At 43.2% G+C, this 72,089-nt stretch overlaps 2 protein-coding genes across 2 annotated transcripts; both read left to right on the top strand.

Annotated features, from left to right (window-relative positions):
* Positions 1-19,506: 19,506 nt before the first annotated feature.
* LOC133410925 (arginine and glutamate-rich protein 1-B) lies at positions 19,507-35,641 on the top strand. The gene is made up of 4 exons (XM_061692590.1): positions 19,507-20,053; positions 30,168-30,393; positions 32,953-33,036; positions 34,313-35,641. Exons 1-4 carry the CDS (start codon positions 19,728-19,730, stop codon positions 34,475-34,477), a joined length of 801 nt encoding a protein of 266 aa, XP_061548574.1. The 5' UTR covers positions 19,507-19,727; the 3' UTR covers positions 34,478-35,641.
* Positions 35,642-37,917: 2,276 nt separating this feature from the next.
* efnb2a (ephrin-B2a) lies at positions 37,918-60,321 on the top strand. Its single transcript, XM_061692182.1, has 5 exons — positions 37,918-38,054; positions 46,136-46,419; positions 53,898-53,990; positions 56,073-56,183; positions 57,773-60,321. The coding sequence occupies exons 1-5, from the start codon at positions 37,942-37,944 to the stop codon at positions 58,177-58,179; spliced, it is 1,008 nt and encodes a 335-aa protein (XP_061548166.1). The 5' UTR covers positions 37,918-37,941; the 3' UTR covers positions 58,180-60,321.
* Positions 60,322-72,089: the final 11,768 nt, after the last annotated feature.

Below are 72,089 nucleotides of genomic sequence, written 5' to 3'. Positions count from 1 at the left end.
AGCCCTTTTTATAACTTGCCTTTCATCTCCAACATTCTGAAAAAATATAGTTGCGTTTCACCTTCACTTCCACCTTACCCTTAACACTCTCTACCAGCCCTTCCCTTCGGGCTTCCGTCCCTGCCACAGCACAGAGACTGCTCTTCTAAAAATAACAAACGACCTCCTCATTGCCGCTGATTCTGGTCTTATTTCCATGCTTGTCCTACTTTACTTGACCCCAGCTTTCGATACCATCTTGGACCACATCCTCTTCAATGGACCTTCTGCCACTGGTATCTCACATACACCCCTTCACTGGTTTCATTTCTATCCCTCAGACCACTCCCAGTTATTCAGATTAAATCTTTTAAATCTGATCGCTCCCCGGTTACTTCAGGCATTCCCCAGGGCTCTGTTCTCAGGCCCCTTCTATTCCTCTTTTATCTCCTCCCCGTTGGCAATATTTTCAGCAAATATAATATTTTTTTTCCACTGCTCCGCGGATGACACCAAACTCTCCATTTCTGGTCAACCAAGTTCAACAATTCCTCCCTCTTCCCTTACCTCATTTCTTTTAGAAATCAAATCATGGTTCACTTCCAATTTCTTGAAACTCAATAGCGCTAAAAAAATGTCTCCTCATCTGAACTAAAACCAACCAATCAAAAATAGACAGGTTAACTCAAGCAATCAGGGGTGTGCAGAGACCTTTGGAGGGGGAGGAGATGGAAAGGAAGTGAAAAGGAATTTAACCATTTTAAAAAAAATAAATTAAGATTTCAAATCCTCAGAATGTTTTGTCAAATTGGACTATTTTTTTATTTCCTTCGTCCTCTGTCAAAGCAAACAAGTTACCTTTGTGTTTTAAGCAAAACAAAACATTCATGGACTTCAGCTTTTGGAAAAGTGATCCACATTATTGCCTATTTTCTGGCATTTCTTTTAAATCAAACACTAACCTAGTCCCCCTCCTTGAGCCGTCACCTTGTCGTGGTGGAGGGGTTTGTGTGTCCCAGTGATCCTAGGAGCTAAGTTGTCTGGGGCTTTATGCCCCTGGCAGGGTCACCCATGACAAACAGGTCCTAGGTGAGGTACCAGACAAAGCACGGCTCAAAGACCCCTAATGATGACGACAAACAATGGACTTCGTTTCCCTTGCCCGGACGCGGGTCACCGGGGCCCCCCACTGGAGCCAGGCCTGGTGGTGGGGCTCGAAGGTCGAGCGCCTGGTGGCCGGGCCTCCACCCATAGGGCCCGGCCGGGCACGGCCCGAAAGGGTAACGTGGGTCCCCCTACCCATGGGCTCACCACCTGTGAGAGGGGCCATAGGGGTCGGGTGCAGTGTGAGCTGGGCGGTGGCCGAAGGCGGGGACCTTGGCGATCCGATCCCCGGCTACAGAAGCTGGCTCTAGGGACGTGGAATGTCACCTCTCTACACTCTGGAGTTGCCCACGGTGAGAGGCGCCGAGCAGGTGTGGGTATACTTATTGCCCCCCGGCTCGGCACCTGTACGTTGGGGTTCACCCCGGTGGACGAGAGGGTAGCCTCCCTCCGCCTTTGGGTGGGGGGATGGGTCCTGACTGTTTGTGCCTATGCACCAAACAGCAGTTCAGAGTACCCACCCTTTTTGGAGTCCTTGGAGGGGGTGCTGGAGAGCGCTCCCACTGGGGACTCCATTGTTCTGTTGGGGGACTTCAATGCTCACGTGGGCAATGACAGTGAGACCTGGAAGGGCGTGATTGGGAGGAACGGCCCCCCCAATCAGAACCCGAGCGGTGTTCTGTTATTGGACTTCTGTGCTCGTCATGGATTGTCCATATCAAACACCATGTTCAAGCATAAGGGTGTCCACACGTGTACTTGGCACCAGGACACCCTAGGTCGCAGTTCGATGATCGACTTAAGTGAACTGGTCGTGTCATTGGACTTGTGGCCACATGTCTTGGACACTCGGGTGAAGAGAGGGGCGGAGTTGTCAACTGATCACCACCTGGTGGTGAGTTGGCTCCGATGGTGGGGGAAGATGCCGGTCCGACGTGGCAGGCCCAGACGTATTGTGAGGGTCTGCTGGGAATGTCTGGCAGAATTCCCTGTCAGAAGGAGTTTCAACTCCCACCTTCGACAGAACTTTGCTCATGTTCCGGGGGAGGCTGGGGACATCGAGTCCGAGTGGACCATGTTCCACGCCTCCATTGGTGGACACCAACAGTGAGGGATGCTGTCAAGCTGAATAAGGAGTCCTATTGGGCCTTTTTGGCCTGTGGGACTCCTGAGACAGCTGATGGGTACCGGCTGACCAAGCGGAATGCAGCTCTGGTGGTCGCTGAAGCAAAAACTCGGGTATGGGAGGAGTTCGGTGAGGCCATGGAGAAAGACTTCCGGACGGCTTCGAGGAAATTCTGGTCCACCATCCGACGTCTCAGGAGAGGAAAGCAGTGCACCACCAACACTGTGTATAGTGGGGATGGGGCGCTGCTGACCTCGACTCGGGACGTTGTGAGTCGGTGGGGAGAATACTTCGAAGACCTCCTCAATTCCACCGACACGCCTTCCCATGAGGAAGCAGAGTGTGGGTTCTCTGAGGTGGGCTCTCCTATCTCTGGGTTTGAGGTCACCGAGGTAGTTAAAAAGCTCCTTGGTGGCAGGGCCCCAGGGGTGGATGAGATTCGCCCGGAGTTCCTAAAGGCTCTGGATGTTGTGGGGCTGTCCTGGTTGATACGCCTCTGCAACATCGCGTGGACATCGGGGACAGTGCCTCTGGATTGGCAGACTGGGGTGGTGGTCCCCCTTTTTAAGAAGGGGGACCGGAGGGTGTGTTCCAACTACAGGGGGATCACACTGCTCAGCCTCCCTGGTAAGGTCTATTCAGGGGTGCTGGAGAGGAGGGTCCGTCGGGAAGTCGAATCTCAGATTCAGGAGGAGCAGTGTAGTTTTCGTCCTGGCCGTGGAACAGTGGACCAGCTGTACACCCTCGGCAGGGTCCTCGAGGGTGCATGCGAGCTCGCCCAACCAGTCTACATGTGTTTTGTGGACTTGGAGAAGGCGTTCGACCGTGTCCCTCGGGGAGTCCTGTGGAGGGTGCTTCAGGACTATGGGGTACCGAACCCCCTGATACGGGCTGTTCGGTACCTGGACGACCGGAGTCAGAGTTTGGTCCGCATATCCGGCAGTAAGTTGGACTCATTCCCGGTGAGGGTTGGACTCCGCCAAGGCTGCCCTTTGTAGCCGATTCTGTTCATAACTTGTATGGACAGAATTTCTAGGCGCAGCCAAGGCGTAGAGGGGGTCCGGTTTGGTGGTCTCAGTATTGCATCTCTGCTTTTTGCTGATGATGTGGTTCTGTTGGCTTCATCAAGCCGTGAGCTCCAACTCTCACTGGAGCATTTCGCAGCCGAGTGTGAAGCGGCTGGGATGAGAATCAGCACCTCCAAATCTGAGACCATGGTCCGCAGTCGGAAAAGGGTGGCATGCCCTCTCCAGGTCGGGGATGAGATCCTGCCCCAAGTGGAAGAGTTCAAGTATCTTGGGGTCTTGTTCACGAGTGAGGGAAGAATGGAACGGGAGATCGACAGACGGATCGGTGCAGCGTCTGCAGTGATGCGGACTTTGTATCGGTCCGTTGTGGTTAAGAAGGAGATAAGCCGAAAGGCGAAGCTCTCAATTTACCGGTCGATCTTCGTTACTACCCTCACCTATGGTCATGAGCTGTGGGTCGTGACTGAAAGAACGAGATCCCGGATACAAGCGGCTGAAATGAGTTTCCTCCGCAGGGTGTTCAGGCTCTCCCTTAGCGATAGGGTGAGAAGCTCGGTCATCCGGGAGGATCTCAGAGTAGAGCAGCTGCTCCTCCGCATTGAGAGGAGCCAGATGAGGTGGCTGGGGCATCTGATTCGGATGCCTCCCGGACGCCTCCCTGGTGAGGTGTTCCGGGCACGTTCCACCGGGAGGAGACCCCGGGGACAACCCAGGACACGCTGGAGAGACTACGTCCTTCGGCTGGCCTGGGAACGCCTCGGGATCCCCCCGGAAGAGCTGGATGAAGTGGCTGGGGAGAGGGAAGTCTGGGCGTCCCTGCTAAAGCTACTGCCCCCGCGACCCGACCCGGATAAGCGGTAGAAAATGGATGGATGGATGGATGGACTAACCTAGTCATTCCCAACGAGTGCGCGGTTTGCCCAATTTGAAATCATAAGACCCACCAAAAAACTCTGATCAACATATGAGGCTAGGATCAATACTTTTCCAAACAATGTTCCATAAATATTTGCAAAGCAGTGAGTGGCTTTGTTTATTACAACCCCCATTCCAATGAAGTTGGGATGTTGTGTTAAACATAAATAAAAACAGAATACAATGATTTGCAAATCATGTTCAACCGATATTTAATTGAATACACTACAAAGACAAGATATTTACTGTTCAAACAGATAAAATTTATTGTTTTTAGCAAATAATCATTAACCTAGAATTTTATGGCTGCAACACATTCCAAAAAAGCTGGGACAGGGTCATGTTTACCACTGTGTTACATCACCTTTTCTTTTAACAACATTCAATAAATGTTTGGGAACTGAGGACACTAATTGTTGAAGCTTTGTAGGTGGAATTTTTTCCCATTCTTGCTTGATATACAGCTTCAGCTGTTCAACAGTCCCGGGTCTCCGTTGTCATAGTTTATGCTTCAAAATGCGCCACACATTTTCAATGGGAGACCGGTCTGGACTGCAGGCAGGCCAGTCTAGTACCTGCACTCTTTTACTACGAAGCCACGCTGTTGTAACACGTGCATAATGTGGTTTGGCATTGTCTTGCTGAAATAAGCAGGGCCGTCCATGATAAAGACGTTGCTTGGATGGCAGCATATGTTTCTCCAAAACCTGTATGTACCTTTCAGCATTATTGGGGCCTTCACAAATGTGTAAGTTACCCATGCCATTGGTGCTAACAGAGCCCCATACCATCACAGATGCTGGCTTTTGAACTTTACGTCCATAACAATCCGGAGGGTTCTTTTCCTCTTTGGCCCGGAGGACACGACGCGCACAATTTCCAAAAACAATTTGAAATGTGGACTCATCGGACCACAGAACACTTTTCCACTTTGCATCAGTCCATCTTAAATGAGCTTGGGCCTCGAGAAGCCGCAAGCATTGCTGGGTGTTGTTGATAAATGGCGGTTACTTCGCAAAGTTTCAAGTTGCTTTTATGGATGCACCAAACTTTACTGACATTGGTTTTCTGAAGTGTTCCTGAGCCCATGTGTTGATATCCTTTACATATTGATTTCGGGTTTTGATGCAATGCCGCCTGAGGGATCGAAGGTCACGGGCATTCAATGTTGGTTTTCGGCCTTGCCGCTTACCTGCAGTTATTTCTCCAGATTCTCTGAACCATTTGATGATATGATGGACCGTAGATGATGAAATCCCTGAATCCATTTGACGTTGAGGAACATTGGCCTTAAAGTGTTCGACTATTTTCACACGCACTTGTTGAGGGGAACCTCGCCCCATCTTTGCTTGTGAATGACTGAGCAATTTAGGGAAGCTCCTTTTCTACCCAATCATGGCACCCACCTGTTCCCAATTAGCTTGTTCACCTGTGGGATGTTCCTAACATTCCTCAACTTTCTCAGTCTTTTTTGCCACCTGTCCCAGCTATTTTGGAACGTGTTGCAGCCATAACATTCTAAGTTAATGATTGTTGGCTAAAAATCAGTTTGAACATTAAATATCTTGTCTTGGTGGCACGGTGGGCGACTGGTTAGAGCGTCAGCCTCACAGTTTTGAGGACCCGGGTTCAATCCCCGGTCCCGCCTGTGTGGAGTTTGCATGTTCTCCCCGTGCCTGCGTAGGTTTTCTCCGGGCACTCCGGTTTCCTCCCACATCCCAAAAACATACATTAATTGGAGACTCTAAATTGCCCGGAGGCATGACTGTGAGTGCGAACGGTTGTTTGTTCCTATGTGCCCTGCGATTGGCTGGCAACCAGTTCAGGGTTTACCCCGCCTCCTGCCCGATGACAGCTGGGATAGGCTCCAGCACGCCGCGACCCTAGTGAGGAGAAGCGGCTCAGAAAATGGATGGATGGATGGATATCTTGTCTTTGTAGTGTACTCAATTAAATACAGGTTGAACATGATTTTCAAATCATTGTATTCTGTTTTTATTTATGTCTTACACAACGTCCCAACTTCATTGGAATTGGGGTTGTAGTAGACAGAATATGTACTGTATGTGTAATATATACGTGTTATTTTAAATTTCTAATTCATCTTTTCAAATAAATCTCCTCCCCTTAAACTCCCTACTGCTGCTGCTTCAGCTTGCCTTGCGCTGGTGAGTCTAACATGCATGTCGGTCTCCTGCCCTCTCATGACTTTGTGTAGTCTGTTCAGATTATTGAAACACCGTGCGACCAACACCCCGTGTCTGCTCGTTTTCATGCGCTTGACTGATTAAACATTAGCTGTTAGCTTGAAGAAACAGATGCCAGTGAAAGCTATTCCCGAGAGGACGCCAGGACGAACGGTTAAAATCACTCATGAGTACGTTCATATTCAGTTCACATAAATTGTATGTATCGGAATGACTTTAACCGTTTTCATTTGATTGGGCAATACACCAGTTTGGAGGGACTGATAAAGGGTGGGAGTCAAAGGTCTTGCTATATAATTGATTATGTATTTAAATATACTCATGTCATTATCATGACAATCAGTAGATGTCTTATTTTTAAGTTTTTTGCCTATCTCTATGATTTCTTTTCCCTCAGTCTCTTTTGAGTATTGATTCCCTTACATATTTGACTTTCAATGTGAATTGTGCTGCCTGTCACTGTGGTCTGCCTAGCCAAACTAGGACCCACATTAACAAAGAATTTGTTGAATTTGTTTGCAGCCAGAGACATGTCAGTGATATTTGTGTGATTATCAGACTGAAGTGGTTAGCGTATTGAGGCCTCCGATTTCCTTTTTTTAATAATGGAAGTCAAAACATTCCACGTCTTTTTGTTCTTGATTTTATTGTTGACCAATAACTTACTGTAGTTATCTATTTTACTGCATCTCATGATCTTGATTAGTTTGTTTTTGTATGCTTTTAGTTCAGCTGCTGTTTGCGCTTCAAAAATTCTTTATACAGTAGAAAGAAGTTTTCTTTTTGCAAGTGATTAAAGTGCCCTTGGTTAGCCATGGTTTCTCAAAATATTTTTGGGTCTCCCTTTTCTCTACTTGATGAAAATGTTTTTCATGTAATTCTATGATTATGTTTAGAAATCACTCATAGGCCTCATATCTATGTCTTTAACATATACTGTACTTTGGTCCAGTCTTGAATCAGCGATCTTCTTTGAAATCATTTAAAGCACTTTCTGATTTGTTACCTGGTTACTTTGAATACTTTTGTTTCTTTTTTACTCTTAGCACATTGAATCAAAGCAAAACTGTCAGATTATCACTAGCATCATTTATTAGTAATCCACTTGTGATATTTCTGTGAATGGCACTGGTGAATATATAGCCAATTAGTTTAGCACTGTATGCTGTATTTCTAGTTGGTCTAGGTGATTGTGGGGTATAAACAGTTGCTGAACATGGAGTTTATAAATTCAGTCGTTAAATGATGTGGATTTAGAAAGTCAATTTTGAAGTCACCACAGACAAAAAACATGTTTTTGTCACTGGTATTGTAATGAAGCTCAAGGAGCTTTTCCTGCAAAGTTTGGATACAAAAGCCCGGTTTTCTATATATTCAGCTTATTATATGTTTTTTTATTTCTTCATTTGAAGTTCTGCTGTAATATATGCCATTATGTTATTGATTGAAAATGACGGGTTTAACACATTTACTTGTGTAAGTTAACTCTTGTCAATATATAATGCTGTTCCACCACCTTCTATTCATGGGAAACAATTCATAGCCCTCAATTTCAACCATGTTAGTCCCATACTTATTGAGCCCAGTCTCAGATATTGCTATTGTAGTCAATATAGAGTCCAGCTCCCCCAAAGCAACTTGTTATTCTTGAAAAGATTCCCCAAAAGATGCGTGGTAGGTTAATTGAAGACTCTAAATTAGCCGTAGGTGTGAACGTGAGTGCGAATGATTGTTTGTTTCTATGTGCCCTGCGATTGGCTGGCGACCGGTTCAGGGTGAGGATAAGCGGTAAAGAAATGGAAGGATGGAATGTTCTCCAAATCCTGCTCTTCACATTCCGATGATAAATTAATTCTGTCCAAGGACGACATGAATGTCATTTGTGTTTGCAGTTCAGAGTGATTTCAGTTACCTCATGTTGGCGTCTGTGTCCCATTTCGCACTTTTCCTCATACCTCAAACTTATCCATCTCTGTGATTTCCTTGACGACGAGTACTTTGGTTGTCTCTGGTGCTGATCCATTGAGCTTGACAAATATTTTGCACTTTGCAGTCCATGTTGCCTGAAGCTTTTGTTGTTTCTTTAGGAAAGGAGCTCTTCCTGCGATGTCTGCATGTTTCTTGGTCTGGTGTTCATTCATATAGACACCGGTGCTTTTCCGTTTTCGTGCTTGTTTTCATAATGCATGTTCGCAGGCCTCGCTTTCTCTTTTATTAATCGATATCTCTTTTCTCGGCAAGAAGCAAAGTATCTGTTGTTTCAGCGAGTCACAATCCTCCTCTGTCACGTTGATCCCCGGTCTCTCGGTAGCGGTGGCCTAAGCTGCCCCGACTGCCCTGACGTCTGGGGTCTAGTTTTGTCGTTTATTCTAGAGTATTGCTCTTGGTCGCCGCTTGATTCTTCAGATAACTTATCCTTTTCTATTTGTCCAAATTTAGATTTTTGAGTGCTTGTAATTCTCCCATGAGTCAGTATATTTACTTGCTGTGCCGAGATTGTTGATATCTCTGCTAGGAAGTCGAGAGATTTCTTGATCTCCTCCAGCTCATCGGATGGATTTGCATTTTTCCTTGGAGCCATATTTTCCAATACTTATGTACCTTTTTTTTTATCTTGTTAAAATTAGACTATTCTCGGAAACACATCAGCAAAGCAGGAACAGTGCCTTGCTTGCTCTTTGACCGCACCCCAAATGCTTAAGTATCGCCCACTATAACCCACAGAAACCACCAGTGCCAGACCTCAAACTCCAGCTCTAAACTTCAACTTTCGCTGAGTTTTAACTCTCCACAAGAGGCGCGTGGCGGCATGAAGTCGCGTGGCAGCGTTGAGGTGCGTAGCGATGTGCATCTTACTTTCACCTTCGCATTATCAACCGGCTCCAACCCTCCCTCACCTCTCACACTACCGTTGCTGTGGTCCACAGCCTCATCAATTCCCGCACTGACTACTGTAATTCTCTTCTTTTCTCAAAAATCACTCCGTAAACTCCAGCTGGTTCAAAACCCTGCCGCCTGTCCGATTACCAAAACACCTCAGTACCACCATATCACCCCCATCTTACAGCAACACCATTGACTCTTTGACTGCATACTGAATAAAGTTATTTTACACACATTCATGGCAATTCATAATCTTCATCCTCATCTGTCCGACCTTCTCCATAACGCCACTTACATTACTCCCTCTGATCCGCCATTGTCTTTTCACCTGTATATTCTTCAGTCATTTATTGTGGACTGCACTTACCGTATTTTCACGACCATAAGGCGCACTGTATTAAAAGGTGCAGTCTCAGTTACAGGGTCTATTTCTGTATTTAACACATACATAAGGTGCACCGTATTATTGGACGCAGGCATGGTAAAACATACGCGATCTTAAAATCCATCCATGCACGCTAAAACAATGTTTTTAAAAAGGCAGCGGGAGCAAATCTGAGTTTGGTTGTACTTTATTGAAGTATTTAACAATGTACTCACGTTATTTTTTGATCAATCCTCATCCACAAATCCATCTAAGTCCTCATCTTCTGTATCCGATATGAACAGCTGGGCAAGTTCTCCATCTAACACGCCGGGTTCCCTCTCGTCATTCTCTCGTCACGGAGTCAGTCTCGTTGCCGTGCGGCTCCTCAGAAATGATGTCGGCTTTTACGAAAGGTCGAACAACAGTGCAAGCAGACACGTTAGCCCGAGCATCCGCAATCCATTCACAAATTGTGGCGTAACTCGCCCGCCGCTGCCTCGTAGTCTTAGTAAAGCCGTGTTTGCCATCTATCATCCATCGCTCCAATGCCGCTCACAACTTCACTTTGAATGCCTTGTTTACACCGATGTCCAGCGGTTGGAGTTCCTTCGTCAAGCTTCCTGGAACTGATGGCAAGCCCCGAGTTATTGCCCTCAGTCGCATGGTGACTGTCGAGACGCTTCTCCTGGCTGTTCTTTGCTCATTAATACATTGCTCGAGTTGGTCTTCCAACTCGGGCCACCTCGCCTTGTTTCCACGGAAACTCAGCTTCGTCTTCTTGACTCGGCGAAGCTCGTTTTCCTGCTTCCTCCACTTGCGAAGCATGGATTCGTTGATCTTGAATTCTCTCGCGGCTGCTCGATTCCCATGTTCCTCCACGTAACTGATAGCTTGCAGTTTAAACTGTGCTTCGTAAGCGTGTCTCTTCATAGGTGCCATTTTCGGGGGTCCTTAGCCAAACCGATGTTGTTTTGCACAATGCACATACCGGCGCTATATACCTACTGGGGGCGTGTCTTTAGCGTCCTCTGTCATGCACATCCTTCCCCCTTTAACGGCCGCATGCTGTCCTCAGTCACGTCCACTTTTCCTCTATATAAGCAGCTCCCAGTCATCCAATTAGGAGCGCTCATCATACAACAACATTGATAGATCTTGGAACTCGGTGCACACATTAGGCGCGCCGCATTATAAAGCGCCCCGTCCATTTTAGAGAAAATTTAAGACTTTTAAGTGCGCCTTGTGGTCGTGAAAATACGGTATATAGCGCTTTATCTACACCATCACAGTGCCCAAAGAGCTTTACAAAGCCTCACATTCACCCACTCACACATTCATACACCGACGGGTGACTGCTGCCATGCAAAGCGCTGCCAGGCCCACTGGGAGCAAAAAAAACTTAAACTTCTCGCACAGCCTTAAGTATTCAGACCCTTTGCTCAGTATTTAGTAGAAGCACCCTTTTGAGTTAATACAGCCATAAGTCTTTTTGGGAATGATGCAAAATGTTCGTCACACCTGGATTTGGGGATCCTCTGCCATTCCTCCTTGCAGATCCTTGCCAGTTCTGTCATGTTGGATAGTGAACATTGGTGGGCAGCAATTTTCAGGTCTTTCCAGAGATGCTCAATTGGGTTTAAGTCAGGGCTCTGGTTGAGCCATTCAAAAACAGTCGCTGAGTTGTTCTGAAGCCACTCCTTCCGTATTTTAGCTGTGTGCTTAGGGTCATTGTCTTGTTGGAAGGTGAACCTTCGGCCCAGTCTGAGGTTCTGAGCACTCTGGAGAAGGTCTTCGTCCAAAATATCCCTGTACTTGACCACATTCATCTTTTCTTTGATTGCAACCAGTCTCCCCCCTGCAGCTGAAAAACACACCCACAGCATGATGCTGCCACCACCATGCTTCACTGTTGGGACTGTATTGGACAGGTGATGAGCAGTGCCTGGTTTTCTCAACACATGCCACTTAGAATTAAGGCCAACAATTTCTATCTTGGTCTCATCAGACCAGAAAATTTTATTTTTCACCATCTTGGAGTCCTTCAGGTGTGTTTTAGCAAACTCCGTGCGGGCTTTCATGTGTCTTGCACTGAGGAGATGCTTCCGTCGGGCTGTCATAAAGCCCCGCCTGGTGGAGTGCTGCAGTGATGGTCAACTTTCTTGAACTTTCTCCCATCTCCCGACTGCATCTCTGGAGCTCGGCCACAGTGATCTTTGGGTTCTTCTTTGCCTCTCTCACCAAGGCTCTTCTCCTCCAATTGCTCAGTTTGGCCGGACGGCCAGCTCTAGGAAGGGTTCTGGTCGTGCCAAACGTCTTCCATTTAAGGATTATGGAGGTGCTCTTAGGAACCTTAAGTGCAGGAGAATTATTTTTTTTTAACCGTGGCCAGATCTGTGCCTTGCCACAATTCTGTCTCTGAGCTCTTCAGGCAGTTCCTTTGACCTCACGATTCTCATTTGCTCTGACATGCACTTTCCTAAGCAAGTCCAATCAGTATGATCTAACACAGCTGGACTCCAATGAAGGTGTAGAACCATTTTAAGGATGATCAGAAGAAATGGACAGCACCCGAGTTAAATATGAGTGTCACAGCAAAGGGTCAGAATATTTATGGCTGTGTGATATTTCAGTTTTTCTTTTTTAATAAATCAGCAGAGATTTCAACAATTCCGTTTTTTTTTCTGTCAATACGGGGTGTTGTGTGTACATTAATGAGGAAAAACATTTAACTTAAATGATTTTAACAAATGGCTGCAATATAACAAAGAGTGACAAATTTAAGGGGTCTGAAAACTTTCCATAGCCACTGTATGTATGTGATGTATTTATGTATGTTTACATCAATTTAATTCATTTTCTCTCTGCGTGATTTTAACCACTATTTTACTATTCGGTGTCCTTGTTTTTTTTTTTTGGAAAGATGCTTTAAATAAAATGTATCATTAATTATTATTATTATTCAGAAATTGCTAAAGTGGGCCTTGTATTCCATTTAAAGTCGTTTGCAATGACAAAAACTAATGGAGGAGCTCATGTATGAATATGAATCAGCTTTTTGGTTTCAGAAAATCTTGAGTGAGTTTTCAGTGTTGACTATATGGCCCCTTCCTATTCGATAGTTTGTGAGCTTTCACACAGCAGCGGCTCATTGCTCACAATGTCACCATGAACCCAGTCATCAGGAAACATCCATTGTTGGAGCACAGAACGGGGGAAAACAAGTGATTTTGATTGTGAACTGTGTGTGTGTGGTGACAGCAAAAGGGTTGTGTGTGTTCTGGTGATAGATATGTTTCTCTTCCTGTTTGTAGGTTCTCAGGAGTGCTCTTTTTCCCATGCTGTGAATTTCACACGCAGACATTACCATGCTTTCCTGTGTGCACAGTACTTTAGACCATGGCAAAAAGAAAATGGATTAAAAAGCTGAAAGGGCTAGAAGAAATTCCAGCTCCTTTGAACCATATAAAGCGCAAAACAAGGAAAGGTTCTACGTTTTAGTTTAGGATAAAAACTCCCAATTCAACATATGTAGATCATGCTCCCATGTAATAAGACCCACCGTTTCCTCAATCATTCATTCATTTTCTGAGCCGCTTCGCCTCACTAGGGTCGCGGGTGTGCTTGGAGCCGATCCCAGCTATCATCGGGCCGGAGGCGGGGTACACCCTGAACTGGTTGCCTGCCAATCGCAGGGCACATACAAACAAACAACCATTCACACTCACATTCACACCTACGGGCAATTTAGAGTCTCCAATTCATGCATGTTTTTAGGTTGTGGGAGGAAACCAGAGTGCCCGGAGAAAACCCACGCAGGCACGGGGAGAACATGCAAACTCCACACAGGCGGAGCCGGGGATTGAACCCCGGTCCTCAGAACTGTGAGGCAGACGCTCTAACCAGTCGCCCACCGTGCCGCCTACCTCAATTATATAAATTCTAAATCATCAGGGAAAAGAGGAGCCGTAGCATTGCTGGCTGCACAGATCGTCCCAGCCAGCGAGGACATCGGTGCAAAGTTGATAAATTTCATTTACGATGGAAATGATGGATGGTTGCCAGCTGTGAACCATGCAGCATTTCTATTGGCACTGTCTGTGTGTCTAATCTCACTTTAAAAAAAAAAAAAGAGTCTACCCAAGGGCAATGTGAAGACCCACCACCCACCCTATTACTATGGTTACCAGGTCCCCAACTGGCAACCATTATCCCTGTACTGTGGTCGTTTGTGGTGGGGTATCGTGCAATAAAATTAGGGAGACTGGCGTGGATGGGGCTAGACCAGGGGTGTCAATTTTTTTTTTTGTCTCGGGCTGCATTATAGTTATGATTTCCCTCAGAGGGGGGAAATCATAATCGTGTCAATGATGACACGCAACCGTCACCTCCACCCAGGCCAACCAACTTCCCAAAGGATGTGCGAATGTATGTGGTGCATTAAAATCTGTGGGGGAAAGGCATGGGGGGCCAGAGAGCAGGCTGGAATGCTGGAACACCTGACCAAGTGTCCTCCCCAGCCCGACACTGCCCTCGCCCCACAGACGGGTGTGTAACCCATTAAAACTGGAGGGCCGGCAGGGCAGAGAAGGGGGCAACCAGACCGGAGACCAGCACAGATGTGCCAGGAGCCGGCTTGGCATCCGCCCCATCATGACTGGTGCCAGCCCCCCATGGCCCCCCCACCTGGAGACCACCGGAGTAGGGCCAGTGGGTACCTCGCCACTCAGGGACCGAGAGCAGCCCACTAGGCCCAGCCAGGAGGGCAACATGGACAAAACCTGACCCAAGAGGAGGAGGGGGAAACAGTCCCAGCATTCCCAGAGGCCCACACCACAGATCCGAGGCCAAAAGGACAGGGGTTCAAGTACATGCAAGTGACCCTATGGCGTGAACAGGTGCCTAAAATAAGAAGATATGATTTGGTCACATTCCATTACCTTTACATTAGACATTACATTTACTCACTTTTTTTATATTCAGCTTCAAAGGGGAAGGCAGAGATCTTCACGAGTGACGTAGATAAGCTCGAAAAAATGCGAATGACCGGCAGAAAAATGTCTGGAACTCAGGAACGCGTGGAGAATTTTTATTCGTATTTCACGTTTGCTGAGAAATATTGTGGAAATATTACATCCCAAATACGAGAAACATTTGGTTTGGCAAAATATGTTGCCTTTAAATAAATATATAATGTGCAATATATTATGTGTGTTTGTTTGTGTGTGCTGTCTGTGTGCTGTCATGAGGAAAATGCTTTAAAACCTCCATAAAATCCCAAATATGGAGGCGAGCGTTCTGATATTTTCAGAGGTTGCAGTGGGCATACAGTAAGTTGAGTTGTCCAGAGAAATTATGGTGATGATTGCTTGTAGTTTAGTGACACTAAGCTATGTTATTTTTTTTTCTCTACAATGAGCAATTTAGAGGAGTCGGCAAAAGGTCTCCAGTGAAATCGTACATGTTCGATTTTACCACGATTCCCTGGTCTCGTCGAGACTCCAGGAGACATCATGGAGACGTCGCCGGAACCAGCGAAGACTTGAGACGCCATCAGTTCGCCAACTAGTCTCCAGGCCAGTGAGATAGGAGTCAAAGAAACATAATGCACAATATTTCTCTTTCAAGCTTTTGTCACTACCTGAAACTGAATTCTTTACCCTTTCTTTTTCAATGTTGACAATCAGGGCTCCAATGTTGTGTTTAAGTGTGCTGGGATGTATAGCAAAAAAGAAAATGGAGAACGTAAACCAGAACAAGGAAGTGAAAAAGCCAGTGACATAAAAATTATTTCCCACACTCAAAATTAGGCCAATTGTACCTTCTCCCTAACTACAGCACTAAAATAGACAAACATTACTATATTTAATAACATTTAACAAAACCAAGCGAACTAAATCAGACAAGGTCATCCCAATCAAGCTAAAAATTCCCTTTTCAGAGGTATTTTTTCACTACTTGAAGCTTGCAGCATATTTTAGTCTAATTTTAGTTTTGGTTGTTGATGAGCAGTTGTGCTGTGAGCTACTGTTATTATACTTTAAGAATACAGTAATTTGTGAAAACAGTTGCTTGACTTTCATACCCAGATGATAAGGCATTTTATGCTGACTAATGTGAATTTGTGAGCCTTTGTCAGCAACACTATAGCGCATGCCACAGAATTGGATATTTCGTTAAGGGTACTTTAGAGTTAACATTTTAAAAAATACAAATCAAAAATTGGAACCGCGCACCCACAAAACTGCTCTGGGAGTGGCCAGCACAAATTGTCACCATGCGCTGGAACGACCCAGATGCAAGGAATTGCAGAATTGAAAGTTTTGAATTGAAAGAGTTTTGTCATAGGTGATATGGCATGACTCCTTGTTACTGGCTCCAAGTCAGTCCATTCAGAAGCTCCAAAATGAATAATCATTCATTCATCATCCAAGATCCCGGATACAAGCGGCCGAAATAAGTTTCCTCCGCAGGGTTTCCGGGCTCTCCCTTAGGGATAGGGTGAGAAGCTCGGTCATCCGGGAGGATCTCAGAGTAGAGCCGCTGCTCCTCCGCATCGAGAGGAGCCAGATGAGGTGGCTGGGGCATCACACATCCCTGGTGAGGTGTTTATGAATTATGAATATAAGTTAGTATTGATTTAAAACAACATTCGACGCTTCACATACTATTTATTTGTCTTGACGTGCAACGGCGATTATAATTTTGAATCGCGTCAAGACCAATGGCCGACCGATCGGCTGCTCTAGGAAGCAGTTGCCAAACCACGCACACGGCGCCATAGTTCAATCGGTTGCGTCAGCCTTCACCGCCATAATCCTAACCTTATCTCATCCTAAACTGCCTTAACCCCAACCCTAGTCCTAAACCTAACCATAATAAACATCTTTGGTTTTCTAAATTGTAATTTGGATGGACATCTTGTTAGATCTGCGTAGCCTACCCTCCCCACGACGCAGGAGCCAATCCTGTTGAACCGGGGCGGGTCTTGCCGAGAAAGGGCGTGGGATTTCTAAGAATGTCTGTGAAATGGGACGCTCCCTTTCCGGGTTGTCTCAATTGTATTTTGTTTCGTCTTTTGTAAAAGTGTTTCTGCTTTTGTTAATGTGTTTTCTGAAATGTTAAAGTGTTTCGGTATTTGTTACCGTATTTTCCGGACTATAAGCCGCTACTTTTTTCCCGGGGTCTGAACCCTGCGGCCTATGCAACGATGCAGCTAAAATAATAAATGCTTAAAACATGACCGTTTCCCATAATGCACTGGGGTTTGGGCGTGTGCAGATGCCTCCTGCGTGTAGAAGAAGACGACGCTAGTTTTTGGCGCAGTCAACGCAAAACGCAGAACACGACACGGACGAACACAAAATTGTTTTTATTTTTCACACCGTCATCATGGAAAGTACAAGGAGAAAAGTTCTTTTAAGTTGAAAGCCATCAATCTGTCTATCGTGCTTCAAAAGCGGCACTCCGAGGTGAGTGGGAGGCTTGGATGATCGCCGGCGAGAAATCTTTCACAAAAACTGGCTGCATGCGAAGCTCATCCTTTTCTGGGGTCTGCTAGTGGTTTTTAAAAGCATGGAGGGGTGTGAAAGAATCTACGATCAACGGATGTCGAAAGGCCGCTACGTGAGGAGAACAGCACTTCAGCGGTAACTGTGCCTCAAGATAAAAATGACATTGAGAGCGACACCGACAGAGAGACTGAAATGGTGTGTGTGTGTGTGTGTGTCGGAGATGTTCTAAGGCTCTTCAACTCCGACACTGAAGAAGACGACTTCAGTAGTTTCAGTGAACAGGAGGAGGTTGAATAAAAACAATGACTTTTCTGTTATGTTTGCTGTGTTACAGGCACTGTTTGGAAACAATTAAGGTATTGAAATAATCTTGATGTTTAAATATCTAATTTTACAATGTATATAGGTGCGGCTAATATATGTTAAAAAGAATTCTACAAATTTAGTGACCGTGGCTTGTATTCCGATGCGCTCTGTAGTCTGGAAAATACGGTAATTTGTTTTCTGAAATGTACAAGTGTTTTGGCTTTTATTTGTTTTCTGAAATGCAAAAGTGTATCTGCTTTGTTAATTTGTTTTCTGAAATATAAAAGTGTTTCACAATTTGCTATACTGTTTTGCACTTTCAGGCCACCGTAGGTTCTGGTCCTCCCTGGAAGAAAGGAGTTATTTCGTAACCATTGGAAGTTTTCAATCTCATCGAATGGCAATAACATATGGGTTCCTCCAAGGATCACCCCTTCTTTTCAGCCTGTATACACTACCTTTGGGTCAAATTCTTCAGAATCTAAATGTTCACTATCATAGCTTTGCAGATGACACACAGTTATATCTCGCAGTATCTCCAGATGACTACAGTTCAATTGATATTTTGTGTGACTCTCTACAACAAATAAATAACTGGATGAACCAAAACTTCCATCCATCCGTCCACTTTCTTTACCGCTTATCCTCACAAGGGTCGCGGGCCTGCTGGAGCCTATCCCAGCTATCTTCGGGGGAGAGGCGGGGTACACCCTGAAGTAGTCGCCATCCAATTGCAATGAACTAAAACTTCTTTCAATTTAACCACAACAAATATGAGGTAATTATTTTTGGTAGTAAAGAAAATAGGATAGCTGTTAACAAATACCTGGAGTGAATCTATTTCAAAACCAAAGACCAAGTCGATAACATTGGTGTGCTGGCTGATAGATTCCAATCTTTCAGCAGCCATATCAAATCGGAAACATGCTTGTACCACCTGAAGAGCATATCCAGAGTGACGGTTGTATGTTCCAAGCAGATCAGGAGAAGCTAATCCATGCTTTTATCTCAAGTAGACTTGACTATTATAATGGTCTTCTGACTCCCCCCAAAAGAGCATAAAACAGCTGCAGCTCATTCAGAACCCTGCAGCTCTGGTTCTGACCAGAACAAAGAGATCACAGAACATTACTCCAATTCTAAAGTTTTTACACTGGCTCACAGTCAGCTATAGAATTTACTTTAATGTTTTGTTACTGGGCGGCACCGTGGACGACTGGTTAGCACATCTGCCTCGCAGTTCTGAGGACCTTGGTTCAAATTCGGTCTCGCCTCTCTGGCGTTTGCATGCTTTCCCCGTGCCTATGTGGGTTTTCTCCGGGTACTTGGTTTTCCTCCCACATCCCAAAAACATGCATGGAAGGTTAATTGAAGACTCGAAATTGTCCGTAGGTGTGAATCTGTATGTGAATGCTTGTTTGTTGTGCCCTGCAATTGGCTGGCGACCAGTTCAGGGTGCAACCCGTCTCTCGGCCGAAGATAGCTGGGATAGGCTCCAGCACGCCCGCGACACTAGTGAGGATAAGCGGTATGGAAAATGGATGGATGGATGGTTCTGCTACTGGTCAATAAATCACGAAATGGTTTAGGTCCTAAATACATGAAATAAATGCTTGTGGAATATTAACCCAGTAGGGTTCCGAGATCTACAGAATCAAGTCAAATAGTGGACCAGTTTTCAAAGTAAACATGGTGAAGCAGCATTTACATGCTGCACACAAATTCAGTGGACCAGTCGTTCACCGTGCCGCCCGACTTAATTTCAGTATGCTTGTATCTGGGATAGGCTCCAGCACGCCCGCGACCCTAGTGAGGAGAAGCGGCTCAGAAAATGGATGGATGGATGTATTGCCTTCTATGGGAACAACGACCTTCCCAACATGGCCGCTACGCAGGCACGTCGATTAACCGTGCTGCTACAGACCGCTGTTATGGATGGGAACGTCGACCTTCCCAACATGTCCGCCAAGTAGGCACATTGGTTTGACATGCTGCTATGCATCTACGTGTTCATTGGTTGAGCAAGAAGAAGAAGGCCGAATCAAAACGGACGCCGCTATGCACGATGGGAATATAGTATTCGTCAAATCGCCATCTTTGCTTGATAAAGCTAGCAAGCTGCAAACAACATCTTTCCGAATGATAATTGTGTTCAATCAGAATTCTTAAAGGAGGCACGCCTGTTAATTTTAAATAATAATACCTTAAAAACGGCGTGTGGTACTCGAGCTTCAGAAACTCCCCACACATAAGCCGTACGTTCAATTAGTCGGGTAGCGCTCGACGAGTAGAGTGGTAAACATGGGCCGCTCTCGAAGCCGAAGCTCATCCCGCTCGAAACACTCCAAAAGCAGCAAGCACAGCAAGAAAAGGAGTCGGTCACGATCCAGAGACAGGGAGAGGTCAAAGAAGCGCTCCAAGTCAAGAGACGCGAAGAGGATCCGGCGCAGAGATTCTCGTTCCCGTTCCCGGTCTGCTGTAACCTCATCTCGCAGGGACAGAGCGCCATCTCCCCCAGAGCGCATCGACATTTTCGGAAGGACACTGAGCAAGCGGAATGCATTAGACGAGAAGCAGAGGAAGGAGGAGGAGGAAAGGAAAGCTGAAATGGAACGGCAAAGAAAAATGTGAGGATTTCGCACAATACATTGATAAACACTCGTCTGCTCCGTCTGAAGCTAACATAGCATGTTAGCATGTTCGTGCTTTTGACAACACTAGCCTTTAGCACAGGGCTCGACTAGACAAGGCTTCAACGAATCACACATAGGTGTCAAGTTTTAATGCTCATTGCATTGACGTTTTTTTCCATGTTGCGAATGCAGCGATTCTCAAAATGAACAACCTCCCCCCCAAAAAAATACACTACTCTTCAAGTACCACCATTGCGGCCGACACTGAATTACAGTTACTTGGCTCATCAAAGAATGGGCAACAGTATTTAACAGATGAGCGACGTTGCCCTTAAACATTAGGGAAAACAACTGCTCAACTAATGATTCAGTTCAAATCGATTGCGCATTAAAGGTAAACACAAATTGCACCTAAATGTTTGAAAACAATTCGAAAAGATGAATTGCAAAAGTGTTGTGCTTGAAAGTTTGTTACAACCCTTCCAACATATTTTGAAATATTGTTTTTTATAATCTTTGATGTCCTTTTATCGGGGTTGCAGGATAATTTGGGTCGGAAAAAACCCAAAATGTTCTTTTTCAAGCTATTCTAATTGGTCTTTTCCACCTGGCATGTGAGACTGCCTGATTTAGCATTACAAACCCCAATTCCAATGGAGTTAGGATGTGTGAAACGTAAATAAAAACAGAGTACGATGATTTGCAAATCCTTTTCAGCCTATATTCAATTGAATGAACTACAAAGAGAAGATATTTAAATGTTCCAACGGATAAACCTTTTGATGGTGACCACTCATTTTTTTATTTGTTTGCAACACTTCCCAGAAAGTTGGAACGGGGCATGTTTACCCATGTGTTACATCACCTTTCCTTTGTAAGTCCAATTATTTCCCATTCTCACATGATGTACCACTTGAGTTGAGCCTTATGGGGATTTTCCTCGTATACTCAGTCATGACACACCTATTTCCAATTAACCTGACCACCTGTGGAACATTCCAGACAGGAGTTTTTGAGCATTCCTCAACCGTCCCAGTCCTTTTGTTGCCCCTGTCCCAGCTTTTTTGGAGTGTGTTGCCGGCATCAAATTCAAAATGAGAGAATATTTGCACAATGTTCATCAGTTTGAACAATAAATATAGTGGTGTCTTTGCAGCATATTCAATTGAATATACCGTATTTTCAGGACCATAAGGCGCACCGTATTAAAAGGCGCAGTCTCGGTTGCAGGGTCTATTTCTGTATTTAACACATACATAAGGAGCACCGTATTATTGGGCGCAGGCATGATAAAATATACGGTAGCATGCATGCACGCTAAAACAGAGTTTTTAAAAAGGCAGCGGGAGCAAAACTGAGTTCGGTTGTACTTTATTGAAGTATTTAACAATGTACTCGCGTTAGTTCACGTTAGTTTTTGATCAATCTTCATCCACAAATCCGTCAGTCCTCACCTTCTGTATCCGAAATGAACAGCTGAGCAAGTTCTCCATCCAACACGCCGGGTTCCCTCTCGTCATTGTCTGAGTCAGTGTCGTTGCCGTGCGGCTCCTCAGACATGATGCCGGCTTTTACGAAAGCTCGGACAACAGTGCAAGCAGACAGGTTAGTCCGAGCGTCCGCAATCCATTCACAAATTGTGGCGAAACTCGCCCGGCGCTGCCTCCTCGTCTTAGTAAAGCCGTGTTCACCATCTGTCATCCATGGCTCCCACGCCGTTCGCAACTTCACTTTGAACGCCCCGTTTACACCGATGTCCAGCGGTTGGAGTTCCTTCGTCAAGCCTCCCGGAATGATGGCGAGCCCCGAGTTATTGCCCTCAGTCGAATGGTGACTGTAGAGACGCTTCTCCTGGTTGTTCTTTGCTCATTAATCCATTGCTCAAGTTGGTTTTCCAACTCGGGCCACCTCGCCTTGTTTCCGCGGAAACTCAGCTTCGTCTTCTTGACTCGGCGAAGCTCGTTTTCCTGCTTCCTCCACTTGCGAAGCATGGATTCGTTGATCTTGAATTCTGTCGCGGCTGCTCGATTCCCATGTTCCTCCGCGTAACTGATAGCTTGCAGTTTAAACTGTGCTTCTTAAGCGTGTCTCTTCGTAGGTGCCATTTTTGGGGGTCCTTAGCCAAACCGATGTTGTTTTGCACAATGCGCATACCGGCGCTATATACCTACTGGGGGCGTGTCTTTAGGGTCCTCCTTCATGTGCACCCTACCCTGCCCCCTTTAACGGTCGCATGCTGTCCTTAGCCACGTCCACTTTTCCTCTGTATAAGCAGCGTGTCGGCCGGAAATGCTCCCAGTCAGTCAAGCGGAGCGCTCATCACACAACAACATTTATCGAGTTTGGCTGCATTATAAGGCGCCCCGTCCATTTTGGAGAGCATTTAAGACTTTTAAGTGTGCCTTATGGTCGTAAAAATACGGTAGTTTGAAAAGGATTTGCAAATCATTGTATTCTTTTTGTTTTAATTATTTTTTTTGTTAACGTTTTACACAACATCCGAACTTCATTAGAATTGGTGTTGTAATGCCCAACATGTAAATGAGCTTCGCTCTGATTGCATCGCTCATTTTCCCTAATTTAAATATGGAAAACCGCTTGACTCTGATTGGTCCATATCATAGCGTCTGCTTGCATCACTCTAGAAGCTTGCAGCGGCCAAGCATTCATCGGGACATCACATCCTTCGATAATGCTACCTTCAAACTCGTGTCTAGTGTCTGTCACTTTTGAATCTTTTTAGAATCGATAATCATATCAACTTTTCTATTGATTAACGGAATAAAGCCCCCACCCACCTCCCCACAAAATATATTTTTAAATAATAATATATAATATATATATGTATTTATATCTAATATTCTTATATACAAAATGTAACTCAAGTGACCTTAAAATGCTGTTTTTAAATGATTTCGTTTATTAAGAAAAAAAAAAGTATTCAAAGTTACCTTGTTAAATCATGAATTAATTGTGTGTAATCACCATTTCTGGTTAATTTTCACTCATCACAAGCCATGCCTGATTACCTCCAGACCTGTTCAATCACAGAATCACTTTTGCCACACAAATCACAGAATCTGTTCTGACAAAGTCAAGAGATCTAAAAAAGCTGCGAACCAAATGACACGATCCAAAGCTGACCAAAAAGAACATACACAAAATACTTTTGTGAAAATATTATATGGACTGACGAGCTTGTTGGAAGGTGTGTGTCTTGTTACAACTGGCGTAAATGTAGCACAGCATTTCACATACATGCAAATCAGTCGCCTTTTTGGCAAAATTCGCCGTTTTGAACTAAAAAATAGCGGGCTTTACACGAGCAGGATTTTTTGGGGCCGATCAGCGAGTTTACAAAAATGATAACTGATCACCGATGGGAGCAATAAGTCGATTTAAATGACTTGTTCATTTACTGTATGTACTTAATTGCTCCAAAAAATTATATTTACACTAAATGTATCTTTGTTCATCTATTTATGTCAGGGAGGCATAGTGACAGACAACAAATGAATGGTCTTCTATTAAATGAGAGGAAGTACATATAGTAATTAATGTAGCTACTTTTTGTTTGTTGGTGTGCCGTGAGATTTTTATAAAGGTTGGAAATCATTGCTCAAGTCAGGTCATGTATTCTAATCAGTCAGGTCAAACCAATATTACAACATGACAGAAATAATGGGTTCTGACTTACTGTAATTAAATTACTTTGTTGTAATTAAATTAATTAAAACATGCCAAAACCTTAGAGCATAGTTTGACAGAACGCCGGCATGTTCGCTTACAACCGTTAGTGGTAGTACTAGCTTGCTAGGCTACATAACGTACTGTTGCCTGCTTGCGAGCCGTATCGTTTTAAAAGTATGTGAACATGGCTCAAGCAAGCCTAAAACGGACGTCCGCTCCTGTGCACCGGTGACCATCAACACTCGTTTTTCCCCATTTTGTTCTTATAAAACATATGGCGCGATCCATTATTATTGTTGGCGCGATCCATTATTATTGTTGTCGCCATGGTAACAAGTGTATCTGGTCGCGTTTGAGTTGACAAGATAAAGCCCAGTGATCGTAAAAGATCGGCTATTGCAGTAGTGTGACAGTGCAATCGTGAAAGACCAAATTTGTCTTGCAGTCTGATCCAGGAATTACATGTTGTCTGTCCCACACCGCCAACATGATCTGTTGTCGTACTAGAGCGGCTCCAACTACCGGAGACAAATTCCTTGTTTTTTGGACATACTTGGCAAATAAAGATGATTCTGATTCTGACATCCACCATCCATGTGGTTGTGAATATTACTCTGCAGCGGACTAATATGCGAGCTCATCGGCCTGAGGTTCCGCCTGTGCGCTCAGGACCTGCTTTGGATAAGTCACAGAGTTGACCACACCAGAAAGAACACTTCCGCCACTTATGCTGTTAAGAAGTGACGGTACTTTTACTCCGTTACAATGATCCATATGTCACTCGGGTTATCAATTATTGCTTATTCAACAACTATTTTGTGCGCGAGACTACGACGTCGACTTCCGCATTGGGCGCTGTTTGTGGCAATCTAGTGCTAGTGACGTTTAAGTCTAGTTCACCAATCTAACGACAAAAGGTCACATGACCTCACGTCGTCTTTTGGGCTTCCTGGGCATAGGTATTAACACTAGATAAACCAGCCCGACTGATCGTGCCTAAATGGCCACCATTTTGGTTGTCGTTACCTTGAAGTCAACGGCGCGCTACTCTTGTTTACATTGAGACGAACGAAAACAACAGCTTTCATGTATTGTAGTATTTGTCTGGCACTGTCTGCCCCAACGTGGATATTTCAGCTCACTTATATTGCGAAAACACCGTGCAATAAATAGCAATTTATTTATTTATAAAATAAATGTTGTGCTATTTACTCAATACTTCAGGAATTGAGTAATACCTGAGTAATTATTTCACTGAGGACTCCTTTTTACTTGAGTCACAGTATTGTCAAGTAACAGTACTCTTAATTGAGTACAATGTTTAGCAACTCTACCCACCTCTGGCGCAGACATCCTCTATTACGAGTCATACGTTTCAGCAACATTTTTGCGCATCAGATCAGCAAGTGTCGTATTGGTTGCACTGGTCTTTTGTATTTTTGCGTTGAGGTGATGCAGGTCGCGGCCCTGGTTGCGGTCCCAGCGTAACCGCGAAGCACACGTAACATCGGCGACAAGAGCTGATCCGCTAGTACATCTTGTATTAATTAGGAAACGTGCCTACAATTAACTAATTAGTGATTAGTTAGGATGTTAATGTTAAATGTATTAACCAAAGAGCGATGCTAGGGATTATTTCACAACACAGAATGAAGTAACTTCAAATTCAGAAATGGCCATTAAAAACAGAAAAATATACTTAATATTTTCCTGGATGATGCATTTGGTGTTAGCCTTTGAAGTTGGTAATAGTGAAACACACTGATTTTAGTCTATTCCCGAATGAGAGTGCTTGAAGAGGCGGATGCTTTTCATGTGGCACAGCTTGAAGCAGGTATCAGGTGGAGATGGGCCTGGTTCAAGTTGGAGGCTAGAACAAAAAGGCTAAGAAATGAGGCAAAATTAATTTTAATCTTAAATTTGTTCAACACGCACTTGAGCGGGCTAAATAAATGTTTTTCTGCGTGAAGAAAATTTGTTGATTTTTTTTTTTTCCCTCATTGTACTCTTCAGAGTCTTTCAGATTGCTTAATTTATGTTAAAATTAAAACAAAATATCTTTGGGGCCCCGGGGCCTGTCGTGGCGGCAATCCCCGAACCCGTTGGTGGACACCAGCGGTGAGGGATGCTGTAAAGCTGAAGGAGTTCTATCGAGCCTTTTTGGCCTGTGGGACTCCTGAGGCAGCTGATGGGTACCGGCTGGCCAAGTGGAATGCAGCGTTGGTTCGCCCAGAGGCTCTGGATATTGTGGGGCTGTCCTGGTTGAGACGCCTCTGCAACATCCCGTGGATATCGCGGACAGTGCCTTTGGATTGGCAGACCGGGGTGGTGCTCCCTGTTTTTAAGAAGGGGGACTTCCAACTACAGGGGAATCACACTACTCAGCCTCCCTGCTAAGGTCTATTCAGGGGTGCTGGAGTGGAGGGTATGTCAGGAAGTCGAATCTCAGATTCAGGAGGAGCAGTGATGGTTTCATTCTGGACGTGGAACAGTGTACTAGCTCGATGCCCAGGTCCTCGAGGGTGCATGGGAGTTTGCCCAACCAGTGTACATGTGTTTTGTGGACTTGGAGAAGGCGTTCGTTTGACTTTGTCCCTCGGGGAGTGGAAGGGTGGAGTGCCCTCTCCAGCTGGATGTAGTGGCTGGAGAGAGGCAAGTCTGGGCGTCCCTGCTAAAGCTACTGCCCCCACGATCCGACCTCGGATAAGCGGAAGAAAATGCGTTGATGGATGGATGGATGGATGGATGAAATGACTAATAAAGCAATAATCTGATACAGTGACCATTGTGCAAATGGTGCAGATACTTCTCAAGTACATGAGTGACCAGTATTGGTCAACAACAGATATGTAAATAGTACAGAGTGGCAAAACTATTTCTCTGAGTGCATGAATAATGTATAAGGGGCCTGACAGACTATTGGCAGCATTTTGCAATGGAATTGTAAGTTAACTGTTTAAGAAGTGCATGGCAAGAGGGAAGAAGGTGTTGGAATGTCTGCTTGTTTGCATTGTTCGATAGGGCCAACCTGAGGGAAGGAGCTTGAAGAGGTGGTGCCCAGGATGTGGAGGGTCCAAGAGGATTTTGCATGCTCTTGTCTTAGTTCTGGCAGCATGCAAGTTCTCAAGGGCTGGGTAGGGGTGTACTGACAATTCTTTCAGCAATTTTCATTGTCCGTTGCAGTCGGTGTTTGTCCTTTTTTTGTGGCAGCACCAAACCAGGCTGTGATGGATGAATACAGGACTGGTTCGATGACTGCTGTGGCAGGCCGTGCTTCCTCAGAAGCCACAGCAAGTACATCCTCTGCTGGGCCTTTTGAGGATGGAGTTGATGTTGGTCTCCCACTTCAGGTTGTGAGAGACTGTAATTCCCAGGAACTTGAAGGTCTCGACGGTTGACATAGGGCAGTTGGATAGGATGTATCCTGAAGTCCACGATCCTCTCTACAGTCTTGAGCGTGTTCAGCTCCAGGTTCTGTCAGCCGCATCACAGCTGCAGCCGCTCCACTTCCTGTCTATATGCAGACTCGTCACCGTCTTTGATAAGGCCGATGACTGTGGTGTTGTCTGCAAACTTCAGGAGTTTGACAGCTGCGTGCATGGAGGTGCAGTCGTTCGTGTCGAGAGAAGAGCAGCGGAGAGAGGACACATCCTTGGGGGGCCCCGGTGCTGTTAGTGCGTGTGGATGGGGTGGCCTCCCCCAGCCTCACCTGCTGTGTCCTACCCGTCAGGAAGCTTTAAATCCACTGGCAGATGGCAGGTGAGACGCTGAGCTGGAGAAGCTTAGATGAAAGGAGTTCAGGGATGATGGTGTTGTGACCGCAGAGCTAAAGTCCACGAACAGGATCCTCGCGTTGGTAGTTCATATTGACATTGAGATACACCAAGTGCCTCGAGCTTTGAGGAGCTGATCCGGTTTTTCTCTCTGGGGGAAGATTCTCCCAGAAGGGCTTGAATTTGCTGCTATGCATTCATTTTATGAGCAGCAATTCAGCAACACTTCCATTAACTGGCACCTTGGTTGGTTAATGTTTTATTTCTAAATTTGTATTGTCAATAAAATTGATTACCTTCCCATTCCTGCTGCTCTCACTCGTTCCGTTATCAGTGCATTAGGGCCTCTTTATACTCCAGCGGCCGACAACGCCCGCATTGCGTTACGCGACCGACGAATTGCCCCGCGTGCATGTGACACGCGTCTTTTCAAGCAACCAATCACTGCAGCGCCCCCAATCCCTCACAAAAAAGCTATTTACCGGTAGGTTATTGAAATCTTGACTTTTCAAAACCGTGGTATAACTTCAACATGATAATTGGCCCATACCTATTTTATACTACTGTATATTAATGTAGGTAAAGGATATGAGTGCAGGTGAAGCTTGGTCATAATGCTTTTGTTTTCTTCAGATTATTATTATTATTAGTTTTTTTTTTTAAATTTATTATTATTATTATTTTTTTTATACACAACACTCCCTCCCAATCTGTTTAGCCATGTGTCAAAAAAAGTGTCAGCTTCAATGTCACTATAAGCACTGAAACATATACAGCATCATTGACTGTTGACAAACAGGATATAGTATGTTCTAACTGGGCATTGTAGAGTTACAGTATGTATTACATATACACACAGTCCCCTCCAAAAGTATTGGAATGGCAAGGTCAATTCCTTTGTTTTGGTTGTATACTGAAGACATTTGGGTTTCAGATCTTTTATTTCATGGTATTTACATCTAGATGTGTTCAACAACTCAGGACAGAGTACCTTTTTGTTTGAAGCCATCCACTTTTCAAGTGAGCAAAGGTATTGGAACAGACATGATTAAACACATTTAAAGTTAATAACATTTAATATTTGGTGGCATAACCCTTACTTGCAATAACTGCATCAAGCCAGACCAAGATTAACCTCTACCAAAGAAAGGATCTGCTTATGATCCAAAACACACAAGCTCATCTGTGAAGCATGGTGGAGGTAATGTCATGGCTTGGGCTTGCATGGCCGCTTCTGGTATGGGCTCACTAATCTTTATTGATGATGTAACTCAGAATGAATTCTGAAGTCTACAAAACCATTTTGTCTGCCAATTTCCAGAAAAAATGCATCCAAATTAATCGGGAGAAGCTTCATCATGCAACAAGACAATGACCCAAAACACACTGCCAACACAACAAAGGACTTCATCAGGGGGAAAAAGTTGGACGTTCTTAGACTGGCCAAGTCAATCTCCGGACCTTAACCCAACAGACCATGCATTTTACCTCCTGAAGTGGAGACGGAAGGGAGAAACCCCCAGAAACAAACAAGAACTGAAGGCAAAAGCATTTCAAATGAAGACTGCAACAGTCTGGTGAAGTCAATGGGTCGCAGGCTCGTTGCAGTTATTGCAAGTAAAAGGTTATGTCACCAAATATGAAATGTTATTCACTTTAAATTCATTTAATAATGTCAATTCCAATACTTTTGCTCACATGAAAACGTTGGGGGTAAAATTGTCAGAGTGAGACAGCCTCTCTTTACGGATCGTTTCATTGTTAGAGCATCTTCCTCATGAGGTGATCTTTGACCTATTCCTCTCTCAGTATAAGTGAAGCTAGTCGTCGACTGGTCACAGTCGAAGTGAACTCTGACAACAGCTCATAACGTTGAATAATCTGTATTCTTTTTTTTTTTTTTTTTCCATAATCGATGAATCAGATCATCCTTTTTAAATTTCCATCCTTTTATTCAAAAACAGGATATTATTGCAAATTGGCAGTGCAGAAAAGTGCACAAAATGGTTGCTGTGTAAACATCACTTAGCTGTTAAAGTAATAAAGTATTATTATTATTATTATTATTTTCAAATAAATCCCAAACTAAATGTTGAGGTCAAATAGCGTTACAATAGGCCGTGGACCAACGACACAAAAACATAGAAATGTATGCTATATAATAGCTGCCTAAAAATATTGTTTTTGTCATCCTCTGTCACTACACTGTCTGTCTTCTCAGTCGCAACTGCCACATCACGATTTTCATAACCTCACCACATTACTCGTCATGTGGCGTTTCTCTTAGCTGTTAGCACACAGCGACAAGCGTGCTTCCGAATGCGCCCAAACTGCCCCCACCCCCCCCCGCTCGCTCCTGTGTCGGTTTGAGCTGCTATGCGAGTCCGCTGCTTCGTAGGCCGCCGGGACTTGCCGAGAGCTCCTCTTCGAAGGACACGAACATCGTAGTTATGAGCTCAAAGTCACTGGATGCAGTGTTGGCGATCATATGCTAATTTACTGCGGATATTGACTATTTTTGGTGTTGAATGGGAAACATTTTGGTGATAGTTACTGTGCATCCCTAGTTATTTCTATTTAGGTGATTTCCTATGGGAAAAATTGCATCATTTTCTCTAACCAGTGCTGCTTCTCTTCTCAACTAGTCGCCAGCAGGAGATTGAGGAAAAGCTTATTGAAGAGGAGACGGCGCGGCGAGTGGAGGAGCTGGTGGCCAAGCGGGTGGAAGAGGAGCTGGAGAAACGTAAGGACGAGATTGAGCGGGAGGTGTTGCGTCGCGTTGAGGAGGCAAAGCGCATCATGGAGCGACAGCTGCTGGAGGAGCTGGAAAGACAGCGACATGCTGAATTGGCAGCACAGAAAGCCAGAGAGGTAACGCTCGGTCGTTTGGAACGTAGCCCCTCCTTTCTCTCCTTACTACCCCAACCATTTAAACTCCAGTCACCCTCTACAAATGAGACTCGGTGGAGGTGTATTTGAAGGGCCCCCTCCTCCGGTGTCCCGTTCTGAATATCTTACCCATGTTACACCATTCACTGCCAATGGGACTGCTGAGCCCTGTTTCCAACAAGCTGCACATTATGGGTCAGTTTGGTAATTTGCTCTTCCATCGTCCAAAGTTGTGGAAGGCTTTCTACTGATCAATTTCTTGGCACCCTGCTGCTGGGGTACACAATTCAGCACTACTACTTTTGATGGTGGATATCAATTAACCATCCCAATCATCAGACAGTGCCAATAAAAAGTTTTCTTCTTGTTGCACTGATCATTCTTTGTGTAGAATGTATTGGCGGGTCACACTGCTTTTGAAAGCACGCTGTTTTGCTATCACCATCCTATGGCGACACAGTGGAATTCCAAGCCTAATTCGGGTTTCTGTTCTGAACCACACTGGCAAGCTGAGCTGCTTGGTGGAAGCATGTCTTTACAACACCATTGACGTGGCATCCTTCAGGGATCACTTGAATACTAATCGCAACATACAATCTCAATTGTGATCCGTATAATCATATTGTTTTTGCAACATTCATATCATATTGGATAAGCAACACTCAAAGGACCCCAGTCAAATGTCATTACATCTTTCCTCCAAAATAGACGGTATATTAAATGCGGTGAAGGTATCACTGTCGCCAGAGAAATGTAGTCATTTACATACCCGGTTTACTAAATTCCCTCTTTAATCAGTCAAACATAAATAAGAAATAATTGTGCATATCATTAACAGCTCATCAGTTTGATGTTGATGGTCAGAATTCTACAGTGGCGTGACTTGGAAAAACATACGGATTGCCATCCTTTTATCAGTTAATGAAGAGCTTCAGATTAGGTACAACAATAATGTGTTACAAAGAAATTGTAATTGCATTTGCAAATGCCCATGATTAGAAGGTAGACACACGCAACCATGAAATGAATTTCATGATATAGATCTTAATATTACTGTATGTTTAAAGGTAAAGGCAGGGAGTTGTGTGTATGCTCTGTCCAACCACCACATGCATTATTACAGCGTTTAAATTTTGCAGACATTGATATGGACCTAATGACGGCTTCTTGCACAGGGAGGAGAGTGGTCGGCTACATCTAGGGTGAGAGCTGTAGGCTGTACACCTTCTTCGCTATTTGGACTAATTCAGTAGCATACTTTTATACGGACACACATCGATCTAAAACAAGGTCAGCCTGAGTGTTCAAACCGCAGGAATTATTGGCCTAGATTTCCCATCACTGTACTCACGCATGTATTCTTGTGTAATTATTATGTTTTCCAACAGAACATTTGTTCTGTCCAGGTTTTCTTAACAACCTTGATTTAATTCAGGCCTTTTAAAAATTTGTTTTCTTCTGTTTGATACTGATAAATTTGTTTCCTGTCTGATAGTTAACTCTTAGTTTTTACATTTGCTTGTTTAACGCACATTCATTATTATTTTTTCCTTCTAAGAACAGAAATGTACTGTTTTACTCATGACTTGCTTCTTCTATAGGGCTGTTTGTAAAAAATTGATATTGTTATTTGTAACCACCTTCCTAACTAGCACTTGACCTGAGCTGGCCTGCAGCCTTTCAGCTCAGCTGTGACTTGTGTCCTGTTCTGTAAGTGTTACCGTGGTCCGGTCCCTCTCGAACACACACGAACACCACGTTGTGCTGTACTCTCCTTCACTCTGCTATCATCTGGGGCTGTGCCACTGCACAGAAATGGAAAAAAAAAAAAAAAAAAAAAAAAAAAAAAAAAACAATACTTGAATGCGAGCAGTGGCTGCAGGCTCAGCAGTGCAGAAATCAGTTTTAAAGAGGAGTACCGCGGGTGCCGTCTGGCAGAGTCCCCCCCCATACCTACCTACACACGCACCCCAGGAGCGTTTCTCTGTCTGCAGGGGCCACAGAGTCCGGACAAGACAGTAAATATGCAACTGTTTTATGCGGAGTGCTTTCACCAGTTGTGTAGGTACACAGGCAAGGAACATACGTAGGTATACATGCATTGGTGAGCCAAAACTATTCCATTTTATTCCTATATTTTTCTTGCTTAGGACATATACTGTATATTCTTCTAGATTGTCTGTCATTGATACTTGTTCTCTGAGTTTGATGAGTGGGTTCCCACTGGATTCTTTTAAAATTGCTAATTATTTCACAATAATACAGAAACCCTGGTGTGGCTAAACTTTAAATGTTTCCAAAAGGATAACAACAGCTGTAGCGGGAGGGGAAAGGGTTGCCTTTGTGACCCCACTCTAAATTTAGAACAATTTGGGGTGGCTGCAAAGAGAGAGCCACGCTGTGGTCATGTGCAAGAGACTTAAAAAGCTTCTCTGTGGTGTAATAAGTGTGCATGTATATGTGTGGCTTATGCAAGTGTACAAAGTGCGGTGCGGTAGTCGCCTGTTTGTGCGCTAACATGGCATCGTGTCACCCATCTAGGAGGAAGAAAAATCTAAGCGGGAGGAGCTTGAAAAAATCTTGGAGGAGAATAACCGTAAGATTGCGGAGGCCCAGGCAAAGCTGGTATGCTATAATTTTTTTCTTCAATTTTCTTCCTGTTTTGTTTAGGGGTGGGCCAGTTTATGAAAAAAGTCCAAACCGTTTGGTTCGCCGGTGTCCTGTTCGGTTCATAGGCGCACGCAACGCTTTTTCTCATTTACTAATGTGGCGAAGTGCTCTACAATAGCGCTAATGCTAGCCAAGGTGGCGGCGCGTATGGTTGCAGCGGCGCATTCTTGTAAATCCCCCACAAGTTTTAGGCAGGACCCTTCCAGCGATGCAGTAGCCAATCGTATTTCAGCGGGGCACGTCCTGCCTAGTACTCAAGCGGGATTCATGATGCCGCAAGCGAGACCATCGTAACTCTTCCTCGTATCTCTCCAAACGCAAGATCTCCTGTACATACAACGGACGACTTGCAATTACAACACGCTGGAAATCACTGTTCGTCACTGTGGTTTTGAAATGATCAGGGAAACCTGTAGGGCTGTCACTATCGAATAGTTTTTAGAATCGATTATGCTGTAGCTGTTTCGTCGAGTACTTGAGTAATGCCTCCTCCCTCCCCCGCAGTTTTTTTTATTTTATTTATTTTTTTATAAATAACTATTACTAACATGCATTTTATTCTCGGCTGGATTTTTTTTTTTTTATCCTTACACTGCATATGTTGGTACTGAGTGGATGGTATAAACTCTGCAGAATTTGAGGCAACAAAATCAGCCTTTCCTAATTGGTTAGCATTCGCGATTAGCATTAACGTGCTAGAGTTTACCATTTTAGGTTTAAAAAAAAAAGGGGGGGGGGGAGGGACGGACGCTCTTTTTTACTATTTTTATTCCCCCCCACAGACCTAAACAACAGTAATGGTAATTAATAATAATGCTGTGAACATACTTTCACTTTTAACATAACTATACAAGACCCAATTGATTTTCCTATGAGTCGACATGTACCAAACTGTAACCGAAAACCACGACCGCAAAACCAAGATACGAACTGAACCGTGGCTTTTAATCGTCTTGTTATTGTTGCAATATTCACTTAGTGCTTTGTGCGTGAACCAATCGGTGCGGTTTCAATCACATCCGTGCTGGTTATCAAAAATCGAGTGGCATTGCTGCCCATGTTATTGTCAGTTCAACAGCCACGCGACTAATATCGTTAATTTACTGAAATGCAACTCGAGTTTTGATACTTTCCCACATCCCAGTATATGCGATATTTCAGTTAGTTTTGTGTGTTCTGTGCTCGTCTGTCCTAATGGTGTCCAACTTGTTGACTGCGTTATTTTTGTCAGGCTGAAGATCAGTTGCGCATTGTGGAGGAACAGAGAAAAATTCACGAGGAGCGCATGAAACTGGAGCAGGACCGACAGAAGCAGCAGAAGGAGGAGCAGAAAATCATCCTTGGCAAGGGCAAGTCCAGACCGAAGCTCTCCTTTTCCCTCAAGGCCACAGAATGAAGGAGTTGGTCCCCTTCATCCCCATCCAGCTCTGCTCCTCATCAACCCCAGTCCTCCTATGCCAGCTGCTCGCTTCATTTTGGAAGTGCTGAACGAAGGAAAAAAGTGGTGCAACCTAGTGTTTAAACTTGCAACCCATCGGAAGGTGCAAATCTTCCCACCTGGCACGAAAGAGCAGCCAAACCTAGATGGACCTGACTACTCACTCCATTCTTTTCTTTCCCGCTACACAAAAAAAAAAAAACTCAAGTTTTGTGCTTTTGCCATTTTTATTTCAGTTTTTTTTTTTTTTTAGGGATTGTGAACTTTTGATGTAGAATGCTATAACATGACCCCTACCCTATAAGTCTTAACTCGGTGTCATGAGTAACTGCACACGAGTGCTCCTCTCCCGTATACATAGGCAGATAGGGTCCAATGTGACTCCCTGATGAAGAGGAATACTTGTGACGTCTAGTACAGATTACTGTCAAGTGTCACGTGCAGCTTGGGAGTTGACCTTTGGTTTTCTGTGCTTTTTTTTTTTTTTTTTTTTTTTACACATTTTTTTAACTACTTTGGCAACAAATCACAGCAAAGCCTTGAAAAGCATAATTTCTTTCTCTACAGTCCCTATTTCGTCTCCCCGTATACATTTGGCTCATTTGGTCTGGCTAGTTCACGCTGGTCTTGCTTACTTTGTTTTGTCGTACATGACTGGATCCTGGTTTGAGAGGAAATCTGAAGCTCATTTGGGATTCATTCAGTACCGCTCAAATGAAGCCTTCCTCCCAAGCTGTCCGTGACCGAGCCTGTTTCCCCCGCCCGCTCTCATACATGTGTGATCAGTGGAGAATGAACTCTTCTTTATGATGTAACTTTGTGAATCCTTGATGTGACGCGCTGCCTCCCCCTCAATATTTAACATTGTTTTAAAAATGATCCACTAATGTGGAAATGTCAAACTGTACATCATTTATGTTCTTTAGCCCTGTTATTGTCAATTAACTTGGCAAGTTGCATCCCTTGGTAAGTCTGGAAGGGCAAAGGATGGCCAAATTCAGGTAAGATATTGATTGAGGTCAGCGAGGTGTGTGTGTGTCTGTCTCTGTGTGTATGTGTGTGTGTGAGACGAGCTGACCTGAGGTGGGTATACTGATTTATGTGGGTTTCATGTTTTTTTTTTTTCCCTCCCCCCCCCCCCCCCTCCCCAGTTGTCACAAGAATTGACCAATAAACCTGTTGAGACGTCTTTTTGAAAGTTTTTTTTTTGTTTAACCTTATTCAGTTGGTGCATCATACATGAGCCATTCCGTGATATTACTGCACAGGTTATTGTCAGTTCAGCATACACACGACTAATGTCGATTTACTGAAATGCAAAAAGTCATTTTTATTTTTATTTTTTAAATTTTTTTTTTTTTTTAAACATTCCTTATTAGATTGCTATGTATTGTTGGTTGGCTATTGACAAATCACTGCAAAACCACTTTTGCATTAGCACTTTTTGGCAAGTTGAAATGTTTTTCTCTGATGAACTTTAGGAGACATTTCACACACCTATTTGAATCAAGCGTGACCGATGGTTCAGGTTTAGAGGAACCTTTGGTGTATTGCTCGGAAATAAAGATGCCGCTTATGTTATTTGAGCAGGGCCACACTGTAGTCACAACCACTTTTTTGTTGTTGTTGTTGTTTTTAATTAAAAGCCCTGCGGTTCTGTTTGTGTTGATTTCCAAGTGAGAAGTTGACACCGGGCTCCTAAATGATCTCCGCGGTGTTACGTCAACTTGATTATCGGCTGGGCAAACAAAAAAGGCAATCCGCAGCGGCTGCCTTTTAACGGCCCCTGATCGAATTAAGTTGTTTCCAAAAAAAGGGCCAGATGTTCACACGTTGGCAGGGCCGAGCTGCGGCCTAATGGACGACCGTCAACAAAGTTTGTCTGGGGAAGTGGAGGTCGGCTAATTGGCCAACATTTTGGTGTGCGCGCGAAGCTGTAAAGAGCCTTACTGTTGAGTCACATCACGTTTCAACATCACGGGGGAGGGGGTGAAAGTGTCTTACTTTAAATCGAGTCCATCCAAGTAGTACATGGCAATATGATTTTGTTGGCTACTACTTTCCAAAAGTGGAAAGGAAATGACTTCATCATTCAGTTGCAAATGTGTTAAACTGGCCTAATGTCCTACTTTTTCATGAAAATAAATAATGTGATTGAACATTTGAATCACGTGCAACTGAAATTAAAGTGCTTATTTTTTTTTTTCTCGTGAAGTTTCACACTGAGTTATTTATTTATTTATTTATCTATTTAAATATAAATGACGGTGCAGCATTTCCGCTAGTGGGCGCTGTTGCCTTTTGGGAAAACCTCGAGCCGCCTTCGATTGCGCCCACGGGACGCGCACGCCGCGCGGTCCCCAACTCACGAGTTCGCTCATTGTGAAGCCGCGAGCGACTCAAAACAGTTTTTGAAAAAAAAAAAAAATGTTTTTAGGTAAATGTACAAACGTGGAAAGTCCAGATTTCTCAATGACGTCACTTGGGTGGGTATAATTGCCCTGTAAACGTGTGACTTGTGTAACGTGTTATACATATGTTAATGTTGAAAATGATTTGAGTTCGTGAGTAAAGTCGCCCCGCCCCCTCTTTCTCCCTCTCTCCCCCCCACAGGCGCAGAACTCACCCAAGCAGACGCCCCGCTTGATTGGCAGACTCGCGCCGGCTGCCCCGCCCGGGGACCAATGAGCAGCGCTTGTGGGCGGGGTCTGTCTTCACCCGACCCCACCTAATATATCCAGTGGCGGACGCGTCTCGCAGTTCTACTTTCTCTCCAGGTTCGGGAGCTGCAGACGCTTCGAAACGGATGCAGCTCTTTTTTTTTTTGGTGGACCTCTATAATGACAACTTTTGATCATTTCCCGCCCATTTGTTAGGGTTCATTTCGCCCTTTTCCTTTTTTTTTCTCCCCCCTTTGCTGCTGCTGCTCCGGCCCATTTTTTAAAAATTCTTTTTGTTGTTGTTGTCGCTCATCACCACCAGCGCCGTCTGAAAGGGGGAACTATCATTCCATTCCACCGCTCGTCCGCCGCTGCTTTGGATTTGATGCCAATTGTTGGACTCAGAACAAAAGGGGATTTATTTTGGATTGATTTTTTTTAAACATTTTTTATTTTTGTGCGTGTGTTCACGCCGAGGAATGTACAGCGACGGCTGTAAGTTGTGCGCTCTGAGCGGGGGTTGAATATTGACGCAGCGCCCGTGAGTTCGATTGGACTCTCCTCCTGACGATGCTGTAGAGCGCGTCGGGGTCTGCTCATCGGGATACAAAGCTTTTCCATTCGGGAGAGCTTGTTTTTTTTTTTTTTTTTTTTTTTTTTTTTTTGGAGGGGGGGTGGGTGGGGGGGGGGACAAGGCGTGATTTGATTTGGACAAAAAAAAAAAAAAAAAAAAAAAAAGGAGACGCACCGAGCAGCCGAGCCATGGGGGATTCGATGTGGAGATATTACTTGGGAGTTGTCTTTCTGGCCTTCGAAGTCGACTTGTGTCGGGCGCTCATCTTGGAGTCCATCTATTGGAACACAACAAATACCAAGTAAGCGCAGCCGCCAAAGTCCTCCTTGAACACACACACACACACACACACACACACACAAAAGTTCATGTTGCGAACGTAAATAACTATTTATATGTATATAAATAATAATAATAATAATAATAATAAAAAGACGATTCAAATAACAGAACCTAAAAACGGCGTATTTGATTTGCCGAATACATAAATGCGGTGCCCATTCCATTTTCTCCATGGAGGACGTCGACAAGTAACGCGCGTAAATAATGACAACTTTTGCACATGATCGCGCGCGCGGGTGCTCGCCGTGCGGTGCGTAACGCGCGCGTCAGCCGCATACAAAGCGCATTAAACGGCGATTGCACGGGACTCGTAGAACGCCTTTTGACTTGATTTCTATTTGGCCTATAATTAAATGTTTTGGGGGTTGTGGGCCCCTCCCCCGCCCCCCAAATTGGGTAGAAACCAATTGGAAAATGAACTTGATTCACTCCATACATGGATCGACGAGGTGCAGGCCAGCCAATTGTTCGGCCATCAAACTTTGTCAAGGGTTCACTTTGCAAATATACCTAACCCCATTGGAAATGTAACAGCAGTGCAACTATGTTCATCACTTTTGTCATAGTCATAGGAAGGATTACATATTCAATTTGGGATAAATGCTCCCCCCCCTAAAAAAAAGTGCTTTAAAACCATAGAAAATGTTTTAACCACATATTTGTTATTTACATTACATTGTGAGCGTGCGTGTGTGTGTGTGTGTGTGTGTGTGTGTATAGCATGTGGAAAACATGATACCATGTTGACCTAATGACTAATGCGCACAATTTAGACAATATCGCTTCATATGACAAACCAGATGAGCGAGTGTTACATGAAAAGTCCATAAATTAGAAAGACGCAAGCGTTCGAAAGTCAAATGTTCTTATGATGTGTTCAACATGTTAACTATGAGTCTTAACTTTTTCAAAATCTCTAGATGGGTCATATTTGAGATGGCGCGTGGCCAGAAAGAGCCAATCACAAGCGTCGGCTTTAGAAAGAGGAAGTGATGTGGAGAAAAACAAAACAAAAGGAGTTTTTGCACCTATTTGTCACGCAGCCGGAATTTGTTCCGTGTTCAAAGTAAAAAAAAAAAAATTCCAAAAGCACACACGACACATTTTGTCATCAAGCGACATCATCTCATCCCTCACCAAACGGCGTATATCGGCCGTGCACTCGCTTCCCGAAGACGTCCGCACGCGGATAGGCAAGATGGGAACTGAACTACGACAGTTTCCACGGTTCGATATGGCGCCTGTATGCGTTAGAATACCTTTTGCAGGTACACATTGAAATACTGCAGCATTTAAAATGACACGTGGCTTGTTGACTTTTCTTTTGAAAACGGGATGCTCGTCTGACCTTGGAATTTTTTTGCTCCCCCCCGTCTGCCACCAACGCAGCAGACATTCCGCTGAATTAGCGCATGTGCGCATTCTGTTTTGTCCTGTTTGGATTTCAGGGGCGAAGGGTCAAGACTGCGATATCACTGATTGAATACTATTCCTTTATATGCCCGTTGGATGGACTGGCAGCAACAGCGAAAAGAATCACTTGAGTGCCGCCGTGTCGTGCAAAATCCTAGGTTGAAATAAAACAATGCCAAGAGGCTTAAAAAAAAAACATGTAACATGGTTTTAGATCAGGTTGATTAAAATTACAACAAAGTAAAAAAAAAAACCAAAAAAAAAAAATACACAAATTGATCATTCTTTGCAACCATTTAAAAAAAAAAAAAAAGAAATAAAAAATAAAGCATGAAAATATGACAAACGGCACCCGAGCTCCATTTGATGTTTTCGCTTTAATTCTGAAGCTTATGGAAAGTCCTTATGCTTCATGAATCTCTTTCGGAAACAGGTCGGCGAATGGTATGCTCCTGCTGCGTCGCCCTTTCAGTTTCTCTTCGTCTGACTATTCCAGAAGGAATGAGCATTCGAAATGCGAAGGCTCGAGGCCAGTCTTAATGCCTTTGTGTGGAGGTGGGGGGCAGTGGATAACGGAAACGCAAGGCTTGGCTCTATAGCTTTTCTCCATACATGCTACATGTGTGCATCTATGGGGGGGGGGGGGGGGGGGGGGGGGGAATAAATAATCCATCCACAAGGCCCACGGCTGTGTTGATTAAACCCGCTTTAATACTACTGCCCTTATGCATGAACCTCCCAAGAAAAAAAAAACAAAAAAAAATGGAATAACCCAAAGTCCACGTTCTCCTTACGGGTCTTTTGAGCGTGCGGAAAAAACGCACACATACGCGCGCACACACGCGCATGCCTCCGTCTTCTAATCCATTTTGTAGTTGGGAGTGAGAAACAAAAGAGGGCCCGCTTTACACGGTTTATGTAAAAAGAGCGCTCCCTCTCCTCCTCGGCAGTTCATTAAGAGATTACATGTAAGCCCAAAGGCCCCTTTGTGACCGGGCAGTGACGGGGGGCACCTCTATGGGTTCCTTTGTTGTTGTTTTTTTTTTTTTTTTTTTTTTTTTTTGGGGGGCGGTCGGGCTTCGTCTTAGAGATGCAGGTCCATCATGAATGAGTGATGAGGCTTTGGTTCTGAAGGTTGCAATGATGCCCCCTCCTTCGATGATCCTTCCTTCCAAAATGTATCCCTTTTTTGTTTCCCCTTCTCTCTGCAGCAGCTATTTGAATTTAGCTCCACTGGCCAGCAGCGATGGCGAATATTTCATCAGGATCATTCATTAGAACAAGAGACAAAGCAAAGTGAAATGAAACATAGTAGAACTAGAAAGCATCGGGGGCCCCTTGGGTTTAAGAGGGTAATTATGTCTAGGGCTGCTCAGATCCCGTAGGCCTGGATTACCGGATGAAAGGTGCAGGGAGTGCAGACAGAGCCACAGAGGGCAAGAGGGGGATAGGGTGGCAGCATAAAGACCTCTGTCCCTCCGGCCAACAGAGGGCGAAAGCCGCAGCGCCGCAATAATTGAGGGTGGATTAACCTTCACTATACCTCGGCTTGCCCTCTTTGTCCATCGCCTTAAGGAGACCTCGCATCGCAGCTGGGATTCAGAATCAAACAGTTGCTCCTCATCAGCGCCATACACTCATTGGGCTTGGTTTTTCCACATAACTTTGAGGCCGTAGGAAGAGAACGGAGGGGAGATTCGCGAAGGGATTACACCAGGGTGGCCCCCCCCCCCCCCCCCTCCTTCTCACACATACACACCAAACCTAAAGGGAGAAAGGTGGTTAGACAAACAGATGGCACCTAAGCAAATGCTCTTTCATGTCTCCAGTGTCACTCATATGTTAACCCAAACTTGTCACAGTTTCATCCTCATTTGGCACATAGAATTTGAGCCGAACAATGACTTCAAATACCTTTTGCCCAAATGATTAAAGATCAGTCGTTATGCATGTATACTGCATCCTCCACCTGTGTCTTAAAAGTGTTCTCCCCCCCCCCCAACAGGACTAGTTACTGATTTTGTCAACAGATTGGCAACGGCCTCAGTATTATTAGATTATCTCAATTTCCCGACCAATGCGCACGCATGTGTATCGAGCGGAGGGCGCAGTTGGACTTCTCCGCTCACATTTGGCAGACGGAGGAATGAAAGACAAAAGTCTTGTGTTAGGTTTTTATTGTTCTTTGTGCGCGCCACAATCTCCTTCAACATTTTGATGCAGCCTGGGGTGGGAATCTCTCGCCTGATGTATATTGTAATGTTTCTCATCAGTGCAAAAAAAAAGAAAAAGCCACCAATAGCGTTTCAATTGTGCGCGTCACCAGCAGCAAAGGGGATTACGCGCGCTCATATGGCAGAAAGCTGAGCGCCGGCTCAGCGATGTGACATAAATGACGTATGAGGCGGTCACTTTCCTCGCTCGAGATAAATGTCATATTTTCTTGTTTGGGTTTTGCATCTGCTACTTAAATATGTATTCATCGTGTTAGTGAGAGGAGCTACGAGAAGGAACACTTGCCTGTACACCGAGACACAAGCAAGTGATTTACATGTATTGTCTCAATCGTTTTTTTTTTGTTGTTGTTTTTTTTTTTCAATCAGCTTTTTTTTGTTCCCACCGGCATTATTTTATTTAATCATTAGTTATTGAAATGTATGCTTGATTCAGAATTGTTGAAATCTGCATTTAGGAATGTCTTATTTCTTCTACCCCTATGTACGGGGTTGTTGACGTATTGTATTATTTTCGACATATGGGCTGCAATTATTAAGATTTATTATTATTGTTATCAACTGATAGTTTCGCTGTGAACCTAAAAAAAAAAAAAAAAAAAAAAGGACATTTAAATATATGCTACAGTCAGCACCAATCCTAGAAATAGAAATGACATGTATATATATATATATATATATATATATATATATATATATATATAGAATAGTTGGAAATGAGCTCATGGGTATTAAGTATTATTTTGTCAAGTATTATTTGTCAAGACTCCCACATGTTGAAAAACAGGGGCAAGGGGGGAGCAGAGCAAATTACTCAGTGGTGATATTACACTTGACGCCTTTGTTTCAGACAATCTTATTAACGTTGTCTCTGTGGAGATCTGCAACATATTGCACACCACATCGTTCTGTGAGTTACAGTCGATAAAATCAATCACTTTTGTTTTCTTTTTTTGGCAAAACAGAGCTCAATCCCCCCCCCCCCCCCCCCCACCAACAGTAAAACGGATTTCATGATGATACATTTCACATTTGGGCCGTTCAGTTCACACAGGATGTAGTTTGTTTGAGTATGACAAAAAAAAAAAAAAAAAAGAGACAGGAGCATGAGACAATGAAGTTTTCTTTGGCTCTTGCTTGTCTGCTCTGAGCATGTTATTAAGCGTTTGCGTTATCACTGGAAATGTTTGATCTCCTGCAAGGTGCCCACTTCCTGCAGATAGAGTAGCCATGCTAACTGGGTAGCAGTCTGACGCCCCTTGTCGGAAAGTTTGCCATGAAATGTGTTATCTGCAAAGACCTTTTTTCCGTTGTGTACGTATAACGGATGTCGATGGATATCTCGGTGCATCCAGGTCTGTGTAAGTAGGTTGGCATTTTTGATCAAGATGTGTGTGAAATCCTTCACACGTCAAGAAACTGTAGATCTAATCTGAACCTGAAGCTGTAGGAAAATGTTCATCCCTCACTATATCGCGGATTGGCCCGTTTTAGTCACATGCTGTGATGACGTACTCAGCGTGCACCTTGGTTCTACATACCATCTAGGCCGCCACCTTCTTGATCGATTTTGCAGCATAATTAAACGCATCATCTGGTCATCTAGGTCCATTTGTTCTCGCAGACAAAGTTCCATGGTCGCCATTGTTGTTGCTTTGTTCCTTTTTACTGAAAGGAAAGTAAAAAGGGCTACGGGAAATGCCCCAAAAAATGCAGAGGAAACTCCACCCTGTGGTGTCCCAGCCAATACTAGCTGTAGCGCCACCCCCGACTCGGAGGTGAACCGCAGTACATTTTCAAAACTGCACGCGTGGGTTGCGCTCGAGTATAAAGGTAAAGACAGCTGCAGTGACGTCAGCGGGGTCGCCACCCGCGTGAGTATACAGAAGCCTTTAGGCAGCAAATCACATGTTCACGTCACTCAAGCAGACCACACCTTTTAAAAAGGCACGGAGAGTGGGTGAATGGTGACCCCAAGTCGGCAAAAACAATGCCTGCTCACTCTAAAGTATCCCTAATTGCCATTAAATTGCATATATGAAACGTTTAAACTTATGTAAAGAATATAATAAATAATTGGTTGCGACTTCATGGATTTTTGTCTATTGCAATGGTTTTCTGGAACAGAACCGTGCCATAAATGAGGAATTACTGAATTATTTTTTTATTTTTTATTTTTGCAACATACCGCCTCTCTTTGCCTTTCTGTGTCCGTCACTACTTTGCCACTGAGTGTGTCCTCAGGGGCAGGAAAAATATCCACTCGGCCTACATAGCTGTTGTGCATGGAGGTGACTGTTCGTTTTTAGTGTTTTGTGCAAGCACGTGTGTAGTCACTTTGTGCGCATGTGATTGCCAGCAGCAACAAAAGATGCTGCATGCGCTTTAAAGAGTGATGGAGAAAAAAAATGTAGGTTCTGTATCTGTTCATTTGAAAGTGACAGATAATAGAAAAGGTGTGCAAAACGAGTGTTTCTGCAAAAAACAATATCCATCCATCCATTTTCTGAACCGCTTCTCCTCACTCGGGTTGCAGGCATGCTGGCGCCTATCTCAGCTGACTCCGGGTGCGAAGCGGGGTAGACCTTGAACTGGTCGCCAGCCAATCGCAGGGCACAAAGAGACAATCATTCACACTTACTTGCACACCTATGGACAGTTCAGAGTCTTCAATTAACCTGCCATGCGTGCTTTTGGACTGTGGGAGGAAATGTGTGTGTCACCCCATTTATTTGAATTTGAATGACGCAATACTAAAAAAAAAAAGAAAAAATTCAGGACATTAATAAATCCTGAGCCAACTTTTACTGCTGTTCCACAAAAACGTCTACCAGTAACGGCGCTAAAATAGAGAAATTCATACTGTTGGAATAATTTTCAATCATTTCATTTTTTTGGACTAAATCGTCTATCCATATTTAGATGCATCATTCGTCACTTTTGACAAGCACAAAGATTGCATTCATGAGGCTATACATTTTGATCTGCCAAGACTAAATCACATTGTCACAATGGTTTTATTACATTACAACTTCCTGGGGAGTAATAATACAATTGTTATTGGTCATTGCAGAATTCATGAAAACACATTTTGTGTTCAGTCCGTAGTAATTGTTTGTGGCTCTTCTCCATCTCCCAAAGACATAGTACGTAACTTTTGGCAACCCCCCCCCTGAATCTCAAATTCTGCATAACAACAAAAGAACAGAGCCGATTCTTCAATATGACGTTATGCCACTTATATGTGAGTCTATAACATTTTGACTCTGTTTTGAAGGACTTGCGCCATTTCCATGGCGCCGCGGAAACGCCATCATTCGCAGCGCACCGCCAACTGGGCCAGCGTGGGAAATGAATAGGGCGTTAACTCAATATTAAAAAATAAGATACTGACAAATACGGCAAGATGTTCGAGGAGCTGAATGGCTTAATCAGCATTGTGTCATCTCCTCTAGCCGCGGCTTGGGTGAAAATGACTTTCTTTTTTAACAAAAAAAGTTGCGGATTATAGCTTTAATTAATATTGAGGATTTTCAGTGAGCCAAGTAAAATGAGCTTTTTACCAATATCCTCGGCGCTTGACGCATTTCGGGGTGCAACGTAAAAGAATAGCACACTTAACAATGACGTTTTATGCTGTGGACGAGCCTGTCAATGCTAACACACACACAGAATTGATTGAAAACAAGGATTATCGTTGCTTGCAGCCATGAGAAAGACATCATATTAGACTTTGTCCAGCTCTTGTCCTCAAGCACACACATCAGTAACTTCCTTTAACCATGCTGTTTGTGTCTTTTTCGAAAGACACCGGTTTTTAGTTGTTTGTACCAGTATCCAACGGTAACGTGCCAGATTTTATGAATTTAAGTTAGGCACGGCAAAAAAAAAAAAAAAAAAAAAAAGAAGACTCACTTTCAATTCAAGCTGATTTTTTTTTTTTTTTATAATGTGTATGATCGTGGGAATGCTGCAGGGGCCTCTCCATACTTGGAGACTAAATGGCGCTATTATTTTACTTTTGGGAAATATTTAGGGAAATTCAATTACACTCCCAGACAAAGCCCTCCAGGCTTCCTGCCGACGAGTTCCTGCTTCTGTTGCTGTTGTTGATATGTTGCCTCACAAAGCACGGCTTTTCTTTTTTGGGTCATGTTCTGTTTTGCCAGCTTGTTTCCTGCCATTTCCGACTTGATAAATCATATGGCTTTCTTTTCATTGATCTGCTTATTTATTTGCTTTGCACTTTTCATTATTGAAAATTCGTGGACATCACCACTAATTACAATATTAGTATTGGACGATGACAAGTCTCACTTAATTTATAAACAAATTCAACCCAATGAATGTCAGGTAATGTTTAATCCTAATGTTCTGTCCTTTCTTCTTTCAGATTTGTGCCAGGACAAGGTGTGGTACTCTACCCTCAGATTGGGGATAAATTGGACATCGTGTGCCCCCGAGTGGATGGTGTGGGGGGCGAGGGAGTGGAGTATTACAAGGTGTACATGGTGCCCAGGGAGCAGCTGGAGAGCTGCACCATTACCAAGGCTGACACACCCCTCCTCAACTGCGTCAAGCCCGACCAGGACGTCAAGTTCACCCTCAAGTTTCAGGAGTTCAGCCCCAACCTGTGGGGCTTGGAGTTCTTCAGGGGGAAAGACTATTACATCATCTGTAAGTATCAATCTTAGCCGCACTGTGATCCCTAATGTCCCTTTGAATGTTTCCTTGTGTTCAAGGCAACCTCTGGATTCATTTGGTGACTTATGGTTGTGTAATTCACGTCGCAGTTCCACGTTACGTTTGGGACCAGTCCACATTGCTCATTGCCTGTGATGTACTAACAGCGCCGGTTCTAGGCGTGCATACTTGAGGGGGACAAGCAGAAATGTCATAAGGACATAATGATATTTTACTGAATTTTTTATTTTGATGATTATTTTTACGATGCCATTAACTTAGCAATTGCTACACATCTTTCACACACGGTCTTTGACCAACTGCATCGCAAGCTTCACTCCTCCATCCGCCGTGACGTTAAACCCATGCACGCGAACCAGACGGCTCAAATAGAAATAACCCACAAATGAACACGAAACTAAAAAAATGCTTAAGGTACCCAGGAGGGTAGATTAACCCTCGATAGGGCACTCATGCAAACACTTGCAAATTGAAGAGAAAAAGTCACACAAATTCAAAATTTGGAAGCTTCCACGGATTTGATTTGAGGGGGCACGGCCCGCTCAAACAAACAATGCGCCCCCTCAAATCAAATCCTCTTGCCCCAGTGCATAGCCAGCCCCGTGTAATAACATCCTGGGGGAAGTTTTGACAGAGTTTAGTGAAGGCCTCCTGGGTTGTAATACGGACCAAACCATCTGTGTGGTGCAGAGGGGGGGGGGGTGTATTGAAGATAAGACCATCTGCGAGGCTCTGCCACCGCCATCTGTGTGCTGTCACTGTAGAGGAAGGCAATATTTCTTACTCTCTCGAAGGAAGGAGAAAAAAAACCCCAAAAACAAGTGGTGTGTTCAGATAGGGAAAGAATTGCTGGAAATACGACATAATCCAAACAATGCACAATTTTCATGTGCAATTCAACAATTGAGAGTGCGTTTCTAAACTTCCTGCAGTAACTGGCTATTGCTCGTGCTAATTTCCTCCTGGTATTGAGCAGCATGTGCAAGGGCATACAGTATGAAAAGCATTTGTTTCATTTGTGAAACATATTTGTTTTCAATGTCAAGGTCACGTTGGCATATAATTAATAGAACGCTGTCTTGTAATGAGAGCTTGCGACAAGAGTTAGCGTGTCTCTAATTTGTGAAATAAATACTATCGACTTGCTATCGAGGCAAATAACATGCCTAACGAGAATGGCTAACATCAGCCCGTTTCTGATGTGACTTTACTAAGTGAGGGAAGAGCAGACTCATGTCCTGAGAAATATGCACTTAAAGTTCGATTGTTCGTTTTATTTAATGTACTTCCAGATTGCGTTAAATCGCGAAAAAAATAAATAAAAAAATAATATACCCTAGCATTTCAAAATTATATATTTTAGCGCTGTATTTGCAATACTGTGATGCTCACTGTCATCATGCCATAAGAATGTGGTCCGTGCCTAATTGTGATATTGTCATTGTCCTGTATGTCTTAATGTGTCAAATAAAGAGGTGGGTAGAGTAGCCAAATATGCCACTCAAGTAATAGAATAATATGACGAAGGCAAAGTAAAAAGTAGTCCTCCAAATAATTACTGGAGTAAGCGTAAGGAAAAACTTCTCGAGTACTGAGTAACTGAGAAATCAGAGTATGAATGTCAACTCAAATAAAAATTACTCAATAAAATGTGCATAGGCAAAATCAGTGACATGGTGGGCGACTCTTAAGCACATCTGCCTCGCAGTTCTGAGGACCGGGGTTCAAATCCTGGCCTCGCCTGTTTGGTGTTTGCATGTTCTCCCCGTGCAAGTGTGGGTTTTTTTCCACGTACTCCGGGGGTCCTCCCAAAATATGCACGGCAGCTTAATTGAAGACTCTAAATTGCCCGTAGGTGAAAATGCGAGCGCCAACGGTTGTTTGTTTCGATGTGCCCTGCGATTGGCTGGCGACCGGTTCAGGTTGTACCCCGCCTCTCGCCCGAAGATAGCTGGGCTTAGACTCCAGCACGCCCGCGACCTTAGTGAGGAGAAGCGCTAAGGACGCTCAATTAAGCAACTCTTCACCTCGCGCCCAGCTCCCTTCACCCAGACGCAGCGGTTAAATATCGATGGGTCAATAGTGCTGTTTTAGTTACCATGCGCCTAACCAGGATCTCTCTGTACTCCTGCCTCTAAACGTTATCACTTTGGGATTAAGTGGACACAGCGGGGTTAGCATGAGATGATGGTGAACATGAATGACTCAGTGACGGAGAGGCGCCACATACCGAATACACGTAGAGTGGCGGGAGGTCAAGTACATGTCCAGAGAGGCAGATGTGCGACGCTGTTGGCGCATATTGTCCCAATGCTCGGGATGCAGCTTGAGGCAGCTTCTCTGTGCACACACTGTTCAGATGCATCCTATTCCTGTGGACACAAGAACCATCTCCTTGGCTGTGTCTAGCTATGGATTATATTTCTGCGTGCAAAGCTTTATCGCATCCCGAGCAAAGAAGGGCTTTTCAAATTCCAATAGCTTCGCACGAAATACGCTTTGCCTTCTGCGTTGGTAGATTTCAATTTAAAACAAAGGGGTTTCAATAACCGCTTTTTCTATTCCATGCAAACTTCCCTCATTCAACACCCATCACTCATAATGCTAACGTGGAGCCGAAGGAGGGGAAAGAAGGCGCAGTTTCTCTTTTTTGGATTGAGTCACATTTTTCTGTTAATTGCCTCTTTTTGTCTACTTCTTGCTTCAGTTCTGCAGCTGGTACAGCCAACGGAATTTGAATTACGGCGTTATGCTGTGAACCCACTGATTATCCTTTTTTTTTTGGGGGGGGGGGGGATTTGGAGACGCTCCAAGCCTTGCAATGGAAAGTACATTCGAAACGTATAAATGCAAACAATCATAAAAAGGATGAGACAAGAAGGAAAGAGCGGATGTGCCAATCGTTGCTTGTGGGCGTAATTGCTTGTGACACAACAGCATGTTTTGTGTGCAGAATGTTTAATATTAGAAGCATATACAGTGACCTGGGAAAAACAAAACTTGGGTCTAAATATACATTTGAGTGTCCGCTCTCTGCAGCTCACGCTGAAGATTTACTGCAAGGATTTGATTAGTCTGTTGGAGTGAGCACTTGATACATAATTAATTAACCAGCGTTTAATCCTCCATGTCCTCTCTCAATTGCCAAGGAACCCACATCAATTCAACAGATCTGGCTCTCAACCAATTGGATTAGCGCTGCTTTCTGTTGATAAACCGTACAAAGACGAGACTTATATTACATGGGTAGGCATATTGATTCAAGCGTATGCAGTATTTCTGGAATTTTTTTTCAACAGCTCGCTGACAGACATTCAAGTGTATTGCCTGTGCTAAAAATAAATCAGTGATTTAGTTTGTGCTTGTACAGAATGTGTGCGTGCGAGCAGTCTGCTTGACACATGTTGTGTTGCATCCGTCCAACAGGCAGCTTTACGTCTGCGGATATTTCTGTCACTCCGCCTACAAGAGTGCACGATGTGCTTGCATCTATGCCCATGTGTATGCGAATGTCTTTAAGTGGCCGTGCTTGCTGCGCCAGCTGGGAGCAAATTAGTTTGACGTGATAGTTTGCGGCAGCGTAGCCCGAAGACGAGAGCCTTGTATGCGAGATTACATGAGGAAAAAGGCACAAGATAGAGCGGTCCGTGAAAGTCATATCGAAAGAAATAGACAGTGATGTCGGGTGGCAGAAGTCGAGAACAACAAAAGGAAAGAGAAACAAAGAGTCAGAATACTTTTCAGGCAAGCGTGATAAGATGTGATCACATTTCCGTCAAAAGAAAACGCTTTGCCAACTCTAGCATTTGAATAGAATACGTGGGTCATTTCCATATATGATCAATAACGGTAAGCAAACAAAAACATCTCGGACCTTTTTTTTTTTTTTTTTGTGGCGCCCTGGTTTAATTTTATATCGGTAAATGTCTCTCATGCTGAAACAGCCATGTTTAAAGTCTTATTTTTGAAAAATTAGTGAGATTAAATTTTAGGCATTCGTAGTAAAGGCAATCCCTATTGATTAGGCAAATGGTGGTGGCCCACTGAAATAACGCTTTGTGCATAAGGGTAAAGACAAACAGCGTCGTAAGAATCGTGTGACTTGCACAATTTCCACGTGTTGCCCTTCAAACTGTGCATAAATGATCCTAACTCCTCATTAAGCTCCTTACACTCTTGTCGTTAGACAGTCATAATTCCAGGTGCTGTTTTTGTTTTTCATCCGACGGATCGAAAAAAATACAATAACAAAAATGACATCATCATCCTTACAGATGAATCAGTTATTGAAATGATCATTAGTTGCAGCCCTCATCGTAATAACAATAAAGGCCAGCGATAGTTCTGACACTTTCAAAAATTGTTCCGCTATTGTGTGAATGCAAAAATGGCACTTGAGCTCATCTTGCTGGTTGCGACAACATAACGAAGGTTGCATTAACAGCAAAGACATCTCGAGTAAAAAAGGCATATTAAGCAATCGGAGAAAAATCCTATATATCCAAAAATGGAATTAGCATCTTCAGAAAACATGTAGCAAATCCTGAAATTTCATTTTGGACAGCTAACAGTAAGACATTTCAACCGTTTCTCATTTCTGTAACAAATCGTTGTAGTATTAAGCACATAACTGAGAAATGGAGACCTTTAAGTACCTTCTGAGGTGCTTGGTAGCGGTAGTTATTAGACAGCTTTGATATTTGGGGTGACCTGTCTTTGGCCTGGCCTTTTTCCAAGGGTCATTGGGATCGCTGTGCTAAGGCGCTCGCTGTCACAGGTGATTTGGCAAAAAAAAAAGTGGTGACGGGCATTAACCAGGCTACAACCCCAGCATTGAGATGATGGCTTCACGCTTCATAGCTACCCTGCGGATGGCAATTACGCTCAGTATTTAGATCATAGCTGTCTTTGTCTCTCCTGGGAGCACATTATCATTCTGTCCAGTGCTCCGTCCCTCTCTCAAGTTGTCTTTCTGCTCGTGTGTATTTCTTGAATCCCTTTATTGTCTCACAGCATTGCATTTGTCTTTTTGTTGAGACCATTTGTGTTGTGACAATTCAGAATTGTGAGACCAAGAAAATTGTCTGTCGGGGCAAGTCAGAATATACAAGAGAGAGAGGCTATTTTAAGGGTTTGGTGACAAGATCTCCAGAGCAAATTACAGTGCAGCCGTCCATCCATTTTCATGTTCAGGGTCACGGCTGTGTTGGGGCAAAACACCCTGGACTTGTTGCCAGTCAGTTGCAGGGGCCAACTCCATCCACAGAAAATTAGAACTCTGTTAATATTTTACAGCAAGAAAGGGAGAATGGTCATTGGATCAAGTTGCTGGGCATGTCAATGGGTGACCAAAAATACATTGATAGGGTTGCACTACATGTTGTTGGTGGTGGTGGTGTGGGGTGCACAACATACCTACAGAGCACTTGGGTCACTTTAATGCTGCAGGACACCAAGTGATGTGGCCGTACCCGATTGAACTGTTGTGCAGTGTGCGGGATTTGGTAACTGCTGGCCGATCAGATTTTGAGACGATCCGGTCCAATCGTGTTCAAGTGCATCCCGCAGTGTGCAGCAGGCATTAGCCTGAACCTACTTTTTTACCATGCCAACATGACCCAGGATTTTTCCTGATGTCCTCTCCTTCTAGCCACGGTGGCTTATGCAGTTGCGTGTGCGTGTGAATGCATGCATGCAATTTCCAACCACTAAACTTCCAAAGTAAACAAAAATACACATTCCTCATGCCTGCAAAACATAACAGACGAGTGGTTTTGCATTTATTTATTTATTTTTTTTTCATTTGACATTTTTCTCCTTTTTGCACCCTCTGTCCTCCTTCTTGTCCTTACTGTTTCAATGTGGTTTTGCATGAACCATGTCCACTTGTCAATCCAGCATAGCCTTGTCTGGCATGTTTCAGATGGCCTATGTCATCCAGGCAGCCTTAGCCCATTCAACAATCATGTTATGTTTTAATCCAAGACTGGTTTGCCAGGCACAGCACATGTTTCACTCTGCATTTAGCAGGGCCAAAGAAGTTGAAAATGACCTCAATTGGAAGGACTTTTTTTCTTGTCATATGCTGCAACTATGGTTAAAACAAAGGCCTTATTTTGGTTGTGACACTGTGATTAAGCCCTAAATACTCTTTCTGCACAGTTATTGCCCCGGACCCGCCTGCACATAAACACAACTGTATAAACATTGCCTCATGGTGCTGGTCACTCACAAGTCAACAGCGTTGATTGATATCCAACACAATTGGTACAATTCTTGTGTGTTGTGCAAACAGGTTTATAAAGCACCTATAGACACAGAGTCACAGCAGCACAACCCCTTAAGGAGCTTTGTCTTTGATGTGTTTTTGGGTCACTACTGGAAAGCCACAGGTCAGCTAGTGAGAGATGCATGGGGTGAGAGGGAAGGAGCGAGTCCTTGTTAACATGCTCTTTGTTGTGTCTGTTCCCATCACAGCAAGGGGATCCAGCTCAAAATAGTAGCTGGGAGAAGGAAACAAAAGACAACAAGGCGAAATGGAGAAAGAGAAAGCTGAGCCTAATTTTTTAAATCAGTCTGGATCAGTATCTTGCTTAAGGATTTGTCATGTAATGTTCTTTGTAGGAAAATCCTCAGGGGAAATAGTAGTAACAGGAGTGGGATATGTTATGGTAGTGGTAAGTGGGGGGGGGGGGGGGGGGGGGGGGGATGACAAGCAAAAAGGGCTTCGTAAGGAAGCAGTAAAGGTGGGGTGTTGTTCACAGGAGGAAAAGATAATGAGATCTTGGACGAGAAACAGAGGAAGGGAGGGGTCCAGGGTGGAGGCAGATGTAGTGAATGCGGGCCACTGCGCTCTGGAAGGAAGCCAAGCCACTAAGCCCTGGCAGATCGTTAGGTTCTATGTTACTGACCTGATAGACCACAAGCCTTACTCCCCACCCCCTGTCCTCCTCCCCACCCTGCTTCTCCCCCCTTTCACCCAAACAACCGACCAGCTGCAGTCCTACTTAGCAGCCGCTGGAGACAGCATCGATAAAAGCAAGCAGACCGAGGGGTGGAACCTTAGCATCTCGAAACCATCACACTGATGGAGTTTGTAGCTTTGTATCTGAAGAGCTATTTCCAAAACAAAATACACACCATGTTATAGTTCCAGGTGTTATGTCTGCTCAACTCATATCATCGATCAGGTAAAGGTAATTTGGGGGGTGTTATCCCTTAGTATAGAGCAACTGAAAAGATGGGGGTACACTGCTGTCTTGTTAAGTATGACTCATTTTGTGCCTCAGCGGAAGGATTTCAGTGCTTTGCTTGTGTTTCTGAACTGGCTGTTTTCCCCCAAGATAAGCCTGCGGCATGTATAGCAATACAGGCTACCAAGAACACATTTTTCCCACCCGGATGACTGCAGTGATAATTCTAACCCTTTTCCGATCTCTTGTGTGCTGTAGCTACTTCAAATGGCACGATGGAGGGCATTGACAACCAGGAGGGGGGAGTATGTAAGACCAAGTCCATGAAGATGATCATGAAAGTGGGACAAAGTGAGTATTTATAAATTAGAGTCATGTACGGAATGAGCAAACTGTCACAACACAGTCCTCGTTCAATGTGAAAAATGTCTCGATAAGGTCACGAGAGACAGTGGAGCACAAAGCTCCATCGTCTCTGTGACACCTGGGCTGAGGGGCAAGGGATACAATGAACAGAAGGTCTTGTGCACATTCACACAATTGAGCAAGCTTGTATGAAGTGAAAACATCTGTACTGCTGAACATATCCTTGTATACGAGCACACAAACTGTTAACACAACCACGACACACGTTAGCACAGCTATAAACCCAACTCTTATTCCCAGTAATAACTCATGAATCGGTTACTTAGGTGATTTGTAGTGTTGCAATTTCCTGGGGCTGGCACTTTCATCAGGTTCAGTTGAGAAAATAACTTAAAGTTAAGCTTTGAAATAAAGTACCAGGGATCCTCGACTTAAGACGGAGTTCCATTCCTGCGACACTTCGTAACGTGATGTTGTACGTAAGCGTGAACACACCCTAGCTTCGATCACTGCTCTAGTCAGATCGTGGATTCTAATCAGTCAGCTAAAACCAACATTACATGACAGAAATAATGGGTGCTAACTTACTGTCATTAAATTACTTTATTTTTAATGAAATGACTTCACCCACACCGAAACCTTAGAGCGTGATTCGACAGAACGGCGGCATGTTTACGTCCAACCGTTCGTGCTACCGCTACCTTGCTAGGCTATATAACATTTTATTGCCTGCTCGCGAGCCGTATCATATTAAAAGTATGTGAACATACCTCAAGCAAGCCTTAAACGAACATCCTCTCCTCTCCTGAGCACCGGTGATCACCAACACACGTTTTACCCCATTTCGTCCTTATAATACAAAGTCGGCGCGCTACACTCTTGTCGTCGTCGCCACGGGAACGAGTGTATCCGGTCGCATTTGAGTTGACAAAATAAAGCCCAATGATCGTAAAAAATAGGGTGCGCTGGTATTGGAATACAAGATTTTATTGCAATAGTCTGACAGTGCAATCGTGAAAGAGCAAATTTGTCTTGTCGTCTTATCCGGCCGGGCATTACGTGTTGCCTGTCTCCGACGTGTTGTCTGTCCCACACCGCCGACGTGTTTTGAATTTGTTTTATTACATTTTTTAAAATAACTTCATTGGCCGTCAGATATTTACAGTACTACGTCGAAAGACACGCGACAAGGCTAAAAATAAGCTAGCTTTTGGATTCAAATATACTGCGTGTGCGGTGACGCGGAGCTGATGTCTTTTGCGGAGCCGATCAATGACGTCATTGATCGGATCGGTGAATTATGACATTGACCGATCAGCATAAAATGCAACATATCGGCCGATACCGATCAGCCCGATCAAATCGGTGTAAAGTCTACTCAATTCCGACAATTCCAAAAAGAGATGTTATGAGATACGGGAGACAGACACCAAAGACGATAGGCAACGGAACAATGATTGCAGACTTACCGAATGAAAACCTAACTAAATACAAACAGATTGTCAAGACAACAACGTATACCAGGACAAGACATGACTGGCTGGAGAGAGCTGATTGACTGACATGAGGACCAGGGTTGACAAGACCAGGTAGAGACAAGGACATGATGGGTAGACAAGGACAGCACAAACAGGACAATGGAAAGCACCGAACTCTCGAACTAGATAACGTGGAACCAATACGACAATAACACAATGCTATACGTAAAGGAAAAACAGAAATGATCCGTGCCGCTTGGCAATTGCAAGGCACATATTGGCAAGCAATGATTCACACCTATGGGTCATTTCGAGTCTTCAGTTAACCTAACGCATGTTTTGTGAGGTGAATGACTGGATTAGACTGCTGCGCTACGTGAATCCTTAAAACCACAGTGGTGATTTTCAGCCCTCATTATCGTGACATACTATAGTAATATGAATATTTTTCATCATTGTATTTTTTTATTTTGGCTTAGACGGAAATCTCATGTACAGTAAATAACTTGAAAACGGTGTCCTTAAAACTCCAAATGAGCTGGACCGTTTATTTCTGTGCATCTTGATTTTTAATTTTTTTTTTTCTCAGATCCTGCTGACCCTGTTTCATCCAAAGACAACCCCACCAGGGTTCCCTACTCGCCTAAGCACCCGGACAGCAAAGAAACCCACAAGACTAATGAAGTGCTAGAGAAGCCAGGTGAGAAAGCGCTAACTGCGTTGAGAATTTATTGAAACAATTCAGCGTTACAAAGGAAGTAATGGGAAGAAAGGACACTAATTAATTAGTCTGCAAATTGAATGTTCGCCATTAAAGTGATAGGCATCTCTGGCCTCTTCACTCTCAAGGACTTTAAAGACATCATTATGCTGGTCCACTCCATGTAATCCATCATTGAAGTGGCGTTTTCAGGGAAACGAACTGATCGTGTGCCATCTTTTTAACCCCCTGCCCCCCCTCTTCTTGTAACACTAATTTTTGAACAAAATCAAAACGAACATATCCACATGCACGAATGAGACATTCCTTTCCAATTCCTGGAAGAAATCTTTGCTATAACAAAAATGTTTTGGGGTATTAGCCTGTGAAATCAAATTCCCCCTTCATCTAGTATCAACTCTTACCTCAGCACTACGGCAGATCGATCACTTTTAGGCCTCAAGAGACGCATGGCAACACCTGTTACAAGAAGACCAGAGCACACGTAGCCTTCAGTACTGCATGTAAACCATTTCCATCACCGAGAGCTTCATAAAGAAAGGAAATGTATGTTTTTTTTTTTTTTTTTCTAATTTTTTTCTGGGCTGTCCAAATTAAAATGATGCTCTCAGCATCTACATGTCATTTTCCTCATCGACCCATCAATACAATTATGTACTAACAAGCTTTACAGTACTTGTCATTGTTTAAAGGTAACTAGTCTTCATAAACTGGATTGAAATACACCTTTATGTAAAAGCTTTCGAAATGAATCTAATTACTTTCTCTCTCGTACTATCGTCAATGTTCTGGGCTACATTATCATAGGAAAATAAAAATAATAACATTTTTTTTTTAAAAAAGCGATGAGGGCTCCTCTCCCTGTTTCTTTAACTCATTCACTGCCAGCCTTCCCAGTTAACGTGGATATTTGACTTCTAAAGCCGTCAATGGCAGTGAATGCATTAGCCACATCTGAAGTACTTTTGGGAATTTTAAAAACAACCAACCAAGAAACTATTCACAGTTCATTTTGGTGTAAAAAAAAAAAGCTTCACGTCGCTTAATGTCAAAATCTACAATCAATCGTCACCAAAATGTATGTGGACATCTGTACTGAAAATATCAGAACAATCACCCTTAAATTTTGGACACATTCACTGCATTAACAATAGAGAAAAAGCGTCACGCAGTTTAATGTCCCAAAACTTTCATCAATCATCACCTAAATTGATGTGGAGATCTCTCCTTATGACTACTTTATCTTCGGAAAATATCAGAACAATGGCCTCAATATTTTGTATTTTATGGATGTTAAGGACTTTACTCTCCATAGGCACTCACCACAGCATACAGAAAAAAAACTTAACGTTACTTCATGAGGAAAGTGCTTCACGGCCATAAAATCCCAAATATCGGGGCTGATCGTGAAGCTTTTTGACGCTTATGTTAAGCTTTTTATTTAGACTGTCCCCATTAAAACACAAAGCTTTCGAACATAGTCCTCAGTAACACATATGACAGATGGGGGGGGAAAACTAGCCTATTCTGTCACTTAGACCCCATGTTTCTCTTTCTCTGTCTGCCAGGTGCAGCGTCCAGAGAAAGCGATGCAAACAACACAGGCGGGAAGTCGTCCAATATTATTGGTTCCGGGGTGGCCATCTTTGTCAGCATCGCCTCAGGCAGTGTCATCTTTATCATCATCATCATCATGCTGGTGCTACTGCTGCTCAAGTACCGGCGGCGTCACCGCAAGCATTCGCCACAGCACGCAGCTACATTGTCTCTTAGCACTCTGGCCACGCCTAAGCGCAGCGGCAGCGGTGGGAACAATAATGGCTCTGAGCCCAGCGACATCATCATCCCGCTCAGGACTGCTGACAGTGTCTTTTGCCCCCACTACGAGAAGGTCAGCGGCGATTACGGCCACCCGGTCTACATAGTCCAAGAGATGCCACCGCAGAGCCCTGCCAACATCTACTACAAAGTCTGAAGAGGAACGTTTAAGAACATGAGACATACTGGACCAATCCCAGGGTGGAAAGGGGCAGGTTGATGGTTTCAGATGGCACAGCCTCAATGCCTGCGAACAAACTCCTTCACCCTTTCTCTGTCGTTCTGCCAACTCCTCTCCTCCCATACCTTGTCAGTAATATTTTCATTGTCAACATTAGATTATACCTACTTCCTCTGGTATGTTCACATCGACTGGGATTGGCAGAGGCTTGAGAAATTTCTGCCGCTGCTGCTACTTTCTGGGGCTTTGGGGGAGAGGAGGAAGAACTTTTAGTATCTTTACCCAATGTTTTTCCCTTCTCTGGTTTGTGCACATGTGGCTAGCACGTTAGGTGAGCTTGATATGTGAGGTCAAGAGAGTTTACAAAGATGCAAGTGTTCTTTTCTTCGACTGTGATGGGAAGGACAGATGGCCGTACGGATGTGAAAGATTCCTTGTAAGAGAGGGGGGTTATCTGACCTCATCATAGAAACTACTGCTTGGAAAAATATAAAAACGAGCTGGAAAGAGGCAAAGATTTGAGCCCAGAGGAAAGATAACAGAGAGGCGGTAGGCTGACCATGAACTCACAAAGTGGCTGCCCTTCCTTGACGTTCACAGGCTTGAATGAATATTTGGAGTCCCCAGGTGAACAAGAAAAAGGGGATAGATTCTTGCACCAATCCTCTCTGGGATTAGCTTGACTGACTCACAGATTTGACCCAGACACTCTGTCAGGCACACATACGCCCACCCACGGCCACGCACATCCGTCAATGCAAACTGTTTGGGTTTTTGTTGTGGATTACACCATTTGTCCTCATTCTTAGCTATTTTCTCACCAAAACCTCTTTTCATGTTACTTGAAGGTTGTATCCAGTATGTATCCCATCCTGTGTCAAAATATGTTGCATTTGATCACGTGCGGCTTTCATATCCTGGTGTAGCTGTGTCCACGTAGAGGTTTAGTTCACCCTTTTGGAGCACATCATTTTGTACGTAACATTCGAACACAAGTGGAGTAGCAAGTGTGTTCGAGATAGAGGACGGGCAGTGAGGATGGTTGCGTGACAGGTCTGCTAAAAGACATGCCTGGAGAGTGGAGGGCTTTCTAAACCAACAGCAGCAGTTTTAACCCTGTTTTGGTACCTGGACTCTTCATAGCAGTCCAGAGATAGACCGTGAAAAGGAGAGAATGGAGAAAAGCTGTATCCTGCTAGTGTTAATAGTAGGGCCCGACTGATTAATTGGCCAACTGATTTAACCAGCCGATATTAGCCCTTTTATAATCGGCAAAAATTGGCAGATTTTTTCCCGATATTTATTTTCTTTCTTTTTTTCTTTTTTTTTTTAACATATTAGCACATTACAAACATAGGACAATAAGAAGAGAATGATAAAGATAATTCAAACTAACATTAAAAAAAAAAAAAAAACGGCAAAATTTAGCCAATTATTTTTTTTTCTCTCTGTTGCAAAGTTAAACAAATACTAAAGTACATAGTATAGTCCACCCATCCATTTTCCATACTGTTTATTCTCACTGGGGTCTAAGTCTGGGCGAGAGGCTGGCTACACCCTGTACCGGTCGCTCGCCAATTGCAGTGCACATATAGACAAGCAACACTCGCATTCACACCTTTGGCAAATTTAGTCTTCAATAAACCTACCATGTATGTTTTGGGGATGTGGGAGGAGACCCACCGCAGGCACTGGGAGAACATGCAAACTCCACAGAGGCGAGGCCATATTTGAATCCGTGTCCTCAGAACTGTGAGCCAGATGTGCTAACCATTTTCCACCATGCCACTCGACATAGTATTGTAAAACAGTAAAATGTTCTGCCTGTAATTCATATCTTTATTGTTTTAAGTGTTAAGGGACCACAAAAGCATTTTTTAAAATTCATTATATATATATATTTTTGAAATTGATTGATCAGTTATCGTAATTTTATTCGGTCAAATATTGGAATTGACATCAGCCTCAAAAAAAAAAAAATTTAAAAAAAAAAAATCTGTATCAGCCGGGCCCGAGTTAATAGTAAGGACTCACCTCAGCTCCCCAAAACCTGAGCGTTACGCAGGAAATTGTTTAGGGCAATAGGAAATCCAATTTGCATTCGTGTCGTTTTTTTTTTTTTTTTTTTTTTTTTTTTTTTTTTTTTACAACAGGTGAAGAAAGTTCAAGATTACAATGAAAGTTAACATGGCTGCGTGGAACAGCACTAGGTACTGTAATGTTTACCCTAGACATCTGAGGACAAGCCATCTCGGGCCCAAAAAGAAAAAAAAAAAAGTATGGCCAGTGCTCACATATTTCTTTAAAGCAGGGACCTACTCATCCATTGTCACTGGTTCGTCATCTTCATCATCATAATTTCCATGTCATGTCATGTCTTTCAAAACAAATTTTACAAAGTACAGTCACGAGTGAAAAGTTCGGACTCACTTTCCCGCGCTGCCGATTGAGAAACTGTGTCCAAACACCTTTTGACTGGTTGTGTACATCATAAAAACTCACGTGAACAATAGAAGTATGAGATTTCAGTCGTGATAGACATATAGAGCACAGGCGTTGGCATGGCAAGAACTGATATGAATATATTATGGTATACGTGCACATTATGCAACCTAAATATTTGTATCATTTGATATGCTTCAAGTCCTGCAATTTCACGCGATCTCCAGGGGGAGCAGGGCCAGGTGAGGGAATTGAGACCCTTGGCTCTTATAGAGCCAGAGTAGCTTTGTCTCTCCAACTCACTTAGTGTAGCATATACTGTATTTCATCGACACCCAGTGCCCCTAATTTCTTCACACACATCCTTCGTGTCGTCTTTGCAGACGTGTGTGTGTGTGTGTGTGTGTGTGTGTGTGTACGTGACGGTTCAAGTTTATATTTCGGCCAATTCACAAATTTTCAGCTTATGATCACATCTGTTTTTTTTATTTGTTTTTTTTGGGAGTTTATAGCGCCCCATCTTCTTCATGAATATCATCAAATTTCACCGAAAAGCCAAGCCTAGTATAATGAGGTTTGTGCCTCTAAGAGGCTACAAAATCAGCAAATATGCAATTGTTATTTATTTTTTTAATCAATTCTGATATAAAGAAAAACACCTATGGGAAGTGTTCTTAACCACTGAAAGATATTTCGAATGACATACAACAAAGTATGTTAAACAAGCCTGCTGTTACTTTGATTCCCCGCATATTGTTTCAACAAATTTTTGTTTTGCTGTTGTGCAAATGTTTATTTGTGAAAAATTGACCAGTTCAAAATGTATGACACCTGCACAGGTATATAAGAAAGGTGAAGAAAAAAAAAAACCCCACATAAATAGCAAGCTGTTTAGTTGCTGTGTATCTGCAGCGGAATATGACAATCTTATTCGTTTCTTTGAATCTGGCGTCCTTTTCTTAGCTGCCACTTGAATAACACTCTCCTAACATTGACCAGATTTGGTTTGAATGTGATTAAATGTTACATAGAGAGGCAGTGAGAGTCTTAGCAAGTCGGTGAGGAAAAGCACATCATGTTCCTGTAAAATGCCTTGCTTGTATGCTCAGCCCTTGGTCACTTGACTCAGAAATTTTGCACCACTCTTCTGTAGGTAAGAAACTGTAAATACATTAATGTTTGTATTGTATATGGATCCTGGGTTGTTACAATAGCCTTATTCACCTTTTTAGGAAATTCAATAGAAAAAAGTTCAGAAAAAAAATGGAATACACCGGTAAAACAGAGCATACTACTTTTTGGTAAATAGCTTATGTAAATATTGATGAGAACACAAGAAAACATTTTTATAAACTCTTAAAGTAAAAAGTTTTGTATAAAATTTGATTTTTTTTTTTTTTTTGCTATGTATTTTAGCTAGCGCTCAATGGAAAGTGTCCTCCCCACTCCCTTCCCTTTTGCACTGTTTCCATAGTAAATTGGTTTGAAAAAAACGAGCAAAAATTTGCCAAACTGACTGCTGCATATTTGTGCCATAAGTGTGTACCATAAATATTTATTGAATTAGTTTTTGGTTTTGTTTTTGGTTCCATTTTTTAAAATTTTTATTTCAGTCCAGTTTGTCAGTAACACAGTATTATATTTGAATTGCTTTTTCTTTCTTTCATCCTTGGTTTTCTATTGTGCTGTCATGGTTACTGGGTGGCTGTAAACCTTTTCTCCTTTCCTGTCAAGAATGAGCTGACAGGTTGTGAAAAACGGTTTTAACGTTCAAAATCTGAACAAAAAAACAAACAAAAAATTGAAGTGAGGATATATGACACACATTCCACCAGTCTTACAAAATGCAAACTTTTTCAATAAAAACGTTTTTCCTATGGACATGCTCTCTGATTGTTGATTTATATTATATATATATTTTTTTTCGAATTTGAAATGAGGTCATTGTTGGGTGCCCATCAGAAGCATAGATCTGTGACTGAATTTCTTGCTTTGGGATGGGAACCACCCAAAAACATTTTCTAAAGGTTGCAAAATGTGTCTCAACAGGCTTTGAACACCGTCATTGTGACGCACAAACGACACCCATTATGCAAGTGCCTGCCCACTTTGTGGTTGGTGCACGCCCACTCATCTCAGCAAAACCGAGTGACAACGCGACTGCGTCTTGTGCAAAGCTGTGCATCCCTTGGCAAACTCAGAGGAGTTGAGGAATGAAATTGTTTCATTTTATCTTTGGAGAAATTCCTCAGCATTTTGGAACCAGAATTTTGCTGCTTCCAAGCCCATTTCCTGTAGCATGACTTAATAAACATACAGTGGGGACGGAATGAATTCCGACCGCTTAGATTTTCCTCTCTTTGTTATCTTGCAGCCATTTTCTAAAATAATTTAAGTTCATTTTTTCCCCTCACTAATGTACACGCAGCACCTCGTATTGACTGAAAAAAACGAAATGTTTGACATTTTTGCACATTTATTAAAAAAGGAAAACTGAAATATCACACAGCCATAAGTATTCAGACCCTTTGCTGTGACACTCATATATTTAACTTGGTTTCTGTCCATTTCTTCTGATCATCCTTGAGATGGTTCTACACCTTCATTGGAGTCCAGCTGTGTTTGATTATACTGATTGGACTTGATTAGGAAAGCCACACCCGTCTATATAAGACCTTACAGCTCACAGTGCATGCCAAAGCAAATGAGAATCATGAGGTCAAAGGAACTGCCTGAAGAGCTGAGAGACAGAATTGTGGAAAGGCACAGATCTGGCCAAGGTTACAAAAAGATGTCTCCTGCAGTTAAGGTCCCTAAGAGCACATTGACCTCCATAATCCTTAAATGGAAGACTTTTGGGACGACCAGAACCCTTCTAAGAGCTGGCCCTCCGGCTAAACTGAGCAATCGGGAGAGAAGAGCCTTGGTGAGAGAGGTAAAGAAGAACCCAAAGATCACTGTGGCTGAGCTCCAGAAATGCAGTCGGGAAATGGGAGAAAGTTCTAGAAAGTCAACCATCACCCGACGGAAGCCTCTCCTCCGTGCAAGTCACATGAAAGGCCACATGGAGTTTGCAAAAAACAAACAAACAAAAAAAAAAAAACACCTAAAGGACTCCAAGATGGTGAGAAATACTGTAAGATTCTCTGGTCTGATGAGACCAAGATTTTACACTTAAAATCTTGGTCTTGGTCATGTGTGGATAAAACCAGGCACGGCTCATCACCTGTCCAATACAGTCCCAACAGTGAAGCATGGTGGTGGCAGCATCATGCAGTCTCCACCCTGCAGCTGTTTTTCAGCTGCAGGGTGGAGACTGGCTGCAATCGAAGGAAAGATGAATGCGGCCAAGTACACGGATATCCTGGACGAAAACCTTCTCCATAGTGCTCAGGACCTCAGACCGGGCCGAAGGTTCACCTTCCAACAAGACAATGACCCTAAGCACACCGTTAAAAAAACAAAGGAGTGGCTTCAGAACAACTCCGTGACTGTTCTTGAAAGGCCCAGCCAGAACCCTGACTTAAACCCAATTGAGTATCTCTGGAGAGACCCGAAAATGGCTGTTCACTAATGTTCACCATCCAACCTGACAGAACTAGAGAGGATCTGCAAGGAGGAATGGCAGAGGATCCCCAAATCCATGTGTGAAAAACTGCATCATTCCCAAAAAGACTCATGGCTGTATTAGCTCAAAAAGGCGCTTCTACTAAATACTGAGCAAAGGGTCTGAATACTTATGACTGGGTGATATTTCAGTATTTCTTTTTTCTCTGCAAACAAAATCAACAATTTAATGTTTTTCAATATGGGGTGCAGTGTTTACATTAATGAGGGGGAAAAATGAACTTAAATGATTTTAGCAAATGCCTTAAGGGGGTCTGAAGACTTTCCGTATCCACTGTAAACTTTCACACACTGCTGGAAGTGCATTTCCGGGTTTTGAGCGAGCAACCAGATCCAGTATGTAACAGCATAAATATGTTGTGGTTTAAAACAATACATAACTATATAGTAATAATTTATACTGTAACTGTGGATTAAATAGCAACGATTACAGTGATTGTCACCAAAATGTGCACGACATGAGCGTGCCAACGACCCGCTGTGGAGGACCAAGGTGCGAGATGTCGCCAAGGACCAATCAGAGCAAGGACAACATCCTTACTCAAATTACAGATATCAGTGTTCCAATCAGAGGAAAGCTCGTGTTTAGATTACAGACTACAAAAACTACAGCTTTAACAAGCAGCGTAGTTTTGCCACTGCCCAAACGTGGCTATTTCAGCCCACTTCTAACTTGACAAAATACCCTGCGGTAAGTTGCAGGTGTTTTTGTTGTTGTTTTGGCTGTGTATATGGCATTATGAGCACTATTTTATGGTCACAAGTAACTGTAAAACATGCATCTTGTTCTGTCTTTATTTCTGTCTGTCTGTCTGTCTCTCTCTCTCTCTCACACACACACACACACACACACACACTTTATCAATATGTCTGGTCAGCAAACAGCTTCTTCATTCCGTCATTTTAGTGAAGAAAACCTAATAATGTTTCTCTAAGGCCCTTTGCACGTGTTGCTGTTTCCCCCCCCCCCCCCCCCCCCCACTTAAAAATTTAAATGGTGGCAGGTGTGGGTGGACTGACAGTTATAAGAGAGAATGTATCCTTGTGCAAGCTGATTTATTTTAACTTATTTTATTTAAATTTTATTTAACCAGGTAAAAGACCAGTTAAAATAGAACATCTCTTTTGCAATGGTGACCTGGCCAAGAAGGCAGAAAGCTAAATGTCAGGTCCAAGTCAATGACATCAAGTTTATTTCAGTTGTTTATTTTGACCTCCCCTCTCAAAAAGATACAAAAATAAATCAGTTGAATTGTACAAATTTTATTTCATATGACGTTCATGGTCTGATTTAAAAATGTAATTTGAAGTTACTCTCTAGTTTCTCAGTACTTGAGTAGTTTTTTCACTCAGTACTTTCTTACTCTTACTCAAGTAATTATTTGGACGACTACTTTTGACTTTTACTTGAGTCATATTATTCTAAAGTAACAGTAAATCTTGTTATCAGTCTGTTATCAGTCTCATAATCCGAAGGTTGCTACATTTAGGAAATACGAATTCTAGATTACAGGAGGTTTCATTATTGAACTCCAAACTCGCACAAAACACAACAAGGAGTGGAATTTTATAGAATATTTAATGAAATCTACGAGGGATCTATAGGGAAACACACAGAGGGTTCTAACTACAAAAAGAAAATAACACTAAGGGTAAACGAAAAGGGAAGCTAGGACATCGTGTGTTGCTGGTGTGGAGCTAGTATTCCCCCCCAAATTACAAGGCACTAATTTTGCGCTTTCTGGCAATGACTGAGGTGTCCTACTCACGAACGTAGATCCTTGGGTCTTTGGGGTGGTCTGTCTCCGTCGTCTCGGGAGGCACGGAGGCAGGTTTGGTTGGAGAAAAAGGATGCTGCAAAAATAAAAAATAAAACTCTGCTCTTACTACAACAGTAAATGGCTGAACCTAGCATTTAAAAAATACCCACTGGTGCTCGTGAAGCCACTTAGTGACATCCATCATTTCTAAGAAAATAGCCTAAACCCTTGTTTGCTGATGAGGCAGAAACTGAAAATGAAAATATCACCACTATAGCACAGAGCAGGTCTTAGCGGTTTATTAAAAGAAAAAAAGAGAAAACAAGTTGTGGCTCTCTCACAGCGCTACATCATCTTCCCACATCTCACTCACGCACGCACACTTTGACGAGGAATAGGAGCTGTAGGGGAAGACAGCTTTCTGATGCTTTTCTTATTTAACATTTCTGTTTTATCTCGTCTGCTTCTCATGCCTTGTATGTGGAATGGTGTTTTGAGGCAACGAAGCATTTCTTGCTTTTTTTTTTTTTAATGGGTGTTTCATTTTGAGGTGGTTGGGAAGTTTACCCCAGATCATATTTTGAAATTTTGCTTTTTTTTGTCCCTCTACACTCCCCACACATATCATGTGTATCATGTTGCGGAGTCTTTCTCTACCTTTGGCCATTACTTCCTGAATTAGCTTTTGTTTGTCAAACTCAAATGACTTGGTTCACCATTGAAAATTACTCTACTATTACACTACTATTACACTATTATTACACTATTATTACACTATTATTACACTATTATTACACTACTATTACAGTACTATAACTACTGGTTCTGCTGGTCATATTTGCGTGTCAGTTGAAACTTACACCGAGAACCTACAAATTTACCACAAGTTGAGCTCTACTCGGAGCCCCCGTTTTTGATCACTTAGGCCACCTTAGCTTTTAAAATAAGGCACATGGGTTGAGGCAAGTTTTTTTTGTGTGTGTTTGTTTGAGTTTTGCCAATGCTGTATTGGATGTAGCTGTGTCAAGCCAATTTTTTTATTTGATTTGATTAATTATTCATATATATACTCTCACTGTGGGTTACGTGTTAACCAGTGGCATGCCGGGCATGTTCACTTCACATGAAGCAGCTTTGGTAATGAAAATTGCTCAGTATTGCTTTTTTTCCTGCAAAATAAAAGAGCTTTTTTTTGTCCTTTCGGCCACATTTGATTGAAATAGGCGCGACTACGAAAAGAACCGAAGATGTGGAGGAGAGTAACGACACTACACAGATCATCAAAAAAAAAATACTAAAAATAAATAAATACAAATCTGCAATGCACTGAATGCGCAATAAGTGAACTGCGATATACTGGGGGATTACTGTATAATGATTTGATTTCTATAATAGCATTTTACTCCATACTGTAAGCTGCCGGTATTAAAACTGCGTGAACAATTGCATGATAAAAGCTAAAATGCTGTTGATGTCATTCGAAATCTCTCACTTAAACCTTATTTACGCGACTCACTGTAATTCCTCTCTATGTCCACCATAAGATTTAATTAATCCTTTCTCGTTTCTGCTCCCTAAAACTACTGTGCAACAGTTAGGGAAAATAGTGACAAGAGATAATCTGGCCACTCTTAATTGAAATAGTATTGTAATGTTGTCCGCAGTGCAAGACATATTAAAGTGTGCACAGTTTGCAAACAAAACCAAAATGTGAGAAACAAGTCTCTTCTCTGATTCCCTTTTTCTTACACTGTTTCTTTCTTTTTTTTTTTATATATATATATTTTTTTTAACCTGAATCCTAAACTATGTGTCGTATGGCGAGGAACCCGATGTTTAGCGGCGCATGACTACGGCACAAAGGTTTAAGATACACCATTAAAATTTGTGTACGGACAAAAGAGAAATTATTCACGCAGCCCAGTTTCATTAGCACTATTGTAATAGCAGACAGGAAGGGATTTTGCATACATACATATAAATAGTCAAATTAGCTGTTCTGGCTCCAACTGTGACGCTCACGTCAGATTTGGCGCACTGTGGTGGGCACAGGGGATGGAAGAGTCATGCCAAAAACAATAGCTTTCCTTTCTTTGCTCACACTTTACCATATCATCTGCACTGATCCGTGTGATTGGCTGGAGATGAGGTTTTCTTTAACACACACACACACTGAAGTAGAATGCAGTCCGAATCGAGCTCTGCAGTCAGATATTCCAATGAGGATACGTGAGGGGAAATGAATCAGAAAGTTGCGGCGTCTTGGATTAAAAAAATAGAAATATAAGAAAGTGATGTTGTTAAATTGGACTCGTGAGCTTATCTGTAGCCTCTCAATAAATAGAACAACATTTTCCTTGAAAAAGATATCCCAAAGATGTTAAACATGTGGTTCACAGGCCAGAATGGGCCCGCCAGGGAGTCCAATTAGGCCCGTGGGTATAGAACACATTAACTGCAATTTTTCAATAAAATTCATTGTTAATTTTGTCCACTGGAGGGCTCACTGATCACTGGCCACCAGAGGCGTCGCAACAGGGTAGGCAAGGCAGGCAATTGCCAAGGGCCCCGGGGGATGGCTGACCTTTGCCCCTTAATCCATCCATCCAGCCATCTTCTTCCGCTGTCAGCAATAGTTCCAAAGCGGCCCCTTACTAGCGGCGCTGGCTGGTGACAGACGGCTGAGGTTGGTCAATATGAATGACACGATTCAAAACGGTCTTTGTAAATGACACATCGGTCGCCAGAGGACTCTCTTAATGGGGACCACGACTGACCGGCTTGTTGGAAATACATCTGCAGCACAACCAAATGAAGCGAAATTATGGAACAGGGCATGCAAAAAAAAAAAAAAAAAAAAAAAAGCAAGAGGATGAGGAAAAGAAAAACGAGATAGTGGCATGTGTGGATGTTTGTTACATGACAAAAGTAGTGATGCCAATTTGCCCCAGTCCCACTGAGCATCACAAAGAGTCACTGTACATTATTAGCTAATATTAGGCACTCCGTCACCAGAAGACCCACTAATAAGTTGAGACAAAACAATATACGAAATGTGGATGCGCATAGCCACGAGCCTCATGAGGAGAAGCGGTGTAAAAAAAAAAAAAATGGATGGATAAGGTCAAATGTCAGATCATTAAACACCTCTTCTGATCATAAATGACAGCATAATTAACATATAACAATGTACATTTTCGTTTTCAATTCTGCTTCAGAGCAACAACCCTTTTCTCGTCAGTACTGGGTGTCAAATTGTTTCTTCAGAGGTCTGCAGTTCCATCAATAAATTACCTTGCAGTTTTGCTCAGAGGAGGGAAAACATATGTTTCAGTCCGATTATCTATATTCTAATACTTCTTGGCAACATTCTCTGAATGTTTGGAGATGGCGCTGGTCCCTATATATTTTTTTTTTTTCCATGTGCAGGAGTTTAAATCCTGACCTCGATTTGAAAGTTGAGACCCACGTACACAAGAAGATACTGAACACTGATGAGTTGATTGGCACCTGTTCTGCTCTGTTTTAAAACAGAATCGTGCACCAGTACCCCATCGAGCACTTGACGTTTTCAAACAAATACAACCATATTTGCAAATCGGTTACTAATTATTATATCAAGGAATGCGTTGCACTTGCGTCATAGGCTTGTCTTGACATATGGGTTCAACTTGATCACTCCTATTATCGGTTCCAATTATTGCAGAATATTGTTGCATATGATAAGAAACTCCTCAAACAGCCCAATATAGGCCAGTTTAAACAAGAATTTAAAAAATAAAATAAAATCTCTCTGGGAGGTACTGCAATGGCTTGGTTGAAAAAGCGTACACGTATCACGATATGGTAGGCATCAGAGAAGACGTGGCACAGATAAAAGACAGTGGTTTCAAAGCTCAGAACTCTTTTGTATTGGTCAAAACTTTGTGTTTGACAGTTAGGTTATGTACAGTGGGTGGGAAGCAAAAGTGCGTCAGTGGTGAACGATCCCGTTGGGAACGCTCCTGTTGTCGCTTCAAAGAGCGGGGGTTCGCGTTTGTTTGTATTCCTCTCTCTCTCTCGCTCTCTCTCGCATTATTTATACTCCTTCATAAATTCACATACTCAGAATTCAAAATGAAAATGTAACATACTTAAGATACAAAAACAATAACGATAGTACAAATATAATAAAATAATAATAATAATAATAATGGTGGAACGGTGGGTGACTGGTTCGCACATCTGCCTCACAGTTCTGAAATAAATAAATAAAAATAAAATGTCCTTTTCTCATTAAAATATACAACCCCAATTCTAATTCAGTTGGGACGCTGTGTTAAACATAAATACAAACAGAATACAATGATTTGCAAATCATGTTCAACCAATGTTTAATTGAATACACTACAAAGACAAGATACTTAATGTTCAAATTGAGCAAATAAGCAAATAATCATGAACTTGGAATTTTATGGCTGCAACAGGTTCCAGAAAAGCTGGGACAGGTGGCGAAAAAGACGGAGAAAGTTGAGGAGTGCTCATCAAACACCTGTTTGGAACATCCCACAGGTGAACAGGCTAATTGGGAGCAGGTGGGTGCCATGATTGGGGAGAAAAGGAGCTTCCCTGAATTGCTTAGTCATTCACAAGCAAAGATGGGGCGAGGTTCACCTCTTTGTGAACAAGCGCGTGAGAAAATAATCGAACAGTTTAAGGACAATCTTCCTCAATGTACAATTGCAAGGAATTTAGGGATTTCATCATCTATGGTCCATAATATCATCAAAAGGTTCAGAGAATCTGGAGAAATCACTGCATGTAAGCGGCCAGGCCGAAAACCAACATTGAATGCCCGTGACCATCGATCCCTCAGGCGGCACTGCATCAAAAACCGACATCAATGTGTAAAGGATATCACCACATGGGCTGAGGAACTCTTCAGAAAACCAATGTCAGTAGATACAGTTCAGCGCTACAACTCAACTATGCGAAGCAAAAGCCATTTATCAACAATACCCAAAAACGCCGCCGGCTTCTCTGGGCCCGAGCTCATCTGAGATGGACTGATGCAAAGTGGAAAAGTGTTCTGTGGTCTGACGAATCCACATTCCAAATTGTTTTTGGAAATTGTGGACGTCGTGTCCTCCCGGCTAAAGAGGAAAAGAACCATTTGGACTGTTATGGACGCAAAGTTCAAAAGTCAGCATCTGTGGATGGTATGGGGCTGTGTTAGTGTCAATGGCATGGGTAACTTACACATCTGAGAATGCACCATTATTGCTGAAAGGTACATACAGGTTTTGGAGAAACATGCTGCCATCCAAGCAACGTCTTTTTCATGGATGCCCCTGCTTATTTCAGCAAGACAAAGCCAAACCACATTCTGCACAGCGTGGCTTCGTAGTAAAAGAGTGCAGGTACAAGACTGGCCTGCCTGCAGTCCAGACCTGTCTCCCATTGAAAATATGTGGCGCATTATGAAGCGTAAAATAGGACCCTGGACTGTTGAATAGCTGAAGCTGTACATCAAGCAAGAATGGGAAAGAATTCCACCGACAAAGCTTCAACAATTAGTGTCCTCAGTTCCCAAACATTTATTGAATGTTGTTAAAAGAAAAGGTGATGTAACACAGTGGTAAACATGACACTGTTTAACACAACGTCCCAACTTCATTGGAATTGGGGTTGTATAGGATTATCCTTAGGCGTGGGGTTTGTTAGGAGTGGATTTGTCCCAATTATTCCTAGATGGCGCCTACCAGTGTGGTCGCCTCGGTAAAGCGCTCTCTAGTATTGTCTTTGTTTTTGTGTTTTTCGTCCGTCTTTGGAGACCTTACATGACTCACTTACACAAGGGGAGACCTGCTAACCATCAAGGAGGCTACTCCGGACTTTCTGTCACCAACTTTCGAATATCCGCTCAGTTTTTTTTTTTTTTTTTTTTTTTTACTCACCGAAGCGGCGTCCGCGGTTTTCGGCGCATGGAGGCGGAAGCGGCGCCACAGAGGGAAACGAGCCGGCATTCAGGTGAAACTCCGCAAGAGAGGACACAGATTGGCGTTCCCGTCGATCCAC

This window comes from Phycodurus eques, chromosome 12 (assembly GCF_024500275.1).
Source record: "Phycodurus eques isolate BA_2022a chromosome 12, UOR_Pequ_1.1, whole genome shotgun sequence".
NCBI lineage: Eukaryota > Metazoa > Chordata > Actinopteri > Syngnathiformes > Syngnathidae > Phycodurus > Phycodurus eques.
Note: the sequence above shows the minus strand (reverse complement) of the source record. Positions and strands in the feature narration are given on the sequence as shown.

Excerpts from the sequence above, each read along its gene's own strand:
- LOC133410925 (XM_061692590.1), top strand. The coding sequence starts at position 19,728 with ATGGGCCGCTCTCGAAGCCGAAGCTCATCCCGCTCGAAACACTCCAAA. Across the intron at positions 30,394-32,952 it reads CAGCACAGAAAGCCAGAGAG|GAGGAAGAAAAATCTAAGCG; the intron begins GTAACGCTCGGT and ends TCACCCATCTAG. Across the intron at positions 33,037-34,312 it reads CGGAGGCCCAGGCAAAGCTG|GCTGAAGATCAGTTGCGCAT; the intron begins GTATGCTATAAT and ends TATTTTTGTCAG.
- efnb2a (XM_061692182.1), top strand. The coding sequence starts at position 37,942 with ATGGGGGATTCGATGTGGAGATATTACTTGGGAGTTGTCTTTCTGGCC. Across the intron at positions 46,420-53,897 it reads GAAAGACTATTACATCATCT|CTACTTCAAATGGCACGATG; the intron begins GTAAGTATCAAT and ends TGTGTGCTGTAG. Across the intron at positions 56,184-57,772 it reads TGAAGTGCTAGAGAAGCCAG|GTGCAGCGTCCAGAGAAAGC; the intron begins GTGAGAAAGCGC and ends TCTGTCTGCCAG.